General features: G+C 38.1%; 4 protein-coding genes across 10 annotated transcripts; all 4 read right to left on the bottom strand.

The window, feature by feature from the left end:
- Positions 1-803: 803 nt before the first annotated feature.
- LOC149830731 (uncharacterized) lies at positions 804-1,845 on the bottom strand. The gene has a single exon (XM_090015916.1). It carries the CDS (start codon positions 1,412-1,414, stop codon positions 992-994), a length of 423 nt encoding a protein of 140 aa, XP_089872042.1. The 5' UTR covers positions 1,415-1,845; the 3' UTR covers positions 804-991.
- Positions 1,846-16,122: 14,277 nt separating this feature from the next.
- On the bottom strand, positions 16,123-28,684 carry LOC149830730 (sucrose-phosphatase 1-like). Of its 5 annotated transcripts, none has more exons than XM_090016746.1 (10): positions 28,597-28,684; positions 28,409-28,449; positions 27,231-27,316; positions 26,823-27,122; positions 26,538-26,639; positions 25,579-25,773; positions 25,065-25,355; positions 24,685-24,871; positions 16,619-16,665; positions 16,123-16,526 (listed from the first exon to the last, which is right to left on the bottom strand). In XM_090016746.1, exons 3-10 carry the CDS (start codon positions 27,288-27,290, stop codon positions 16,434-16,436), a joined length of 1,275 nt encoding a protein of 424 aa, XP_089872872.1. In that variant the 5' UTR covers positions 27,291-27,316; positions 28,409-28,449; positions 28,597-28,684; the 3' UTR covers positions 16,123-16,433. The 5 variants fall into 5 exon arrangements, with proteins under 5 accessions (XP_089872872.1, XP_089872873.1, XP_089872871.1 ...); XM_090016747.1 differs by having other exon boundaries at positions 27,231-27,311; XM_090016745.1 differs by lacking the exon at positions 28,409-28,449 and having other exon boundaries at positions 28,450-28,653.
- A 4,897-nt stretch (positions 28,685-33,581) lies between these two features.
- On the bottom strand, positions 33,582-39,591 carry LOC149830729 (E3 ubiquitin-protein ligase DIS1-like). 3 transcript variants are annotated; one of them, XM_090015914.1, is made up of 4 exons: positions 39,372-39,591; positions 36,487-36,846; positions 35,048-35,434; positions 33,582-34,259 (listed from the first exon to the last, which is right to left on the bottom strand). In XM_090015914.1, exons 2-4 carry the CDS (start codon positions 36,733-36,735, stop codon positions 33,939-33,941), a joined length of 957 nt encoding a protein of 318 aa, XP_089872040.1. In that variant the 5' UTR covers positions 36,736-36,846; positions 39,372-39,591; the 3' UTR covers positions 33,582-33,938. The 3 variants fall into 3 exon arrangements, with proteins under 3 accessions (XP_089872040.1, XP_089872039.1, XP_089872041.1); XM_090015913.1 differs by having other exon boundaries at positions 36,487-36,837; XM_090015915.1 differs by lacking the exon at positions 39,372-39,591 and having other exon boundaries at positions 36,487-36,990.
- A 3,822-nt stretch (positions 39,592-43,413) lies between these two features.
- LOC149830728 (outer envelope protein 61-like) lies at positions 43,414-60,667 on the bottom strand. Its single transcript, XM_090016744.1, has 11 exons — positions 60,423-60,667; positions 59,004-59,234; positions 49,492-49,548; positions 49,204-49,332; positions 48,950-49,027; positions 47,224-47,294; positions 47,100-47,146; positions 46,752-46,968; positions 44,501-44,897; positions 44,132-44,275; positions 43,414-44,009 (listed from the first exon to the last, which is right to left on the bottom strand). The coding sequence occupies exons 1-11, from the start codon at positions 60,516-60,518 to the stop codon at positions 43,863-43,865; spliced, it is 1,614 nt and encodes a 537-aa protein (XP_089872870.1). The 5' UTR covers positions 60,519-60,667; the 3' UTR covers positions 43,414-43,862.
- Positions 60,668-72,089: the final 11,422 nt, after the last annotated feature.

Raw genomic sequence — 72,089 nt, 5'->3', positions numbered from 1 at the left:
CCAATCAGTGTGCATTTGTAGTACATAAGTAGGTGCCATGTTTGGCACCATACACCCCAAACTTTCTCATGAATAGTGGAGTTATGTTGTCGCCTGTAGCAGTGGCACACCCTATAGACCACAGGAAGAAAAAGAAAGCGATAGAAAAACAGAGAAACCATCACAAGCCACACAGTTGGAGTGTTGGTCTACTGAGTGCAAGAACAATTTTGGAACCTAAATCAAAGAACAATACAATAAATTAGGTAAACGCCAACCTCAAGTGGCAAGCAAATTTTAAATCTGAAAAACATTTGTTTACTGACGATCACAAAGCTGACTTTCCTTCACTGTGTACAATAAAAGAAAAGAAAGAGATCTGTAGCTTTTTTTCGAATAGAATACGGCAGAAAGACACGTCTATCCATAAGAAATTTCCATTTTCTAGTCCCAGCAAATCATCTACCAGATTTTCTATTTCCAAATTCAAACTCTTCTGCGCTCGCAAACATCTCAAATATAGAACAGAGCAGAACAACGTTGGATTTGAGGTTTTTTCTATCCCAATCAAAACATTTAAAGAGAAGAAACGACGTTACTCCTAAACACCAACTTTTTTTTATACAATATGAAAGCCATAGACACGGACTCCAGCATTGTTTGTACACCCACCTTTCGAACCATTAGCGAAAACCACTAGAGAAATCCAAATAAAAAAAAAAGGACAAACCATGGACTTCTTCCGAAAAACTTGATGCGTATCAAGCGACCCCAAATCCCATCCTCAATTACACGAGTCAATATCAATCATTGGTCACGCGATATTGTTCTCAATTGAGACAATCCTTTCTTTTTTTCCCTCCTTGTTTCAATTTCGATCATTTTCTTTCGTTACACGGGATGATAAACAGAGGAAATGAGAGAGAGGATAGAAAGAAAGATGAAAAAGAAGCGATTTTTTCACGACCAACATCTTAAAATCGTCAGTTGAAAAGGAGAGAGAGAGAGAGCTTCATTCTCTCACCGAAGGATTTCTCCAGAACCCTATGTGGAACTTCCCCCACATCTCCTCGTCCATCTGCGACACCTCCGCCGCGGGCGATTGGTCCGGACACCCACAGGCGGGGTTGGCCGGAGCAGGGTGCACCTGGGGGAGAACGGAGTCATCGGGCTTCCGCTCGTGGAGGAGCGCCGTCTTCTTCCTCCCGCTGAGGCGCCTCTTCTTCCTTGCCAGAGCCTTCCGGCAGAGACCCGCCGGCAGCCTTACCACGGCGAGCACCAAGAGGTTCACGAGCCCGCACGGGCAGCAGCAGCACACCGCCGCGCACTCGGCGGCGGTGCCGCCGGCAACCTCCGCGAACCGCGAGCTCAACGGAGACTCGTTCGTCAAGAGGGGTTGGGGCCGCTGCGCGGGCGTCGTCGTCGTCGTCGTCATCTGTCTCTACAACCGAATCACCACCGTCCAAAAAACCCTCTTCTTCTCCTCGAACCAACCGATATTTTTCTTTGCTTTCCTTCTCGGCGAAAACTTTAGATGGTCGATTCCAAAAGCAAAGATTTCGATCCCATCTCGACGAAAAACGTCTCCCAAACTAATAACGATCTCAAACCAACATAAACCAAATGCGGCAAATTCTTGGTATCGAAGAAGCGAAGGCGGAAGAACGTAAGGCGTTGGTGAAGAAGTGTTGGGTTCAGGAGGAGGCCAAGGCCGATTGGAAGGTGGGCATCGGAGGCGAGATCGGCCGGCCCGACGGTGGGAACGTTGGATGGTGACGATACGAAAAGGCCGAAACGGAAGGGGTTGCAGGTTTCCGGAATTGGAACTCTGCACCAATCATAAACCGACGAGTTTTGAGTTTCTTTGAGACCCAAGAGAGGCAAAAACCAATGGAAACACCCTTCCAGCAACGGAACTGGGGCAATATGAAATGAGAGAGAGAGTGACAGGGATTTATATAAAGAGAGAGAGAGAGAGAGAGCAAAATTGGATACGGTGGGGGCGGAGGGCAGGTGAAAAATCAAATCCTTAAAAGGGGAATTAAAAAAAGGGGTGCTAAGTGCTGACGCAGCAGATGGACAATGAAACAAAAGTAGGGGTGTGAAGGGTGAGAGAGAAGGCAGGGGATGCGCTTGGCTGGGTTCCTTCCTTTTGTTCTCTTCACACTTGAAAACTAGCCTTATTTATTTCCCTTAAACCACGAAATTTCCCCTACACTGTGGGACCTGGCTGCCTCTCTCCCATCTTGACTCCCACTGTGGGAAAAATGATGGCACAATAAAATCTCCACCTTGGCCAACTTTTCTGGAAAATCTGGGCCTGTAAACTGAATCTGACGGTCTACAATCTACACCTGTACATACAGACAACCTTTTAGGTTGCTTAATTGGCTAACCAGAAATACAATGATAACTACCGTGTCTACAAGATTTTCTTCTTCTTTTCTCTTAAATCTAACCTTATAGATGCTATGTACATGCTCCGTTTTTATAATTACTAGATCGTCAATCAGGTTTTAGAATCGATGGTGCATGCTCTTCATAAATATTCTAGCATTTAAAACTATCAGGTTTTATCAAAAAAATACTTGACCAAACCGTTGATTCTAGACATTTCACGGTGCCTAACACATATACGTGGTTGGATTTGCAAAAAAAAAAAAAAATGATGAAAATGTTTAGTGTTTTTTTTTTTTTATATTTGCGCACAGAAATCAGATGGCTTTGCCTGCCGTACTTAGAGTCGCTGTCCTGTCCGGGTACCCTTGCTCCCATAGCTCTTGTTGTAGTGACTCGTATTTATTTTATTCTTGTGTTTGATAAGTTGTACACGTTAGGCTAAGGGTACGCCCAATGAAATACATACGGCCAATGGGGGTGCGGTCCGTGAAGTGGTTTAGGATGGATATCTTTAAATACGCTTGGGTCTACCATCTCTGATGGACGGCAAACTCTCCACGTCATTTTCTCACGTGGTAATCTGTCTGTTCTTATCTCCGTTGTATTTGACTTGACTGGAAAAGCCGGCGGCCCCACTCCTAAGACTCCGCCGATTCCCTTTTCAAACACAAGCCAAAAAGGGCTTGGCTCTCAAAATTGGTCGACTATAACCAAATCTCCGTCGTAGGAGTGCTAGAAAATCAAGGGGGAGAGTGACTTCACCCAATTTGAAGTTCTAGATTTGTTTGGATCCGTATTGAGCATTTGGATATGGTTGGTTTCAATTGTACCTTTTATCCTCCAATATATAACTAGACTCTTTATAAAGGGCAGATTGGACTAATTGTGCATAATTTTTTTTTTCTTTGAATTTTTTGTTATTATTTAATTTTGAATAAGAATCAATTATTATTATTATTATTATTATTATTATTATTATTATTATTATTGTGACCCTCATTGATTTGCATGGGGGGATGCCTTCCATTTTCCCAATGACTGAGACCGAACAAGTACCAAAGAGACTCGGAAATAGAACCGGTTCATGGTTGTGTCCGACTCTTCACACTTCACTTTGTTAGCTGGGTCTGATTCATCTCCAACTGGATGGTAGGCTTTCCATTATTTATTTAGTCAATCGAGTGCGTCTGCGATGCAAAGTGAGGAAACGTATACAACTTAGAATAAGTTAAAAAGCACGCAATTCTAACGTATATAACAAAGTTCTCGGTCAAGGACAAAAAGTAGAAAGTTTCGTATTAGAGAAAAAGAGTTGGCCTCTAGGGCTGTTTGGTTGTTGGCCTTGGACCCCAATTCTAGCGTTACATGCATGTCCTCACCATGTATCTATCTATGGTAGTGAACTAAGAAAATTAGTCTCGCAAACACACACCCAGAGTAGGTCTATAATACCCACAGACAGCTAAAGCAGGATGGGATCCCCACTAACGTTTGAAAGTCTTCCCTTGGTAAAAATAAAATAAAATTCAGATTTCCCCCATCAAAAAATTCAAGGGTAAGAGATTTTCCATTTTCTGAGAAGAAAATTAAGTGACAGTCGAAGGTCACCAGTGTGGTAAGTGTGGACTCCCCACTTTTAAAACTGTTTGGAAGCCATGAAAAACGGGAAAAGTAGGAACTGGAATGACCTTTGCTAGTAGTAGTTCCAATTCCTCATTTCATCTACCACCCGGGTGAGGTACTAATCACCAAATCGCATGGCTAGGGCTTCCCTAATCTCCCTCAATACAACGCCACCTTGTTGAGGGGCATATCTGCCGGATTGCCGTGGTATTCTTCTCCGTCCACCACCGCCTGTGCCTCCTTATCAAACGCAGCTCCAAATTCATGTGCCTCACAGCAGCCAAGAATGAGTTCAATGCCAGACACCAGTCCTTGCAACCAATTCAAGAAAAAGATCTGGCAAAAGAATGTCCTTCACCTCCGACCTGGAAAAATGGGTATGAACATCTAGCTAGATGGTAAGAACCTATGCACCTTGATTATGGCTTGGCAGCCACAATCTTGGTCTAACGCATAGGATAAGCCGTGCTGGGAATTGGTGATTTGTGTTTGCAAAACCTTTTTTATGTAGTAGTAGTTAATCATGTAAACAATGGGAAACTATATTTCTTATTTTGAATACGCCTTCTTAGAATAATTAGAAGGCATCTCTCCCTCATCTCAACTCTAATATATACTAATAAATGAAGAATTTATCAAATTAATTCAATTTTGTTAATAATTTAATTAGAATTTGCAATATGCTAAAAATTCTGTTTTATTTTTTTATTTTTATTTTTGTGCAATAAACAGCTTTCTACTTGGATGTCATGTTTAATAAGGTACCTTGCACGAAACTGCAATGATGCCCGTAAAGTAGGGTTATGAACATTTATATTTGTAGTACAAAAACAAAGCTGCATAATTCGTTGATAGAAACTAAAAAATCAAGCACTAAATTTTAGTAGAAAACCTTTCCTTCCTAGTAAAAGATTCAAAGGAAACCTCATCAAGTGACCAGGTGGAGATTTATAATTAAGCTTTAATCACTGCCCGCCTATCTATAAAAATTTACCAATTAATGGGACGGTGCTAACTAGAAATTAGATTCCAACCTTCTTTAACTAGGAAAACGTGTTTGGCTTGAAACCCAAATAGGAATGGATATGGACTGATAATACTTTGCGTTGGGTCCCACTTCTCCATGCTGGAGTTGCCAAGGGACACTCAGCAAGGCTATTCTTTTGCCACGTGTCAAGCAAGAACCGTCCAAAGGCTTGCCTTTGGCTTGGCAAGGGATGGGTCATCTTCTTCTTCCTTCCTTCCTTCTCTCGGCCTTGGCTCTTCCATATTCTCTTCAAAAGGTCCATTAATGGCGGTCCGCTTTGTCTACACCTGTTCTTCATCTCCATCTCATGCATCTCCTCCTCTACCCGTTTTTCTACCACCATTTTTCTGCATGAATCCACCCACATTGTCCGGCTTGGTTTTGCCGGATTCTCGCTCTATAAATGCTTTTCCGGTGGCTCTCCAGCCTGCTGCCAGGATCTTCACCAGAAAGCATGAATATTTTCTTTCACCAAAGATCACCATGTTTCTTGGGCTTGCTCATTTGCAGGATCATCAAGTAGAATCCAGACATTGTATGGTGTTTATGTCCATTTGAAGGCCAAAATCACCATATTGGATTGATCAACTTGGTTGTTTTTATTGTTTGTTCATGATCCTTAGATTGGGCAACATGTATATATATGTGTATGTTGTTGGACATAATGGATTTGGGTCCAATCTATTGGGTGACCCAGTTTGACACCATTAGTGGGTCACACAACGACAAGCTACTGAGTGGGAGTTACGTGAATGTGGAGGGTAGGCTGCCATGAAAATGATGAGAGATTCATAGCATATTAGTCTACCCCATATACAACATAAAGTTTAAGTGGTACAGGGTCTTGCTCATCGTTGACCTTAGGCCTGGGCTCATGGATGTGCATAGCTAGGGTGTCGCCGAGGGTACATCACCGACTGGGCACCAATAACGGTTGTCGTGCGGCGACATGGGAAAGATCGATGATATGGGGCGACGTGAAACTCGGTGAGGCTGCTCACCTTCTTCCCCATTATAACAGTGGTGGTTTTCAGTTTCTGTTTTCTCAAAAACTGAAAGTCGATCTTTAAAAGGCATTAACCCTAACGGGTCAGCCATTGCTTTTTCGGGTCGGTCCTGACCCAGCGGATTAGAACCAGACCTGGATTCCAAATGGGTCTAGGTCTGGGTCTGGTCCTGGGTCAGGATCGAAGGGACCGATCCGGATCTGATTTAGGAACGGATCCAAACTCGGGTCTTGTTAGTATTGGCTTATGTTCGGACCGGGTCAAATTAACTCGGGTTCATTTAGGATCAGGTCAGACCTGGGTCCAGTTCAGACCGGGTCAGATCCGGGTTCAATTCGGATCGGATCTGACCCTGGTACATTTCAGACCGGGTCGGACCCATGCTTTTGCAGGGTCTAGACACTATTTGGCCTGAACTGAATCAGGAACTGATACGGCCCTTTTCGAGACCAGTTTGGAGCTATTTTTGATCGGTTTCTTCTAGTTTTTCACTGGTTCCGAGATGTTAAGACCCTGTTTTCATAAATATATGAAGATACAGGAATTTTGGCATACGGTTATAGAGTTTTATGAACTTTTGTTCATACTTGGCACCAGTTCATAAGGTTCAGACCCTTAGATGACTGGTTTGGGGCCGTTTTAGACCGGTTTATGGTATTTTCAGACCAGTTCTAGCTTGAGGACCCCGAGTTTTACTCATATAAGCTTGCTTTTGTTATTTTTCATGCTTTATAAAGTGTTTATTCTAAAGAATGCATGACTTATGCATATTAATTTATGTGTTTCATGTTGGTTAAGTTATGCATGATGGATTTAAGCATGAATTAGGACTAAATTCATGATATTTTATTATCAAAACTAGTTTTTGCATATAAGTTGAAGCATGAACTTGTATTTTGACGATATAAAGTATATTTTGTCATGAATATACATGCATTAAAATATGTGCATGAGCATGCTTCATAATACGAATATATTTTCGATAAAAGATCTTAATTGACCAATTCATGTAATCACCAAAGTTATGTGAGTTGTGTTGATTAAGGATTCTTTAGACTATATTAAGATTCGTTATTATGATTGTGTGTGAATTTTATGAAACATCGATTTTACCCAAAGGTAGGTCGTTGTGTTTCAAATTTACACAGGGTGTTATAGTAGATGTGTATTTCAGCCCATAAAGCATGTTCGTACCCAGAGATACAGTGTTGAATTGACTCTGATTAGATGATTTACTAGTTTCACCAACTGAAGTCAATTCCTTGAGAATTGAAGAGATGGAGCAAATATGAGTATTGTCGTTTTCACCAAAGTGGAATGATAATGGTTCAACTATCCTTGTCTCAGAAAAGGTGAATAATAAGGGGTCTCATATTTACCTTTTCAATATAAATCTCGTATAGAGCGATTTATCTTCCACTCATATAAAGAATAGAACAGTTGTTCTGAAGGCTATCTATAAGAAGTGGAAGCACTTAAAATGATGTTCTTGAGAAGTGGGAGTGTTCGAATATCTTAGCCTGTTGCTTTTATAATCGCGAGTGACTAAGAATATTTAAGGTATCATCTCTCACTGCAAGACAGGGAAGGAATTTCTAAAATTCATTGGGACAAAAATTATTGATTTTATACAAGATTTTATCATAGACCATTTGGATAAGAAACTTCATTATAGGTATTGGTATTGTGGACTCTATTGAGAGACCACTAAAGATCTTTTATGATAATAAAGCAGTTGTATCCTTTTCAAATAACAATAAGAGCTCAACCTCGTGTCGACACATGGAATTAAAATATGTTGTTGTTAAAGAAAATACTGAGAATCATCTGGTATGTATTGATACAATTGGGATGAAAGAAATGACTGCGGATCTCCTTACTAAAGGGATATCACCGGGATTGTATTCCCAACATGTAAAGGGGGTGAGTCTTTTTTATTCCTTCTGATGTATGACAATACATTAAGTGATCACATTTGTGTATATGAATTTGATTCTCTATGGCTTTGTAAATTATTGATTTTGCATAAAGAATATCTCATATGAGTTAGAGAGAATAGCAGAATAACAATATTTAAAGGACCAATAGAATAGGTTAGAGATCAACCTATTCATAAAGATATTTTCAACATGCTAAAGCACTGAAGGTGAATTGTAGTGTAGTACATGAAAATATGGCATTTCATAAAGGTGTGTTCATCTCCATGACTCATATGATTCATTCTTGTGATAAAGGGTAGCATGTAAACCCACATGAAGAATTAAATCGAGATAACGGTATAAACCTTGATTTAGTGCACTTTTGGTGTCAATGGGTCAAGTGGAAGAATGTTGGACATAACGGATTTGGATCCAACCCATTGGGTGACCCGGTTTGACACCAATAGTGGGCCACATAATAGGGAGTTAGTGGGTGAGAGTTAGTGAATGTGGAGAGTCCACATTCGTCTAACTATCTCTTTCCCCCATTATATAAGGGGGGTAGGCTGCCATGAAAATGATGAGAGATTCATAGCATATTATCCTACCCCATATACCACATAAAGTTTAAGTGGTACAGGGTCCTGCTCACTGTCGACCTTAGGTCTGGGCTCATCGTGGGTGTCGACCGACTGAGGAGAATGTCGAACACCTGCACTCGCACGCCATGGCGACTATAGGTATGCTTTCTGTGTTTGATTTTACTAGAAACGCCAACATATGTTTCTGGCATAAGCAAGCTCCTTAATGTCATTGTTGTATTGAACCTAAGTTGAAACATTTCTACTCATCTAGAGAGTTGCTCTCTCTCTCTCTTGAATTTGTTGGCACAACCATCTTTGGAGTGATGGGTTTTGTACCTATACGTGGAAATGGACGTATGAGCATGCGTCTTATAATTGGCATTAGGTACTTGAATCTGGTGACAGTGGCATTTATGGATCTAGCAAAAGGTGGATCCAAAAGGTCTGACCTATGAGTTCGATAAAGACCAAAAAGGCAAGGGAGTAGCATCACACAACAAAACAAAGGGTATAAGAGAAAACAAAATGATGTTGTTGTTCTTATTGTCTTGACCATCAGACATGGGAACATGTATGCATGCGTATTCATATATGCCTCTGTTTTTTCTTCTTCTTTTCATCACAGAGCTGGGAGAATTAAGGCCCTCTCTTTTTTATAAAGATACCATTCAGTCAGACTAGTCTGGTAGTCGATGATGACGCCACAGAACATGGTCCTCCTGCTGAGGGGCAGAACGAAAAAGCTTACAAACCTCTTGGCAAAGATTACAAGTAGTGACATGACACTTGTAATATTGATTAGGAACAGGAAACTTGTTACTCACCGTCCTCTCCTCAATGAGATGGCATAACCAAAGCTCTGAAGTGTCCATTGTTGCTGAAAATAGTAACATTTTCCTACACAGGTGCAATGAAGTGTAATGCTTCATCAAGAAGTTGAATCTCTGGCATCTATATATCCGAAGGTTTGTGCTGAGCACCTGGTGCATCAAATTTTCCATTGCTTCTTTGGACCATGAATGCCAATTAGTTTGTCGTTCCCCCACCACCCATGACAACTGTTGGGAAATAGAATGTCAACCCCATAAAATTCATTTCCATGATCACGATGTTAGAATGAAATCGATAAGGATATCTGCATTTGGCAATTACCTTATCAATTTCGATAAGGTTCTCTGCATTTGGTAGTTACCTATCATTTTATCTCATTGATAAGTTTACCTTTTTTATGTAGATAATTTTTTTTTCTTTTATTCATTCACAAAATCGTGAGATCTTTTGTATATATATCACTGTGTAATAGTTAAATGAATATAGAAGAAAATAGAGTTTTCCCATTATCCATTGTTGTTGTCTTTGCAATTATCGTTCTTCCCATTTAATTATCATTTTAACATGGTATCAGAGCGGGTCTTCTAATCTTGCTCTCACCTTCCTCACAATCTGTATGAGTGCACCATCGCTTGACTCTGCAAAAGTCCCTTCCAATCTCTGGTGTTTGTTCGACAGTTCATGTACATGCGCAAGTCTGGTATCATCATGTCTGATGACTCAATCATTTGTCGTAGTCCATGTTGTTGAACCAATGCTGGTCACAGATTGTAAAAACATCTTTGTGTTTGTTGTTTGTTGTTTGTTGTTCATTGTTGTGTGCTTACACCATCAACATAGCTAGAATCACTCCTATTGTTTCAGATCACATCATTTTCTTATTGTTGTCCAACCCACGAGTCACCATGGCCTCCAAAATCTCAAAGACTACCAGTTCAGAGGAAGACACATCAACAAGTAACCCTCTGTTTTCTGCATCACTCGGATAATCCACATACCATATTGGTTTCTCAACTCTTAACCGGTGAAAATTATTCAACCTGGAAACAAGCAATGTGCATGGCGTTGAGCACCAAAAATAAGCTCAGTTTTGTCAATGGGATTGTTTCGAAGCCTAACACTTGTTCTCTCGCTTTCGTGGCTTGGCAAAGGTGTAACGACATTGTCCTTTCATTTATTCTGAATTCGATCCACAAGAACCTGTCATCCAGTGTCATCTATTCGAACACTGTGTTCAATGTTTAGGCCGAGCTTCATGGCCATTTTTTTCAGTCTAATGTGCCCCGCATTTATCAAATTCAATTCAATATCATTAATCGCAAACAGCTTCAGACATCTATTGTTTATTTTACAAAGCTAGGCATGTGGGATGAATACATACCCAATCTGTTCTTGCAAGGCTATGAAAGTAGTTCAAGAAATGCCTCAACGAAATAGAATGATGTCGTTTCTGATGGGCCTCAATGATAGCTATGGCCCTATTTGTAGTCAAATTCTTTTCATTGATCTTACTTCATCAGTTTCAAATGCATACGCCTTTGTGGTTCAAGAAGAAAGACAAAGAGAGATGCATGTGCTTCCTCCATCATCGAGTAAACAAATCATGATGGCTGCCACTGTTGAATCGAAATGTGGCAAAAATATGGCTCCACACGTGAACTCGAGAGAGGTTCAAATGAGTCCACAACAAAATTTTACAAGGCCTAAATGTGATAAATGTGAAAAATTAGGCCACATTAAAGCTTGATGTTATCAGTTGCACGGATATCCCAACAACTCTCCAAAAGCCAATTTGATTACCAGTGATATCGTCATGCCTCAAATCAGACCCGAACAGTACAATGCTCTCAAAGCATTTTTCTTTGCACAAACCATATTCTAAGGTGAACCTCAAGTCAATTTAGCAGGTAAAGCCTAGTCTCTTTCTTGTCATTCTCCTTATTGAGTCGTAGATATAGGGGCCACCGACTATATAGTCTCTAGTGTAGAACTCCTTGATTCCAATTATTTTGTTTTATGTCCACTTGTAGGCCTACCTACCGAATTGTTTGCATCTATCACCCACATTGGGTGTGTTAACTTAAACCCAAGACTGAGCCTATCCAACGTCTTGTGTGTGCCCAGTTTCAAGTATAATTTACTTTCTATCAGTAAAGTCACACAAGATTTATAATGTGATGTCATTTTCACTAATGATTCTTTTATATTTTAGCACTGACACTCGAAACGAAGGATTGGAATGGGTAAATTGCAAAATGGTATGTATGTCTTAGAGTTCATGGGTGAAGTCGCTCTTTCCATTTTCAATTTTGCTCATATTTGGCATTGTTGTCTTGGACATATTTCACATTATCGTTTTCAAGCTCTTATTGATTCAAATAAAATAAATTCTAGTAAATTTGATGGTGTTTACTCAATTTGTCTGCTTACAAAACAAACATGTCTTCCATTTCCAAATGGTGTCATTAGCTCCACAATACATTTTCAACTCATACACATTGATTTATAGGGTGGATATCAAACTCCATCATTATCTGGTGCACATTATTTCTTTACTATTGTGGATGAATATACTCACTCTACTTGGGATTACCTGATGCGCTATAAGTCCAAAACCTTTTTCTTAATTCACGACCTTTTTTGTCATGATCAAAACCCAAATCCAAAAGGGCAGAAGTGATAATGGGAGTGAATTTTTTTCTAATGATATGCAATCATTTTTTTTATCTCAAGAAATCCTTCATCAACACAGTTGTGTCTCAACACCTCAACAAAATGGGGTAGTTAAAAAAACACTGAGACCTCTTAAATATGGCCCATGCTCTGTGTTTTCAAGCTTACCTTCCTATAAAGTTTTGAGAGGAATATGTTTTGATGATTACATATCTTATTAACTGAGTCCCTAGCAAAGCCTTAGCCGAAAAAACACTACATGAATTGCTTTTCGCAAGAGTTTTCAGTACAAACATCTCAAAGTTTTTGAATGTTTATGTTATGCTCACATTATTAACCACTCTCATAAGTTTAATAGTAGATCCAAGAGATGCATATTTATTGGCTATCCTTATGCTCCAGCACTTATCAATTGTATGACCTTGAAACTCATACTACATTCACCAATAGTGATGTAGTTTTTCATGAACACATTTTTCTATTTCAATCTACCACGTGCACCAAATAACAATAGTGTTGCTTTCTTACCTATATATTTTTTAGCACATACCAGCTGATTTTTTTCAAGAACAAACAGAAAATAATCATCCTGCTCATGCCTTTATACCGGATTTGGTTGTCGAACCCCTCTCACCTAGCCCTGATGTTGAACGAGTTCAATCTAGTACATTTCAACCCCTTAGACATTCCACTCAGAAATGCTGTCAACATGCTCATCTCAATGATTACCAGTGTTATGTCACAGCCTCCCTATGCTTGTTGAACACCCAAAGTGTCGCCCCAAAAGGTACAAGGTACCCCCCTCACTCATTACCTTACCTATGCAAATTTTTTCACCACTCAACATGCCTTCCTTGTAGCTATTGTTCAAAACCCAGAACCACAGTCCTTTGTCCAGGCTATGAAATTTGCTCATTGGTAGGAGGCTATGGTGGCCAAAATTCAAGCTCTGGAAGACAATCACACTTGGACGGTTACTCATCTTCCTCCAGGCAAACAACCCATTGGTTATAAGTGGTTTTACAAAGTCAAATATAGATCAGATGACTCGATCGAGCGTTATAAGGCCTGACATGTCATAAAGGGATATACTCAAATTGAGGGACTTGACTACCATGAGACCTTTGCTTCCATGGCCAAACTCATCATTATTCGTTGTCTAGTGGTTGTGGTTGCCATTAAAAACTAGGTGCTTCACCAGTTTGATGTTAATAATGACTTTTTATATGGTGACCTTGATGAAGATATTTATATGTCTTTGCCCCTGGAGTTTGATTGAGAGGGGGAGCAGCGTGTTTATCAGCTCAACAAATCCATCTATGGACTCAAGCAATCATCTCGCAACTGGTTTGCAAAAAAGTTCAACTTTTTAAAAGAATTGGTTTTACACAATCCAATTTCCCTTTGGAGCATCATTTGAAACTCAATTCGAGAGAAGGAGAGTTGTTGAAGGATCCAACTCATTACCAACACCTAGTGGGGAGATTAATATATTTTACTATAACACGACCACATATAGTATATTGTATTCACATACTAAGTCTGTTTATGCACGAACCAAGAAGGCCCCATCTTGACGCTGCTCTATATCTCTTGCGTTATCTCAAAACCATGCCTGGACAAGGTATTTTGTTATCATCAAGTAGCCAATTACAATTATCAGGGTATTGTGATTCAGATTGGGCATCATGTTCAGAGACCCAAAAATCCACGTCAAGATATTATACTATGTTGAGAACAAGTCTCATATCTTGAAAGACTAAGAAGCAGACGATGGTGCTAAGGTCATCGGCTGAAGCAAAATATAGATCAATGGCTCTTGCCAGTTGTGAGTTAACTTGGTTGAAATACTTGTTAACGGACTTGGGTATTAAGCACCACCAACACATGCTGATGTTTTGTGACAATCAAACAGTTCTTCATATTGCTGCAAATCTAGTCTTTCATAAATGTACTAAACATATAAAAATTGACTGCCACGTGATAAGAGAAAAAACTCAGAACAGCATGATCAAAACACAGTTTCTCCCTACTTCAATGCAATGTGCAGATATGTTCATCAAGTCATTGGGTCATGAGCAATTCATACAAATCAAAATCTGGTTGGGTGTTGTCGATCCCCACGCTCCAACTTGAGGGAGAGCATGTTGGAATGAAATTGATAAGGATATCGGCATTTGGCAATTACCTTATCGGTTTTGGTAAGGTTCTCTGCATTTGGTAGTTACCTTATCGTTTTATCTCATTTGGTTGTAAAGATAAGTTTACCTTTTAGATGTATATAAAATTTCTTTCTTTTATTCAATCCCAAAATCGTGGGATCTTTTGTATATATATATCCCCGTGTAACAGTTAAATGAATGTAGAAGAAAATAGAGTTTCCTCTTTCTCCATTGTCGCTGTCTCTGCAATTATCGTTCTTCCCATTCGATTATCATTTTAACATAAGCTCTCTTTATTGGCTCTTTAGACCACATGCTCTGGATATGAATATTCTTCTCTTTCATGAAACTACTCCATAAAGAAGGCTCAGTGAGGATTGTGGTGCCCAAGAAAGGTATATTTGCCTTGTTAATATCTCCGAAATGCAGTAGACCTACTATCCGTTCTGCACAATAAGTCCCACCGAATGAGATGAAGATGATGATGTTGTGTGTCATTGCCATCCCATAAGAATTTACAAAATGTCATCTCCAACTCATATAAAACGGGTGTAGGGATTTTAAAGGCCAGGAGCTATAATCAAGTGACAAGCTCGACAGAACATGTCCAATTAGGCATATCCGACCAGCATAAAACGAGAAATAAGACTTCCAACCCGCCAGTTTTTTGTCAACCTTGACAAGAATATCTTGGCAAAAGTCTCGTGTAGTTTGTCCATAAAATAAAGGGAGAGCAAGATATTAAAGAGGCAAAGAACTGAAGCTCCAGCCCAGAATTCTGTGACACATGAATAAGATTAATCTGAGATTTAGAGAGGTTAACCTACATACCAACCATCTTCTCAAATTCCATGAAAATATCACAGAGCATCAAAATGGATTTTTCATGAGCTTTGCACAAAAACAAGGCATCGTTAGCAAAAAGTAAGGATGAAATTTCAACAGAGCAATGAGAGAATTTTGAAACAAGTATTTATGTCTCCCTTTGCAGAAGCTGCAAGAATTCTACGATACTATTACAAAAAGATAGCCCTATCTCAGACCACGTGATAATAACAAAGTAAAAACGGAAAAGCAAAAAAAAAAAAGCTAAATGATTAAAGGGTCTAATCCACCTCCGGATATCAATAGCTTAATATTAACATTGAGATGGAGAATGCAGGCAAATAGAATACTCCAAAAAAAAATACTCACACCATCTTCGAGGCATTTCTTCAAACAGCAGTTGCAAAAGTTAAATATCATAGCCGTCCTCTAGATGGTTTGAAACAAAGGCATGAAAGATCGTTTGTTTTTGTTTTTGTTTTTGTTTTTGCTAAAGACTCGAAACAAAGAAAAACGAAAATGAAGGGGTGTAATCCATAAAGTAAAAACAAAGAGCGGTGAAGGGTCTAACACATCACCAGACTGGTAAGAACAAAACATTGCAAAGGCAAACACAATTTTTCTTCTAATTGCAAACTTGGTTAATCTCAGATTCTCAGCTCAGCCTTGAAAGGTCGGATAGAGTTGAGCCAGTGCAGCCTCAACCGCAACGTATAAGATTTTACCAAGAGACGGTGCAGCATCGTTAAAGCCTCTTGATTGAGGATGATAGAAACGGATTCAAGGCTATAAGAAGCCTCATCAGCATGACTTCGACCAAGACTAGACTGACTTGGGCCCGAATCAACTACGAATCATTATCTTTCAGACTTGCAATAGTGCTTAGGATATCTGAACTTTGACTCAACTTGGACCTAGTTGCGACTCAGGGACCTCATTTCATATCCAAGTAACCTACTTTGTAGAGAAAAATAGGATGCTAACTTCAGCATGAGTGCATGCCCGGTTGAATACCTTTTATTACAAGGCCATTTAGCAAATAATATTTACAATGACCAACCAATACAGCAGTCCTGTGAGAGATGCATCTAATTGAGAAAGAGAGAGAATTTTCATTTGAAAACCACCACATCCATTGTTTCCGTGGGGTAAAGCAAAGTGCGACTAGCAAGATCATGATGCCTCAAAAAAAAACACACACAAAACCCACTTATTTGTATGGGTGGGCCATTGCTAGCATGCTATTTAAAGTTAAATACAGGGGGATGCACCATGGTCGAGCTTAACACCAGCTAACGTTACATAAATATTAAGTAAAGAAAGATGACCTCCCGTTGGGCCAATATGAATGTTCATCTTTATTAGATTAATAGATGATGAAGCATGAGTTGTCTCTCCACCTTCTAGAATATCCAGCCACTCTGATCCATGTTTCCCATCCCGTCAACCCATGTCTGATGCAAATGAAGCCAGACGAATGGTTCTGATTCCCCGCCCTGTTAACATTCACAAAGTAAACAATCTTAGATGTATATCCTCGTTTGTTGATATGAACCAACCAACTGAATTCAACACCCAGACAGATTACCTTAGACTGTAAAAGAGCAGCTGCAACGCAACATCGCCGCACACCCTCTGGAATTAGAAGCAATTAAGATCAAATGAAGTGATAATAAGAGCTTACAAAAATTTATAAGCAAAAGCATCAGAGGTAAGGGCGTACCAGTAAATATCTAAGCATGCTGAAAACCAAGATCCAACATTTGAATGTGTTGAAATAGAGCAGATACCTAATTTATGGTGCATGGCACCATGACCATACAAATACCTTGTATGTGAAACAAACTGGGAGTGTCACCTCTCATAGAGGCTTAAGCCTCTTCACAAGGCTTAGGCTTCTTTGAGAAAGAGGCGTGAGCCTCTTTCCCTGTAGAAGGGGCCTAAGCCTTGAGGCTTCTCCAAGCTAGAGACGTCAAAGGCGCACGCCCTTAACGCCTCTGGTAATGCCATTACAAACAATGGTAGTAAATCATATTCACATAGACTGTGATAACGCTGGTGCAAGGTTTAGTCTGAAGTGACACATACATTTAAATACAAAAGAAACCAATGTTACAATACTACATAGAAAAATCTGAAGGCATTCTCTAGGCAAAAAGCCTAGAGAAAAGAACAAAACAAACTTAAGGATGAGATCGATAACAGCAAACAATTAAATATTAGGAAACTTGCCAAAGATAGAATTAAATGACATTATTAAAATCATGCACATCAAAAGGCTAAAAAAAAGAAGAAAAGAGGAAAAAACTGAAAGAGGTCCTCCCAAATTGGAAACATTCTTCCCAGATGGAACAAGTGACCAAAAAGACAGAAAAATATGAACACGAAGAATTAAGAGAACTGTTCACATCTCTTGATATACTTTCATCATATGTTGCCATTCTTAAACCTCAATGTATGGATGCGGAAAGCTTCAGAAAGCTCTTCTTAGCTTGGAGGCATATGCCTCATGAGGACGGGACTTTTAAGCCTGAAGACTTTTTGGCTGTCTTGTACCGAAATAATCATCCACACTCACAGGTCCTGCACTCACTCATGCAGAACCTTTCGCAGTTGCAGCATTATTGATATACTTGTGAAGAATCCTTGCAAACAATCAAGTTTTCAAATAACTTGATAATTCAAATACTCAAGACACAAAATAAATGCACAGTGTTTATAAGCTTTACACCACAAAAGAAGTGCAATAAATGCACAGTGTTTATAAGCTTTACACCACAAACTGTGCAATAAATGCAGTGTTTATAAGCTTAAGGAGACAACTCCTTAGCCCTTATTTATAAGCACACTTAAAGAGTCGTTGGGCTATTCCCAATGTCCCAACGGCTCTTATTAGAGACGTTGGGAATCAGCCCAACGTCTATCTTTTTAAACTGTATACGAGAGTCAGTGGCTGACTGTGTACAGAAATATCACATAAAAGAACAAAAATAAAACTAAAAAAAATTACAAAAATAAGAAAAAATAAAAAGGAGGAATTACAATCATATTAAAAAACATGAATATGCGTAAAATGTAGAAATGACTAAAATACCCCTACAGCTAATACATTGTCTTATGAATTACAATTTAACACCCCCCCCCCTCAGACTTAGGGCAAGATGATCGAAAGTTTGCCAAGGAGGAAATTGAACCGCAGAGCACACAAAGCTTTGGCGAAGAAATCTGCCAATTGATATTCTGAAGTTACATATGGAAGATATATAACGCCTTTCAGTTACGCTTCCCGAACATAGTGACAGTCCATCTCAATGTGTTTAGTCCGCTCATGAAAAGTATGATTTTTGGCAATGTATATTGCACTCTTGTTATCACAACATAACTTGGTGGAGTCTTCTATTGAGATCCCCATGTCTTCTAATAGTTGATGAATCCATACAATTTCCATGATAGTAGTCGTCATGGCACGATATTCAGCTTCTATTGAGGATAGAGACACTTTTTGTTGTTTCTTACATTTTCATAAAATCAGCGAATCTCCTAAAAACACACAAAAACCAGTGGTGGAGTGACGGTTGTTTGGGTCACCTCCCCAGTCAAAGTCAGTATAAGCAATTAATTTTAATTCAGAAGAAGATAATAAGAATACTCCCTTGTTTAGTGTGTCATTTATGTATCTCACAATCCGCAATATGGCACTCATGTGAACTGATGTTGGTGCATGTTGAAACTGACTTGCAGTATGAAAGAAATATCTGATCTAGTAATACTCAGATACATCAAAGATCCCACAAGTTGTCTGTAGGGGGTGGGATCGGAGAGAGGAATGCCATCATCAATCTTCATTTTGGCTCCTACTATAGCAGGAGTTTCACAAACCTTATCATCCGTAATACCTAACCCGTCAATAATCTCAGAGGCAAGCATAATTTGAGATAAAAAATACCCTCTACGAGAGTATGCTACTTCAATACCCAAAAAATAAGTTAAAAATCCCAAATCAGACATTTCAAACCTATCCTTAAAAATTGATTTTATGTTTTTTAACCCCTCTAGAATCACTTTCGGTTATAAGCATATCATCCACATATAAGAGCAGAATGACAAACTCTGCATTGGTTTTTCTAACAAATAAAACACTGTTAGTGAAATATGAAGAAAAACCATTTTCTAACATTACGGAGTTAAATCTATCATACCAAGTCTTGGAGCTTGTTTTAAACCATAAAGTGTTTTTCGAAGGCGAAGCACTTTCCCTTTGGGAGTCTCCATTCCTGGTGGAGCATCCATATATATATATATATATATATATATATATATATATATATATATATATATATATATATATATATATATATATATATATCTTCATTCAAATCACCATTAAGAAAGGCGTTTTTAACATCCATTTGATAGATGTTCCATTTGTTGATTGAGGCAACGGTAATGAGACATCGGACAGTGATCATTCGGGCCACAGGGGTAAAAGTTTCTTCATATTCAATCTCGTATTCTTGACTATATCCCTTTGCAACTAATTGAGTCTTATATCTCTCAAGAAATCCATCGCTCTTAGTTTTTACCTTAAATACCCATCTACACCCTATTGCTTTCTTATCCTTAGGAAGATCTTGAAACTCCCAAGTGTTTGCCCTGTTGAGAGTTGAAAGCTCACATTCCATTGCTTTCAGCCATTCATCATTTTTTTTTGCTTCTTCGAAGTTTCTGGGTTCTATATAGGAATGAATGGCGTTAAGGCAGACTCTATGTTTAGGAGTAAACAAATCATATGAAATAAACCTAGAAGGCATCTTTCTACTTCTCTCAGTTTTTCGTAGGTTTTCATCATTTGTTGAATTGGACCCACTAGGTTCACTGAATTTTTCAATTGCACTCCTAAAATTATTTCTATCTCTATGGGTATATGTTATAGGATCTCTGAATGCTCCTTCATTTCTATGTTGAGAGATATGTGGATGGGAAGAGCCATCTTCTTTATCATTGATGTCATTATGAATGAAATAGTCATCACTATCATCATCATGTGCTAACATTTCAAATAAAAAAGAGTAATCCATGTTTTCTTCAAAGGGTTCACTCCTTTCAAAACCATTAACATTTTCCAGAAAACTCACATTTCTGGAAACATATAGCTTGTCATTCTTAATATCATAACAACGAAACCCTTTTTGGGTTTTGGAATATCCAAGAAAAGCGCAAGTAATGGTTTTTGGTGAAAGCTTGTCGTTCTTGTCAATAAGAACGAAGCATTTACAACCGACTATAGTCGGGTTCTTTGGTATACAATTTTTCAAAAGGCGAGATATTGTTCAAGTTTTTAGAAGGTAGCCGATTTATCAAATAGACAGATGTTAAAGTCGCTTCAGCCCAAAAACCTTTTGGGATGTTTTGAAAAGCAAGAAATGTTCGAGTTGTTTCTATTATATGTCTATGCTTTCTTTCGGCTAATCCATTTTGTTGAGGAGTTTTCGGACAAAATCTTTGGTAAAGAATACCATGACTTTCAAGATAATTTTTTAATTCACTTGAAAGGTATTCTCCACCAGAATCAGTTCTAAAAATTTTTAGATTCTCATTAAATTGATTTGTAATCATCATATGATAGGTTTTAAAAATTGAAAAAACTTCATATTTGTGTTTAAGAAAATAAATCCAACAATATCTCGTGTAGTCGTCAATAAAAATGACATAATATGCAAAGCCTCCTTTTGATAGGACGAGTGCCGATCCCCATACATCCGAATGGATAATTTTAAAAGGTCTTGTTGTAAACATAGATCTTTAACAAAAAGGTAAATTTTTTATTTCCCCGAGAATACAGTCGTTACAAGTGAAATCACTTTTACATAGACTTTTAACAAAAGGTAAATGAGAAATTTTTGCAATATTTGGATGTCCAAGTCGTTTGTGCCACACATTAATATCTCTTTGTTGGACACCATTACAAGACAGGTTCTTTGAAATTTGAAGGGAATCGACATAGTATAGATCGTCCTTCCTAGAGCCTTCCCCAATCAATCTCCCGGACCGGCGATCCTGTATCCAGCATTTGTTAGATGAAAACTTTATATCACACCCATGATCCGAGAGTTGAGAAACGAAAAGCAAATTTAAGTTTGAATTGGGTATAAATCTAATTTTTGGAATAAAGAACCCTTATTTTTCAAAATTTCTTATTCCTTTTACTTTAAAAGATATTTCATCCACGGTTAAAACAAAAGATGGAGAGGGATTTTTTGAGTATTTGAAAAAAGAATTAAAACTTGGAGTCATATGAAAAGAAGCACCCAAATCTAAAAGCCAAGAGGTCTAAACGGGAGGAGAAGAGGTTGACATGACGGCTCCAGAAATAGCCCCTTTTAGAAGAGGTTGAAGTGCATCCACGATTTGTTGCAATGAGAGAGCTCCATTTGAAGATAACGAGCACTCTTCCTTTTGAGGTTGAGATGTAGTAGCCATGGCAAGTAACTTTTTCCACTTTGGGCAAATAAGCTTGATATGCCCCGGTTCCTTACAAAAATGGCATAAAAACTTGCTATAATCCTTCTTCCCTTCTTGACCACTTGAGTTTTGATTCTTGAAGTGAAGAGTCTTGTAGGTCCTTAAGTTGCTCCCAAATCTTGAGACGGCATTAACTCCTTCATTTTCTTCATTATTGGAAGGTGTAGCTAGAACACTTGGGTTGTTCTTGCTTATACCCATACGAGTCTCTTCCCTACTTAGTTTAGTAATTACATCTTCAAGAGAGGGGGAAGTGAAGGCGGATAAAAGAGAAGACCGGATTTGTTTGAATTCAAGCCTAAGCCCATTCAAAATATTAAAAAATATATCTTCTTCCAATTGTTTATGACGAAGCTCTATGGCTTCTCCACTCCACTTGGGTTCGAGCATAGCAAGCTCATCCCAAATAGAAGAGAGTTCGGTAATATTTATGGGACAAGTCCCTAGAGGTGTACATCTTCTCAAGGTACTCCCACGCTTGAGAAACCTTCTTAAACTTGATAATATTAGCGTTAATTCTTGTTTCTACGGATGAGAAAATCCATGAGAGGATTTTCAAATTCCTCATCTCCCATTCTTCATGCTTTTTGGTGTAGTCTTCAAGAGCCTTGGCTCTTTTTTCGCCTTCAAGGATTTTTATTTCTCCTTTCTCCATCAAGGTTATCTTTGGCTCCGGTTCGGGAATTGAGTCTTAGACATAGGCTCAAAGCCCTTTCCCTTTAATATGAACCTCCGTATTTTCGGCCCAAACGTGATAATTAGACCTATTGAGTTTGAAGCCGAGAGAAAAATTAGTCTTTTTCACCCATTAAAGAGGAGAGATGATGAAAAAGAATACGTACCATAAAGGATTTTTAGACTTTTCTTGATAGAAGAGTCTTCTAAAATATTGGATGAACAAGAAGATCCATTCCAATCACCAAAAACTCGAAGGCACGCTTTTCGAGGCTCCCGAAAAAGTGAGAATCCACACGATCTTTCTTTCTCCAACCTCGTTCTGATACCATGTGAAGAATCCTTGCAAACAATCAAGTTTTAAATAACTTGATACTTCAAATACTCAAGACAAAATAAGTGCACAGTGTTTATAAGTTTTACACCACAAAAGAAGTGCAATAAATGCACAGTGTTTATAAGTTTTACACCACAAATTGTGCAATAAATGCACAGTGTTTATAAGCTTAAGGAGGACAACTCCTTACTGTAATACTTGCATTCAATGGGCTCACATAGCCCTTATTTATAAGCACACTTAAAGAGTGGTAGGGCTATTCCCACCGTCCCAATGGCTCTTATTAGAGATGTTGAGAATCAGCCCAACGTCTATCTTTTTAAACTGTATACAACAGTCAGTGGCTGACTGTTGTACACTGTTCAAAAACATGAATATGTGTAAAATGTAGAATTGACTAAAATACCCCCACAGCTAATACATTGTCTTATGAATTACAATTTAACGATACTTTCTTCTCTTTTGTGCCAGCTTTTGATCACATGGGAGGCTTGCTGGGACTTGTTTTCATCTTAACCTGTTCCTACAGCATCTTCCTATAGATTTAATTCCTTTTTCTCTTTATGTTCATTGCATTGCATATTCCACTCTGGTTACCACCCTATGTATGTGGCAAAAAAAAAACCATATCCTATGTATCTTGCATCGTTTGCTTCTCATGTTAAGTCCATGCAATAAACAATGGATCATGTCTAGTAATATGTTTCTAACATGTCACTACATAAAATATCAGTGTAGCTTTTGGACATGGATGTATGCACGGGTATCACACAGTGATATGGATGTAGACTTTATAAAAAATGGGAGGTTCTAAAAGAGTGGATGAATCTATTTGGTAGCTCGGCAAATGTCTTGGTAAAGCCAAGCTCCAACAAAAATGAACAGTTTCAGGTAGGTTAGACTTCTCTAGAACAAATGAATGATAACTAGATTTATTCTTTGATATCTAATCACTATGAGTCAGGCAATAGGATTTGATCAATCCTTTCTTCATCATCAATAAAATCACTATGCAATTTCATGTGAAATTTAAATTGAATGCAAAGAAGGCCTCCTTCTGGGGTGGGTCCAGCCATGAGTGAAATGCCACTCTAGAAGAGCTAGAATTCTAACCTTGTACTAAAACCTACAAGCCAAGGGATAGTCTCAGGTAGACAATTTCTATGGGGCATAGGCTTTACAAAATACCATCTCAATTCATCCTATCTCATCAAATTCGAGATGTGAAATCATTACGAAGGATGATGAACTTTATATGGACAGTTCCAATAAGATCTCATTATTGAACAAAAATCCATAGCATAAAGGTAGACATTTACATATTGAATTGTTTATGCTAACCTTATTATAAATCACATCAAGCATGGTCATGTTGATGATGTATAAACATTGAACTAGTTATGCCCACGTTAGTTAAGTTCAATTGATTGAAATTACCAAAAATCCTTAAAAACAATGGCATTTTTTAAACTAAATGCTTTTGTAGGTCAAAAAGCCATTTTTACTTATCAAATTCAAATTTATAAAGTATATCTTGCTACATTTTGAAAAATGTGCTTGATTTTTATTTTCCTATTAAACAAAAGACTCACTATAACACAAAAGTAACATGTATTTTTAAAAATGACATTTATTTAAGAGCATTTTGGTCATTTAAATCAGTCGAATGCAGCTAATGTTAATAAACTAGTTTAATGTTAAAGAGTCTCTCTCTCTCTCTCTCTCCACATATGAATGTGTGTGTCTATACACACACACACACACACACACACAACAAGCTTGCAGCTTGCGAAAATCATCATAATGTTTATAAGCTTTACTTTCACATTCTATTTCTGTAATTGCCAAATAGACAAAACAAAAAAGAAATTGCATGCTATGAACATGTTAGCATAGTAGATGTGGTTTTTCAGGACAATCTTCATTGGAAAGTTAAACTCAATCCTTTTGGAAATTATTTATATCAAAGGTAAGCTGCATGGTTTACAATTCAAGTTTCGTACCTTTGAAATTTCAAATCTAGATGCAACAAGCCTGTCTAAGCCATGAAATTACAGCAAATTGAAAAGCAGCTTCTTACACATAACAAATTGATACTTCTTAAGTCTAGTGGAACTCACCACACAACTCCCACTTATTAAACTTCACAAGCCACGTATCAGAACCAATTTGTGCAGTTGAGACCCTATCAATCCATATTCGGAATTGTTTTCCCTGCTTATGACCATAACACTGCCTCAATGCCTCTACAGCTTCACAGAGAGATTGTTCAGCACCCCAAGGGTGGACAATAATTCCATTTGGATACTGCCGAACAAAAAAAATACAAAATTATGACTAGAAAATGAGAATATTTCAAGAAACCAGAAGAATAGAAACTTCTGTTAAATTGGTAGATGGACAACATTTAATAAATAACCCTATTCCAAGGGCAAGGTCTACTTGAAGTAAAAAACAACAGAAATAAAGTTTAGTATTTCATCAAGCAAACATGACATACAAAAGTATTTTTCATAACTTGCAGATGTTTCTCTGAATTTTCAATGTCAGCATGACACCATCTTTCATACAAGCAATAAAATTTCACCACTGCATGCCCAGGAGTGAAACTTCCTTTCTTGCATTGAGAATAGTCGGTGATATCTCTTGGTGTGGTGGCAGGTCCTAGCCCAAAATGACCAATAGCTTGTATGATTCCTGCTGCGCATCTCTCAGTTGCATGAATTATGTTAGGGTTGTTTTTGGCATTTTCTGAATGCCACTGCAGTAGTTCTTCTTGAGCATTGCTAACCTGCAAATCAACAAATGGAACAAAATTGAAAATTGCATTCGAAGTAGTAACAATTGAAAAAATCATATACCAGGAAATTTTTTACTGATCACCTTAGGGTCAAGTACGGATACTTTAGGAACATGGGAAGCTAATGCTTCAAGTTGGAAACTTCATTGAACTAAAAATATATTTACTTAGTGTATACATTCTTATCAATAGTAACACAGGCAGAAATCTATACCATGACACCATAAACATCTGGGACACTGAACAAATCAGCATCATTTCCAGAATCACCGCATACAAGAGTACTTATGGGAGATTTTCCTTCAGACTTAAACTTTTTGAGCAAATATGCCAAAGCTTGTCCTTTACCAGCCCCTTGGGGTAAGATGTCTAGATCGATGCCACCACTGTAAATGATTTTCACATCCAACTGAAAACGGTGATGAAAAATGAGAGTTAGCAACCAAGACAATAGAGTTACTCAATGACATAACAAACAAGTTCACAATTACATTAAGCATAAAAATAGATAAACAATAAAAATACAAAGAAAGCAGGATTTTAGACATTTCAAAATTTTGAGGAAAAAAAAGATACCAGAGAGAGAGAGAGAGCTAGTGCTCAGTCTTTCTATTCCTAAGATTAGGCCTCTCCTGCTCTAGCTAAGGCATGTGACATTCCTAAACGCCAGTATTAGATATATCATCAGTGTCTTGGATGAAAAACATGGAAAGAGCTGCAGGTTCGTTTAGTTTGGTGGCTATAAACAGTCTAGCAGACTATTTGGAAAACTAGAAATGGGAGAGTTTTTGATGAACAGGTTCCAGATCTTCAGTCATTGCATCACTATTTGCAGAGCATGGTCAAGCTTTATGCATGTACAAATGAGTGGGGCAGGTATTGCTTGGATTGGCCAACCCAGTCTGGGTTTATTGTAAGGACTTGTTCCCCGGGGATTCAAGATGTTTGTTCATAGTTTCATGATGTCTCATTACCATTTGAATATTGTAATAAAATTTTGCTTTACTCTCCAAAAGCAAGTAGACAGAAACCAAACCTGAAGAAATTTAAAGAACAAAATTACAACCCAAAAGATTTTTAATGTCATTTTTTAATTTTCTTATGAAGCAGATAAATTTTGTGCCAGAATACACACACACACACACACACACACTGTCATAGTTAGTATCTTACCCCATGACTCTCTAGCTTGTTTGAAAGAGTGGTAATTGCTTCCTGGGCGTGCTCCTTCTCAACATAGAAACTAACCTTGTGGGGTCGTTGCTCAGTTGATGACTGTGGACATCTCATACAATCACAAAAAGGACTCGGATCAGAACATCCTTACGAAATCGACTCTTATTAAACCTCCACATCTGTTGCTTCTCGCATTAAAATAAATTGGATATGATATGAATGTATTCATGGTTATATCATGTCTCCAATAAGGAAACTGTGGAACAAGAACCAAATACATACCTGAAACTTGAGATATGTAAGCTTGGATGCTTCCTCAATAACTATATTCTTATCCCACTTCTGGTTCAAAACATGTTCCCAACCATCATCTGGCAACATAGCTTCGCCATAAGTTATCTCAGTCCCCACAGACATTATAGTTATATCAGGAGTCAACATTGGCTTCTCCTCCCTCAACTTTTTGTAGAGAGTAGGTGATCTTCCAGTAGAGAAAACCAATAGAGAGTCCTGCCTATAATGTGCTTCCCATAAGGCATCAAACCTAAGCAATGAGAAATTATCTGGATCATGATGATCAACCTGCAAAAAAAAATCATGAAATTGACTATGTTTTAGAAAGCTATAATATCTCATCCAAACTTTATATAACCAACTTGAAATTATGATAAAACATGAGAGAAGGCACACCATTGTATGGTCAAGATCTGAAACTATCATGACACGAGCAGGACCATTCAATCTATCCATCCTCCTAAAGAGAACCACCTTCTATACTGTGCATAGACAAACAATTGCAGTTACTCTTTCAAGATTGTACAACAAAACCAAACAGAGATGCCCCGAATATTGGAAGCATCAATGTGGATATTTCTACCAGTGTTGGAATATCTAAACAATTCAATCAAAAATCAATATGCTTATATATATATATATATATATATATATATATATATATATATATATATATATATATATATAGCTTGGCAATTCATGATAAGTACTATTTAGAATAGTTTCCTTATTATTTTCCAAAAAATAAGAATAAAAATGGAACTAAAAATTTAGCCATACTTCAAAAGAAACCTTAAACATGTCGGGATAACCCACAATATTGAAGCTTAAGAACACCATGGATCCAAAGGCGGTTCAAATGTTTTCCACGTAGACAACATTGAAACAAACCAAACAGTAATGGTTCGTTTCATCAGTAAGGGTCATTCAAACAGTTATTAGGGACGATAAAGCTAGAGATATTTTGACATTATCAGCTAAAGGAAGGCCTAATGCTAGCTAATGAACGGCGATTAAAGATGGCAGTGCAGAGTTTATGGAAGAAAAGGCTTTAGTAGCTCACTGCATACGTTTTATTAATCATCCAGAGATGCCCAGAAGACTGTTCGATGTTACTGAACAAACTCAAGATTTTCTCAAGAATGTGAGGGTGCATCAATGCCACTTGTTTTCTTCAACAAGGCGTTTAGATAGTGACTGGTCAGGTGGAAGGAGAGAGAATTACCCAACTTCCAAAAGCAGAGCAAAATCATAGCATCTAAATAATTCAATGGAAAGACCACAAACATATATTAAACGAAGCAATCAACGTACTACAATATGGAGCGTACAATCAAAAGTACAGTGTTAGTCGGGTTCAAGGATTAAAATTCCACTACCCGGATAAGAAAAACGACGCGAGAAAACCAGAAGAAGAAACACCCACAACGCAAATCACTATGAGCAAATAAAATGCACCGCAGAGATCCAGCGCCCCCGCAGGAGCAAATAAACAATCAGAACTATCAACCACGAAACCCACCAATTAACAGAATAAAACCATAATCATAAATTTCAAGACAGATGAAGCATACTCAAATGAAATCCTCCGGAAGATCGCAAAAGCGAATTTTACCTTCAAATCACAAGAAAAAAAAAACGTCAAATTGTGGTGGGGAGCAAGTGCAAGCAACAAAGAGATAAAAGAAAGAAACAATGGATCAGTATCGAGAGAGAGAGAGAGGGAGAGAGGGTTTTCTATTTAATATGGAGGAGAACGAACAGAGATGGATAATATCCCTTCTACTTTGGTTCAATCACCACCATTTCTCATCGCCTCTTTGGTTTCCGTTATCGAATAAATTTATCTCGAATAAATTTGATGCGCATACCTAGAAATGGGCATTCGTGGCACGGTTTCAGTGGGTTGGATACCTGACCCCGAACCGTCATCCAACTAGAAAATTGGCTGGATCTGGAGCTTGGGATTCTGGGAATGATGCCAACATAGACACGGTGAATCACATAACTAGGGATGTAAACCAATGTTGTTAAAATCGATTCACTAGGTGAAACGGTTTCTCAAAAAAACCAAAAAATCTAATCGAATCTTTTGTAAATCCGGTACATTTAAATATATTATTTAATATGAAAAAGATAGAAGATCCAAGCCCGAATCAAACAGATTTGGGCTGATTCTGCCCATTCGACCCAAAATAGGTCTTTTGTTGAGGGGTCGAATCATCCCCTGTTGCGAATCTGTAGAAGACCCGATTCAAAACCGTTTTAACAACACTGATTCAAACGGTTCAGATTCGGATTAGATGTGGTCGATACCATACTCGACTAGTCAGATGTTTGCTAAAAGAATTCGAATTCAAATGGTGACAAGCTCATACCAGATTCACTTTTTAAAATGCAAACGGATTCAGACATCCATTAAATTCGTCGGATTCAGTAGCAAAAAATCAAAACCAAAACCATATCCGCATCTGCTTATAATTGGATATTGTTTTGGCTTACCAACTGCAATTAAACCAAATAGAATTCGGTCAGATATTGAATAAATTTTGGTTAATTGACATCCTTGAGCAGGACTTATCAATCAAAAAACGTTTGATTAGAGTCCTAACTCAGTCTACATCTAGATTGAAACCGGATTGTGGAGTACATGGAGGTGCCAAGGAGCTTAGCAAAATTAAATTTTAGTTTGATGTTCTTCCCCTACGACCTACTTTATACAGTTGTATCTAGAGTCTGTTTTGCTTTAGTTGAGTCTTGATGTAAAGTGTTGAGTTATTTGTAACTTTCTCTGAGCCACCCATGTGCTTTGGTTAATGTTGAAAAATACCCTAAAGGGTCAACCCGTAGATCTGAATTATAATGCGTCTTCGAGTAAAAATGTGAATGAATGCAAATGTGAAGTGCTTTTTTTTGTTCACCCTCGTTGTGATTGCTTCCGAGTGATTATGATTTCTCTCCCTCTTTATTCTCTCGCTCTCTTACACTCTCAGTTATCAAAGCTTTCGCAGCGACAAGCCAACGATCAGAAGGCTTACGACAGTAAGAAAAGACTATCGCGTCGCACTGACCTATTGAAGAAGTAGGCACGTGACAAGTGGTATCAGAGTCCATTCTTGAGCTAAGGAAGGGACTCAGGAATCAATGTCGAGAGACGCACGACAAGTCGCGATTTGTGAGCAAGACATCATAGCATATCGTTACAACTTGCGGAGCACTAAAGGAAAGGCAGATGTCGAGGCTGAGGAGATGGGTTCACCTCGAGACCATAAGGAGATGGTTGCGATCATCAACAGACTGGTGGCTGATGTTACTTCGCACGAGAAAACAATTTTACGTGCAATTGAGTCGTTCAAAGGACTGGACAATGAGGTAACGAGCCTGTAATAGTAGGTAAACTTGCTGATGGGACATGTTACTTCGTTGACTACGACAATGATCGCCCTACAGACTAAAGTTGATGCGCTTCAGTTAAAGAATCAAACTCTACAGCGGACAGTTACCCTCAATGGCATAAATAACGATAGACTATCAAAGATAGATGTGCCAAGGCTAGCTAAATTTAATGATTCTATGAATAGCAAGGCCATAGAAAACTTTTTGTTCTAGGTAGAAGACTATTTGGATATTCATAATGTATTGGCCGAAGACCTCAGGGTGAAGGTGGCAACAACTCTACTCGATGAAGATTCTATAGTCTGTTGGAGACGAAAGCGTAGCGGCATGGATAGGGGTCACTACGTGATTGATACCTTTGAAGCCTTCAAAATTGAGCTATGAAACTACTTTATGCCAAGGAATGTACAACGACAAGTTTATTGGATGATGGCAGAACTCAAATAAACTAGAGCTTTGATAGACTATATCAGGATATTCTAGAAACTCATGCTAGACGTACCCAATATGCCGAATGAAGATAAACTCAACTGGTTTATTATGCGACTACAGTCTTGGGCACAGTCCGAAGTAGAAAGGAGCAATCCCCAGACTTTAGAAGATGTGTATGTGATGACCGAATGACTAGTAGATACACAGCACAAGCCTTTCACTCCATCGACTAAGGTTGCGAAGAAGCTGAACCACGAAAGTAAGAAGGAGGATCAGCGCGACTATAAAGGTGAGTCATCGACCCAGCACCATTCTGACAAGAAGCAAAATTATAGAAAGCACAATAATAATGGCAACAAAGGAGCGGTTGTGACTTGTTGGTTATGTGGCGAGAGACATATTGCCAAGCAATGTCCAAAATGCCTCGTGAAGGTTGACGAGCAGGCCAATGCAGTACAAGAAGAGAGTAGTGATGTTGAGGTCGTGACAATCAACGCAGTTAGAAGTTGCACAACCGAGAGCATGTCGGTTAGCAAATAGCTCATGTATTTACAAGTCATTGGGAATGAGAAGTCTACTACAACAATGATAGACTCTAGGGCCACGCATAACTTCATCTTGTGGGAAGAGGCAGCGCGGTTGGGCTTGAAGCCTGAGCTAAAGCAGAGGACCATCAAGATAGTGAACTTTGAGGCTAAGCTAATCCTTCGTGAAGCAAGGTATGTGGCTATCCAAATTGGGAGTTGTGCCAACAAAGCCAACTTCTCAATAGTGTCCCTAGACAACTTCAGAATGATTTTGTGTATGGAGTTTCTTTGCAATCAGAATGTGATGATGTTGCTGAAGTTCAATTCGTTGACAATCATGGGTCAAACTCTTCACACACGGTGCAGTGTCTTACTCTTTGTGGTGAGTCTTCAATACTATCCACTATGCAATTAAAAAAAGGTATTAGGCATGAAGATCAGACATTCATAGTCGTTGTATGTACCGAAGAAGGAAAGGTGGAAGCAGTAGTGTCCCCGACCCTTACCCTACTATTGGCTGAGTTTCAAGGAGTGATGCCTCCAAAACTGTCAAAGCGTTTGCCGCCGAGACGTGAGGTTAACCACAAGTTGGAGTTGACCGCTAGAGCAAAGCCCCCTGCCATGGTGTTGTATCGCATGGGGTCGACTAAATTCAAGGAGTTGCGCAGGCAACTGAACGAGATGTTGGAGGCAGGCATTATTTGTCCTTCTAAAGCACCCTTTGGCACCCCACATACTCTAGCTGTGTAGGAGAAGGGAAAGCCATCCTTTGCCTATCAGTTTGTTTGAGATTGACACAAGCATACCGAGCTGACGAAGGTGTTTCTGCACAAAGCGGCCAAGAGGATGTAGAAGTTGGTGGACAAGTACCGTCGTCCTACTGGGTTCTGTGTTGGGGACTAGCTGTTGATGAAACTCTACCCGGATCGCACAAACATTTTTCGTGAACGACACTGTGGACTGATCAGGGAGTACAAGGGACCATTCACCATCACCAAGAAAGTGGAACCTAGCGTACAAGCTAGACCTGCCCCCAAACTTCAAAGTGTACCTGGTGTTCCATGTGTCCAACCTAAAACTGTTTCATACGGATGAAGGGGATTCGAAACGTAGCGTGCCACAACACGCTCCTATCTTGCAGAGGGTTCCGGCAGCACAACGGGCCGAAAAGCATCTCAGCAAGATCCTTTGTCACAAAGTCAATTACTTGAGCGAAGTGAAGAAGTATCTAGTGCAGTGGGATGAGACAATGAAGCCAACGTGGAAACTAGCATTCTGAATGAATGGCCACTATCCAATCGAAGTCAGGGCCTACCACAAAGCAGATGGTGTCGAGGGCGGTGCATGACTTGAAGGAGGGATCCTATTTCTCTACAACCTACTTTGTACAATTGTGTCTAGAGTCTATTTTGCTTTGGTTGAGTCTTTATGTAAAGTATCGAGTACTTGTAACTTTCTTCGAGCCACCCATGTGCTTTGGTTCATATTGAAAAATACCCTAAAGGGTTAGCCCATAGATCTAAGTTGTAATGTGTCTTCGAGCAAAAATGTGAATGAATGCAAATGCGAAGAGCTTTCTTTTGTTCACCCTCATTGTAATTGCTTTCAGAGTGATTGTGATTTCTCTCCCTCTCTATTCTCTCGGCTCTCTTGCACTCTCAGTTATCAAAGCTTCTTCTGCAGTGGAAAACAAGCGATCAAAAGGCTTACGATGGTAAGGAAAGACAGTCGCACCGCACTGGCCTATTGAAGAAATAGGCCCGTGACAGTTGTGACTTGGTTTGTTAGTAAATATTCTTCGTAAATCGACCATGTCCAACACATTTATGGAGTCAAAACTGCAAAAAAAAATACAAAACGGTATCATTTAGCATATTTCATTTGGAACCTACCATTTCACATTTTTGCTTGAGCTTAATACTGTAATGCGCATCCAATTTATAGAGTAAAATTTGAGTTTGCATTAACAGGTCAAGCCCAACCAAGCTTGTAACAAGTCAAACTCATGTGAAGCTCAAGGGGCGAGGTATGATTATCACCCCTACTTATAAAACCTAACCTAGTTCTCGTTTTGGATCAGGACATTGTTATAGAAGGTTCATGGCTTGAAGGAACAGAGTCCGCAATCATTGATAAGCAGCCATATTCACATACTGACACGGTGGGAAACATGCCGGGCCTGTATTTTACAAGCATGAAACAGCCACATCATGAGAAAACAGCAGTGGCGCCTGCAAGCTTCCACACAAAGTTGCCGTTTCCTATGAGATCTGTACCCCCTCTTCAGGAGGCACCTTAACAGGGTTGTGACAAACGCGCCTTGAAAGAATGGTACGAGGGTGCGGTTGGGTTGTGCGTGCACATTAAAAATGGAGGCCTCAACTATAACATAGAGAAAAAACGTATAAAGGATGTATCATAAATATTCATCTAATGTTTGTAACTGTGACAAACACCCATAGCGTTGACATGTTTATGCTGGGCATCTTGAAGTACTCATGTCCCATAGGTAGACTTTCTCTGGTTGAACTAGTAGGTCCCCTCTGTTTTTTAACGCAATGATTAGAATAAATAATCCGATCGTTCCACTGCTGAGAGATTAAACAACACCATTCTTCTTGCATTTTAAGAGAAGAATAGAGATAGAATTTCAGATTTACATGTTAAACAATTCATTTGGAGTTTTTCTTTTCTTTTCTTTTTTATAAGCTTCAGATTTTTTTTCTTTTCTTTTCTTTTTTTATAAGCTTCAGATTTCCTTCCATATCTTGCCAGTAACTCTAAGTTTCAACTCTTTCCTGTCACCACCAGAGAAATAGAGAGCCAAGCTTCTCTGTATTATGAGCCCATCATGGCTGTCGCGGACCTTCCGGTGATCGTCTCTGATACTCCTTGGCACACCATGCCATGTCAATTTGCGTCCATTTCCACCAACCTCAAGGCAGTAGCCAAATTTTCTGGCATCGGAATCCTCACCCCAAAACCGGAGAAAAGCCATGTACACAGGTTCGGTACCCAGTCGGAAAGCTTCGAAGTGCAGACAGAAGTAATGGCCAAAGCAGTTGAACAGCTGAGCCAAATTTAATGCAAAAAAGCAAAATAAGGATAATAGGAATAACATATGCTAATTGGATAGCCAAAATAATAATTAGAAAGATAACCAGAAGCAACCACAGAGCAAAATCCAACTTTCTTGAACCAGATTACCTGGATGAGTCCAAATGTGACAAACTGGAAATGGATAAGCATCTAATTATCATACATCTGTGGCGATTTATTGTTATGGTCGTTTTTTAGATAAATTCTTATGAAGTAATAAGCAATTTGTATTTAATTTCAACCGATAATGACAACAGGAAAAAGAGCGTATTTAGCAAGCAGTGCAGGGAAGGTCCTTATTGCTTGAATCAGCTTGATCCAGTTTGGATGCAAATACTCTTTTTGAAGAAACTTGAAAAACGATGGTCCAGAATGAGTTGTGCAATAAGAACCATGTGGAAATCAGATTCTATAAAGTGCTCTCAACCTAATGCAGACAGGATGAGCAGACCTACTGCAACAAATTGGTTTGGTCAATTTGGTGCCAAGCTCGGACAAATGAACAAGGAAATAAAAATCATGCCATCCAGCACAAGTCTGAAATCCTATGTTCACCTAGTCCGTACTAAGCAACATGCTCCTTCCCGAATTACTGTAGCTCTTCACTAGGGCAGGCCAAGTGAAATCACCAAACCATTTGGATATATCTCTAGTATCTGAAATTGCAACTTTGACTACCATATCCAATTCGACACACTATTTTTGCTGGTATTTATAATGAAAAAGATGATTTCTAAAGGACAAACAGAAAGAACTTACAGTTAATGTCCAGGAAACGTTGTCCACAGAACATGGGTCCTGTTTCACATACCGATGATTGAAGGTGCAACCATTCTGAAGATCCACTTTATGAGACAGTCTTAGATGTTCCACTAGCGAAGGAACATCCCCCGTGAATGAACAATCTGAGCCTGGATGGGGACAGTTGTAGGGCCGAAAAACACACTGTGCCTCATGTTTAACCTTACTGTAATATGGAAACATCTCTTCACAACCCAAATGGTGAAATGTGCAAGGTAGGAAAAGAGAAGCTGCCAGTTTTTCCAATGCAAGGCATCTGATGTTACCAATTTCCTTTCTACAAATAGGGCATTTGTTATTCACCCTAGATTTGCAGTCGAAGCAGAGTGTATGACCACTTGGACACTGCAAAAGCATCCACACAAATATTAGCAAACAGAAGAAAATTTCAAGCTCACATATTGTCTTGAAATGAAATTGCCTACTATGAGTCGATTCATTCATTAGAAGTATATTAGGAGGTCATGATGATCACAGAACATGATCAAATTTATGAAATTTTGCCTCACGACATGGTGAAAATCCATGTGGCCTCACCATTAATAAAACTTACCTAATCACATAGTAACTGTTCTAAAATTGATCATAAACCAGAATAACATGCATGCAGATCCTAGAAAATTTTCAACGAATCCAATTCAAAAGGTCGACCCCACATATGGCCGAAACAAGCGTCTTTATCTTTTTGAACAAAGAAAAATCAAACTTTATTAAACCAAAAATATATGAAATGGCCAAATGTGATGATGAATCCTCAGTAGCTATCAGAAAGTTGACCACTATTACCAACTCTGGTAGTGCCAATCCTAGACAAACTAAAGTCCAGCCACTTTGTGGCTGCACATGCTCTGACGTCCTTAGATGATACATGAATAGATAGCATTGGCTCAGCTTTATCCCTGGAGTATGAACTGTTTCCATCCAAAAATATCAGAGACTGCCTGTTAAGATCATATCAACACCACAATATGTTTACCCATTTTTTTTCTCTTCCTTTTATCAAGCTAAAAGCAGTTTTCTTTCATCAGACTTATAAATTGAATAGCATTACATTTTAGCAAAGGTTATAGTTTCTCCGTCTGTCACGTTAGTTTTTGAAAACAAGTGCAAATTCCTAAGGCCAGTGAAACTGAGAGAGAAACCAGGCAAAGGAAGCAAACATCTTCAAAAAATCCATTTTGCATTTCTGAGATGAGACTTTTAAGGCTGCATGGCCACCTCAACTTCAAAAAATCCAAGTCTAATTGAAGAATCGATGGACCTTACCTATGTAGAGATAAGCAAAAAATTATGTCCCACTGCCCTCTCAAAAAAAAGAACTCGGAAAGCGCATTCCATTTCCTTTATTTTTGTCACATTCAAAATCTTATGTCAAATAGAAGCAAGGAAATGCCAACCTGCTGTATTGGTGGATACATTGAGTTACTACAAACTGGACACTCCAGAAGTCCATCAATATCACTGTTTGGTAGAATAACAGGCTCCCTTATGTTTGGTGCTTTGAGAGGTGCAACAAAAGAAGGTTCACTTGAACCAACTGAAGAATCGGAGCTCACTGACAAGGGGGGCAATTCATCCATACAACTAGATCCAGAAAAGCCAAAGCTATTTTTTTTTTGCTTCTTCCCTGGTATAAGATGGCTCATGTAGGGAAGACCACAATTTAAGAGGATGATTTGTCACTAGTTGTCTGCTTATTCAGCCTCCAGAGTTAACCTCAATGATAGTGGTCAAATACTCCAAAACACCTGCACATTCTAGGAAAATCCACAAATTAGATGGTGGCAGTATTTCATATGATGGTCTGTAAAAAGATCAAAGCATGCCAAAAGAAAATGAAAATGGCTTTTCTGTGGCATGCATGGCATGGAAAATTCATCTAGCGACAGTATAGCAGAACTGCAAAGGAAAACAACCCCATAGATGATAATTGGATGAGAGAGAGAGACAGAAAACAGCAGATATAATTATGCTAGACACTATCAAATGCTTTAATCATCCATTATAAAGGCTTAACTGGAAATACCAGAAATGAAAAGCATCAACCTGAAAGTGCAGAGCAAAAGTTATCCACAATAAAGGCTACTAAAACAATTGAAATCACATAACTGCCAGAAAAGTATAAATCACGTCCCATAATTTATTTAGCCCTATGGCACCTAAACTGCACTATGAATCCTGCGCTAACAGAATCTAGTGATGCTTCAGCTAAATGACAATTTGTACAGCCACAGCATCAGCAAGACACCAATCATTAGCATCCTAGACTACAAAGGTACCACACGGACTATAAAACTAAGGTAGTACAAAAAAACCCATAAGCAATTACACAAATAAACTGGAAAATAAGAACACCAAAACCATAAGATGCTAACCTTTTGATGAACATAAAAGTTTTCAAAGTTGAGAAAAGCTCCACACCACTTGCAAATCGCATGCAAGCATGTTGAAAGAAAATCAGACAATTTTTAGGAGTCCACAACCTGATGATGATTTCCTTGATTACAGTTTCTCTTTACTTGGAAATGACATAGATACATATATTAAAACCACTTTTCATTACTCCCCGATCCCTTTTCTTTCCTATGGCAATCATGCAAATATATCTACTAGAAAATACTAGCAATAGTAATGGCATTGTTTGGATACGTTATGACGGAGCAGTTAAAATTGCAACTTGTTTACCAAGGGATGTTGAGTTCAACACCCATGTTTAACTAAAAAAGTTAAGTAAAAGATGAGCAGACCATGATTGCCTTTTCTTTGTAAAGTAATAAAAACTACAATTTCTTTGTGTAGTCTCTTTGCACTAACTTGAGAACTTGTATTATATTAGATTTTCGCTACACAGTTCTTGGCCAGAATAAGGAAGTTAATTTCCTTATGTTTGAACAGCAAGTAGAAAAAAGGAAGAAATTATTTCTGTGTATGTGGGAGTAATAACTCGTCGTTTTCATCACTCATACAGCCACAGAAGAGCTGCCAACCATGTGCTTAGGTATACTGACATAACAACTCTCTTTATATCGATACTTTATTATACATGAGGAACGTTTCTTATAGTGGGGGGTGGAGATATCAACAGATACTAGAAATATTAGAGTTCTAAAAGTGGAAATCTTTCTCATATTTGGGTAAGGAAAAGCCAAAAAACAAACACATGGACATTTTTAAGCATTGTTTTCCGGTAGAATATCGCTTTGCATAGGCATTACATTAACAACATGCAACACTTTGGTCTTAGTATCTCTAAGTTCTGCAACTAACCAATTCCTAGCAACCATTCCACATTCCTGGAATGCCTTATACACCTTCCTATATCTGACGCCTATGACCACTTCCAAGAAATATCCACATAACCTAAGTACATTGCTGCAGGGGTCACAGGTTTGAATGCCACTGGGGCCTATATGCAATAGTTCATGTTTACCATCTATGATTTTAAGTGGTTTACATTCTCTGCCGATGATGTTATGGAATGCAAATCTAAAGCCGTTTTACAATCTCGCGTCATATAACCCAAAAAGTTTAATCACCATCTAATATCATGAATCCATCAAGGGAATTGGGAAATTTCAGCATAAAACAGAGAAAGTGAACCAATGGCCTCAGCAAGAACCAACAGATAATAAAATAATTTTCTTTAAACACAATCATGGAATAACTTCATGAAAGAAGAGCATAATGACCTTTACTAAACCAAATCAGCTAATCCCAATCTAACACAAACAAGTAACCCAAAACTGGGAGCATATTACAATCATTAAATTTGTTCGTTTTCGCAGAACCACAAATCAAATAAAATAAGAATCTGATTTCGACGGAAAATTAGTCAAGAATGAATGCATGAAACCATCACACAACCAAAACCAAAACAAAGGCACAAAAAATCCGTAACACCGCTATTCCCGAAAACAGAAATTTCCTGCACAAATCACAAAACGCCACATAAAAGTCCAAAAGTCAATCACAACCATAAACTCACAAAAAATATGGCATTTACCTTAGAACAGATGCACATCAATTCATTGAAATAATAATAATAATAATAATAATCAGCATAAAAAGTTTGTAACATGAAGAAAAAAACAAGCAAATTTTTCAATCTCGAACCAAATTCTTTAGGAAAAAAGTGGAGGGAACCCCAAAAGCCAAAGAAAAAAATAATTCCAACCTAAAGTTCAAGGGAAAATGAAAAAAAAAAAAATCAAAACCCACTTCGCTATATCATTTATCTATTAAGCTTTGTCATAAAAAAGCTACGCCAAAAAAAAAAACTCACCGAAATCAAACGTTCACTTCACCCACGAGAGAGAGAGAGAGAGAGAGAGAGAGAGAGGAATGTTCTTTGTCCTAGAGAAAGGAGAAGGAAGAAATGGAGAAAGGGGGAGATTCAGAAGGAAACTTCTTAGGGAGAGGAAGGGTAGAATTGGTAATTCGGGAAAAGAAGAGGATATGAGTGGATGGATGGAGAGAGACGATGGGATTGGAGAGAATATAAAAAACAGAGAGAGAGAGAGAGAGAGAGGACGCAGGTTCGGTCCAAGTCTGGAAAGGAAGGGACAGACTGTGAACCCCAATTTTAATAGGAGGAGGAGGTGAGGACCTGACCGTCCTTTCCATCTTTGTTCTGGGGTAATTTAATGACTTCCGTCCCGACAACCCGGATAAAAAGGGACGCCCTTGTCACGTGAGGGACGAATTCGGGTCGGGTATCAGAATCGATCCATATCCATTTCTAAGAGTGTGAGCTGCTTGAATGACATCTTCTTCTTTTTCGTACTGAAATAATACTACAAGATTTTCGAAATCTTGCCCGCCTTTGGATTTTAGCACTATATCATCCTGATATTCAAAGTTGTGGTAGATGACGGTAACACCAGACAGGAATGGATTTATCAAATTATGCGTGTAGTTATTTACGTTTTTACCCCTTTCAAGTATTCTATCTACGTACTACAAATTTTCTGATATGTTTAAAAAAAAAAAAAACAAATATATTTTTTAGGGTTGGACATAAATGGGCGGGACGTGGATGGAATGTAGTTGGAACCAACTGTAACGGGTCTATTATAATTCATGAAGGGGACTGTACTGGCCTGGCCTGTTTTGCACCAAAAACAGGACAAAACCAGTGGCACGTGTTCGTTGAGGAGCCTCTATATCTGTAACTGGGCAAGCTGCTGCCTGCAATTTCTGTGAGCTGGACTTGGTAACAAACCCACTTCATCTAAGCTTCATCATGTCAAAACGGGTGAGCTAAGTACACATCATAAAATTATCTGCGAAATACATCAATTATCACCAGAAAAACGATACGATACGATACGATACTCAATTGAATCGTTTATTTATTTTTAATAAATATAAAAAATAGCTTAAAATTAATTTTTAATGTCATTTTAATGGTTTTAACACGTGTCACGTTCTGATTGACATGGTAATATTTTTCAATTACTTTTTTGGCCGATTCAGAACGATACACTTGAGCATCGGTACACCCTGATAGTTGACCAAACAACCGATACAGGTCCGATTCCGATACTGACAACATTGGTTATTATGCTTGGCTTTACTGTTCAGCATGATTCATTTATTAGGAAATACGGCTTCGGGTCAACTGGTTTCAATGTGAAACTGGAAGTTTTTTCGATCATGGAATCTTGAGTGCAAATCCAATGATTGGGCATGAGTGATTAGCACGGTACTCAAAAAATCACATTATTTTAATGCAACAAGTGTATCGGGTAGAGCCCCTGTGGGATACTTGCACCTCATTTTTAATAAGTCGCTCAAGGGCCGCTGGAACATGAGGGAGAACTAGAGCATGAATTAGGCATTTTTTATTTTACTTTTTTTTTGTAAATCTTATCCCACACATGTGTTCAGCATGGTCCATTTGATTGAAATAGAATGTTGGATCATTCTTTTTCAAATAAAAATTATGATTTTTAGATGCTTGAATATTTACAAAATTTTTGACCCATTGAGTTTTAGGGGTGGGCATCAGGTTTTAATTTAAGAGCCCAGGCCAGGCCCGTGTAGAAGTCGTCCCATCGGGTTTTAAGTGTGGCCCAACCCATTTATTAATGGCTTGGGTTTTGGTCTGGTTCTTAATGGGCTTGTGTTTGAAGAGCAACCCATTGGCCCAATGAACCAATGTAATGTTCAACAGGTTGGTCCAGCTCAGCCCAAACCCATTTCTAGTTTATTTTTTGAATGAAAATCATTAATTAATTTATATAATACCAAAAGTAATTAATTAAATAAAAGATTAATGCACTCATCTAATTGTTTTTATTTTTATTTTTCATATAACCTATGCAATTAATTCGGTAAATAGTAATAATTATCAAGTTACTATGCAACCGGCTGTTAAAAAATTAATTAGGTAGCTCAGGCCCATCGGTCGACTCAATTGCCCATGAGCCTACCCGAGAGATCGCCTCATTTATACAACAGGCTGGGTTTCAGCCCAGTAGCTAACAGGTCAGGGCAGGGTCTACCCGGCTCATTGCCCACCACCCCTACTTGTATTGTCCGTTAAAAATTAAAACAGTTCTCATTCATCCTAATAAAAAAAACAGATTTAAACTCTTAATGATGAAGGTCACCATTGTAAATTGACTTAAATTTAAACCGAGTTAAAGGACAACAACAAATGCAGGGCCTTGTTTGACAGTTTTCCAAAAAGGTTTGGCCATAATTGAAAATTATAGAAATGGTGGCCCGTATTTTGAATTATTAAATGAAATTTTCCCTTGATTTTAATTAGAGGGAAGGGACAGTCTTAGTAGAGACACTCAGGTTTGGTTCGGACCCGGTAGGGTCCAGAGCTGTTACCTGTGACCTGTCCATCCAATCAGACCTGCAACCGGACCTGGTTTGTTTGGTCTGGTTTCATACCGTAGACACCCTTGTGCTTTTCCGAGTACGACCAGCCTGTCTTCTTCAATGCTTTTATAAAGGGATCCCAGAATTCGGATTCAAGGACAATATTGGCCATAAATTTCCCAAAGGACAAGTTTAGCCTCGTCGTTGGAGCATAAGAATAAGATTGGAAACTACGATTGAAACTCGGGGCATTATGGTCCCCCACCCCCAACTCAAAAAAAAAAAAAAAAACGATCTTCCACTTGAATTTACCGTCTTCCTAAACATCTTCCAAATTAAGTAATCCGAACTCTCCGGAAACACCGTTTGAACCTGTTTTGCATATTTCTCGTTTCTGTGTCCAATAGCTAATCCTACTTGCGGTGAAAATGGATCAAAGCTCAATACCGCTTTCAATCCAAACCTGACACTTTATTCTTTCGCATCTGAACTTTGGTCGAATTTGGATTCAGAAGGGATTTAGGCTTTTATCTGATGGGATTTTTCTCTACATCATGCTTTAGATTCCAATCAATGCTTTTTTTTTTGTCGAATATATGTTGGGACACAATCTCAAATCCAATATGTACCTTTTACATATTGAGCCCTGTTTTTCAAATATTACCATATAAATTTCAGATCCACATTCAACTCTACTCCATCAGATCCAGTTCCAAGGAATTATTGATATGAATTATATCTTGCTAAATTTTGGATTAGAAACAACCATGACCCACCCACAGGAACCGTTAAATCACGCTGTTTTTTTTTCTTTTTTTTGTTCTCTTTTGGCCCATTTCTACCATCTACTATTTTTTCGGTTTCTTTTTACAAAATTTCATTATGAACTCATTAAAAAGGGTGGAGTTTGAGGCGTTAATAAATTCCTCTGCCGTCAATTAAAACTTAAAAAGGTAAGAGTCACTCGCTGCCTCCAGAAGTAGTGGCAGGGCAGCCGTGCCGTGCCGTGCCGGTCTTGTGAATTAAATAGAGGCGACGCCTCTGTGCACCTTGATAAATGCTTCTCATGTATGGGCTTGTCAAGAGGATCAGACGTTGCAGATTGTTGCAACCCAATGCAGAAAGATTGTGCATGCTTTCAATAAAATTGTTGCACAATAAATGTGCAGTGTGTTGTTGCGCGTTTGAATGCAGAGTCAGAAGCAGCTTTCCCACTCCCCACATCTGATTCTGAGCAGCCATAAAAGAGAACCGTTAACCTAGACCTTACTGTTCCCAGGCATGAAGAACTTGAACAGCCATGACCACTATGGCAAGTTAATTCGTGTAAAACCAAGTTCAAAACAACAAACTATTTCAATTAACGACCTCTCAGCAAAGTGGGTTCATCTAAGACCGGTTCAATGCATCACCAAAATCAAAGAAAGCGAGTCCTTCGAGTTTATAACCAACAGCTTCAATTCACCAAAGCTCCAAAGGCTTACTGCTTATGTACTCCAACGAGTTAATGTCATTCCAAATTATATATATTCTCATACAAAATAGTTCTTGTCCTGACTTGCATCACTTCGTCAATAGTAAGGAGAACAATGCACAAAAGGAAATAAAGACCTTAAAACACAAGCAATAAACCTTACAAAACTAAATAATTTCGGTAAATACTAAAACAAATGGATTTATTTGAGTCCACCCCTCGCTTTCTGAGCTCTGCATCTCTGCCTTGAATTTGAAGACTCTTAGCTCAGGCCATCTAAGAACCAAACCAGTAAGTACGCAAATTTAGTATCGACAAATTGTCCTCCGTACTGACCTTCCACAGATTTCTCATGTTTAGTCCTTCCACCGCAGCTGCTGGTTTTAGGTTAGTAGAAGTAAGAAAACAAAAATCTCTTCCAGACCAGGGAGGACATCAATGTGCCAAGAAAGGTGGCATATGGTCTTAACCACCAATGTAGCCCATCCAGTGAAGAATAACAGCCAAGATGAGCATGACGATGGCAAGAATCATCCCAGGCCTTCCTAGGAGCCAGTTCTTTATTTTCCTCGCTCCATCTGCAACGCCCTGTATCTTTTCTGCCCATCGCATCTGTGGACCAATAACCAGACATTTTAGAAAAATTAGCAGGACTGAGGGCCTCAAGGGGATGAAAACAGCAGGTATCATCTAGCGTACAGATCTCTAAAGGCTAATAGAGATAAAACAGCTACCATTCTTTCCAAGTCATCCGGAGATAGGGATGACATTGCTTGCTGAGCTTTTACCGCATCCTCCTGAGAAAGCTTAAAGCCAAATTGCTCACTCATGTTTGCCATCATTTCTGGGCTCATATTTTTAACCATCGATGTGAACATCTGGAAAGCATGTCCATCAGGGACCAAAATATAAGAAACTACTGGTATGAACAAGAGAAGTAAAAACTGTGAACTGTAGAGTTGAACAGAACTCAACATATCTGAAATATAGGAAGTCACTGTCTCAATCATAACAGCCGTTGCCTCATGGAAAACTCTTCATAATCACAATGAGAAGGCTAGAGCAATCACGCATGTTAAATAAGGTGGCAAAATGAATTTCACCTGTCTCATGGCTGGATCTCTCATCTGGTTTCTTATCTGTTCTTGCATATCTCCTGCTGGAGGTGGAATATAAGAAGATGGAGAAGCCTCTGAATTTAAAGATGTGATCCGGGAGTTGCGGGTGCTTGCTTCATAATTGTCTCTTGCAGAAGGAACTGAGACTGAATGAGAATCACCCGTTGACCTCTTGCTGCTGGCCTTGTCTGGGGTGCTGGGTCTGAAAAGTGGGTTTGGCCCATTCATAGAAGATGCAATTTCAAACATTTTCTGTAGTTCTTCCGGGGACATCTTGCCAACCATATTAGACATGGTTTTTATCATTTCAGGTGTCATTCCCGAACCACTAAAAGCAGCCAAGGCTTCAGGGTTTGCATTTGCAAGAAAGCTATGAAATGATCTGGAAAAAAGCGTCCAACATAAGATAGCAAAAAAGTACAAACAATTTCAACCACATCATACTTCAAAACTATATCAATAAGATGGAAAAAGCCAACATTGACTTCATACAAGTAAATAAATGAAGTGTCCCGCACAAAGAAACATCCAGTGAGTAACTTCTTCAACAGTTGCATTCATGTATGTATGTTTTTTTCATGTGCAGGCATGCATGAAATCTGTGTGCCCAAAATTAGGAAATCCATAATAAAAAGAAAAATTAAAAAAAAAACTTAGTGCCAGGCCTTTAAAGTTCGATCAACCCAGAAGATGTGTGACAGTCATAGCCCATTCGCACCCAACATGTTTTGAACCTACACAACAAATGTCACTGATATTTGGATTTATTGTTATTTTTAACATGATAAATTCATATACGATTATCACAATTTTATCAAGATTTTATCATGATTTTACCACAATTTTAACAGGCTTTAATATTTCTTACATGATTTTATATTTCTATTAATTTCATATATTTTCTAATTTTTAAATTTTAAATATGCCAATCATTTTTTTTTTCTTTTCAATTTGTCATGGAAATGAGGATTTTCTCTTGCTAAGAAAATCTCAATACCAGGATTTGTATCAATAAGTTAGCTTTGAAGATAGCTTTTTATATGTAGCAAAAATAATAATCTTGATTTACCAAAGTCTCAATTCAAAAAAATGGATATAGACTACCAACTCTACTGACTCAAAGCATGTTAAGCTTAAAACAGATGATGAAAATTGCTTTGTAACAGCTGGAATGATAGCATTTGATATAGCACCTCAACCACTTCAGTGTACCACAGCAACAAGTCACATAGACACATGTCCAGTCATGGGATAGTACATAAATATGGGATATAGACATGGACATGTTCTGAAAATAAAAGACATGAACATGTTTACAATTGAATTATAGAAAAATAGAAAATATTGTACAATGTAAGAATATATATTCAGATATAACAATGTAAGGCCCATATTCACAAATATTATTAGTTCATTCTAACGACAGAATATAAAAACAATAGTAGTAATTAACAAGATAAATGAAGTGGCAAGCATAGTATTGACTATGTCCAACACATGTTTGACTGTGTAAAGAAGTGCATGTTATATCCAGTTACCAGGTGCAATGTTGTGTTGTTACATATAAATATGACTGTGTCCATGGGAGAGTGTTCTCAACTCCCAAAAGACCTTGTCACGAAGACTTAAATACTTCATAATGAAAGAGAGATGGATAAAAGCACTTTATAAAGGACAATTTTATATTTAGAAATTTTAATTTTTATCAACTTCAATTTCTAAGATTGACTAGCATTCCCCTCATAAAGACCCACATATCAACTATTGTGCAATGATGCACGTTATCACGGTTTGGTGCTCCTCACCCACTACTAACAGAGCAAGAACTCTGCATTCTTTTTTTGGATAAAACTTGAGCTTCATAGCCATTGGACAAGAAAAATCGAGTGTGATAAATAGGGCATTAATTGGTCAATTGGGTATTCAGGAACCAGAGACAGGTTAATCCTGAGAATAAAGCCATTTAATATATTATCATACTATAGACAGTACAATACTAGGGAAGAAAGATGCTATAGAGTATAAACCTCATATACATGATTAGTTTCACTATGTAAGTTCTCAACTAATGTTACAAAATTATTATGAAGTGTACAACAGAAGCCAATGACCCTTGCCCAATACAGAGAGGAGAAATTAATATGGCACTTCAAAGCAATGACTGTTAAAACCATGATATAAAGAAAAAAATACTACGGAAAGGATTGACAACAGATCTAAACTACCAGAAGCAAACCTGAGTACTTCTGGATTGTCTTTTAATTCTCGCAAACGTTCAGCTCCTGTGCTAAAGCTACTATTGTCAATGCCGCCACTAACAGATCTGGCATGAACTTGAGAGTTCTCAGCAGTATCCTCTGGTTGCATAACAGAGTACCCATTGGATGGATGATCGCCCTGGAAATCTGATTGTAGTGATTCTGTTTCTTCTACAATTTCCTCAATTACCACTCCTGTTAAGAGAAGCATGAACTCAGCAGTGCTCCAAAAGCTGACGACAAACTCATATTTATGCTTTAAAATAATTATACGTTAAAATATATTGATTCCACAAGCAAGAGGATAAAAATATGAAAGTACATACCAGATGTATGTGGTTCATCATGTTCTTTCATCAATTCTTTGGTCTGCCTGCATCATTTTACAGAGTTTCTTATAGACATTCTATTACCAAAAAATTCTGCATACCAATTTTATCAAATAAATACCTTAGCATATCTGCAATGGTCTCATCATCAGGGGAGATGACACTTGCCTTACTCAAATCAGAAACAGCAGCCTGTTTCATATCGACAATAACAGGAATCTAATTCATCACCAAAAGTAATTATGCACTGATAAAGAATATAGCACTTTTTCTAATTCTTTATGGCTTATGATATCATTAAAATACCCAAGTTTTCAAACTCCTTTATCAACTATGGAAGCTATACATCTTCTTAGACAACTTATTGAGAGAGAGAGAGAGGAACAAAGATTTGCATATGGTTTTTATTGATTTGGAGAAGGCATACGATAGAGTACCTAGGGATGTTCTCTGGTGGACAATGACGAAGGTGTTTCTCTCAAGTACATTAGTATAATTAAAGATATGTACGAAGGAGTAGTAACCAATGTCCGCACTTGTGGAGGGGTGACAACCAATTTTCCTATAACGGTTGGGTTACATCAAGGATCTGCATTAAGCCCTTTCTTATTTGCTATAGTGATGGATGAGCTTATGAGAGCAATTCAAGAAAATGTGTCGTGGTGTATGTTGTTTGTTGATGATATTGTTTTGATTGATGAGTCTAGAGTTGGGGTTAATGCTAAGTTAGAATTATGGAGACAGACATTGGAAGCAAGAGGTTTTAAGTTGAGTAAGAGTAAGACAGAATATATGAAATGTCGGTTTAGTAAGCAATGAAATAGTGATGGGAGTGTAGTGGAGCTTGGTGAGCAAGAAATACCGGTGGATGACTGTTTCAAATATTTGGGATTTATCATTCAAAAGTATGAAGAAATTGATGGAGATGTAAATCATAGGATAAAGGTTGGCTGGATGAAATGGAAAAGTGCAACTGGAGTGTTGTGCGGTCGTAGAATGCCATTGCGGTTGAAGGGAAAGTTTTATAGGACAACAATTAGGCCCGCTTTACTATATGGTACAGAATGTTGGGCTGCCAAGAGACATCATATTCAAAAAATGAGTGTAGCCGAGATGCGTATGCTTAGATGGATGTGTGGAAATACAATAAAAGATAAGATTCGAAACGAGGAGATACGTAAGAAGGTAGCCGTTGCATCCATTGAAAATAAGATGAGAGAGAATCGTTTACGGTGGTTTGGACATATTCGGCGAAGGCCTAATGATGCTCCAGTTAGAAGGATGGAGAAATGAGAAAATATATTAGTTAAAAGAGGTCGGGGTAGGCCTAAGAAGACTTGGATGGAGATGATAGGGAAGAATATGAATGCTTTGAACCTCACTGAGGACATGGCATTGGATAGAAATGATTGGAGGAGAAGGATTCATGTGGAAGACCCAGAATGATTTTCTTTTTTTGGTTCATATCGTTGACCCCAATTGTTTTGGGATGAAGGCATAGTTGTTGCTGTTGTTGTTGTTATAGTCACCAAGATCGGTCTCAAGATAAGGTCATGAGGAACTTTCTCTAGACAATTGAAAAGTAAGTGGTGTTTCTTAGGAGAATCTGGGGTAGATATTTTCGAGTTATTATCGTTTTAAAAAACCTTTTAAATGAATAAATTAAAATTATTGTGAGAATGTGCACATGCACCCACGTGTGTGTATGCATGCATGTATTATACCATCGACATCATCAAGCCCTACCCCAACTACATGAAGTTGGCGTTAAGAGTTTATTATTATTATTATTATTATTATTATTATTATATATAGAGAGAGAGAGAGAGAGGAATCACATAACTTACTTTTATATTCCCCAGTTCTTTGCATGCCTGACCCCTGCGATATAGAGCCTTTACATTTTCCGCATCATATTGTAACACCTGAAATAATTGACAGAAAATAAGGAAAAAAAGAAAAATACAACCATAAGTAAAGTTATATATAATTGAAATAGCCAGTTAAACAAACATCAATAAAAAATATTCCCATAATATACATTGACAAATTTAAAGTTGATTTAGTAAAAAATAATATTGAAAAAAGGTCCTAGCCATACCTCTGAACCTTCCTTTACACAATCTTCATACTGCTTCATTTTTAAAAAGCATGACATCAGGTTCAGCGAGCATGCCATGCGGAGTGTTTTGCTTTGCAAGAAGGGGACTCTCTTCAGGTTGTTCTTTGCCTACACAATTGAAAGCCTAATAAGGGAACCCATTATGTCCATTATTCTGGAGAACTTAAACAGCAGTGCATATGTATATATACATGTTTGCACGTGCAGACACATGCCTGCATGTGGGTTGGAAGAAAAACAAAATGGAAATAAAGGTGTTCCACATACAAGCAAATATTTCTCTGCAGCATCACTATACTTTCCACGGCCATGAAGGTCATTTCCCTGCCAAGAAACCAAAGGCAGTATGAATATGCATGAAAATGCATTTAATGTTCCAGACTCAGATTAAGCAGACATTGCAGAATGTTAAACGGCAGCTATTCCAGCACATTGGCAAAATAACTCCTCTTTTTATTTCAACAGTTCAAGTTACCACTTCCAGTGAGCACAACATGCTAAATTATGTATTCATGTATGCACATATATGCAAAGACAAAAGCAAACATGCATGAAATGCAACATCGACCTTAAAATGTTACTGTGAAAACAGTGACATGGAAAACAAAAAATCAATGCCACACATATTCTTACATGTACTGTCCCGAGTATGCATCCTAAGTCTTCTTTTAAATTCTTCAATTTTTTGATTAACCAGGAGTGTGGAGATATTGTTGCAGAAAGCTGGAAAGTCCGTTCACAGGGTTGTGCCATGCACAAATTTATGTGCAAATTAGAGTTGGTCAAACGGAATCTGAAAAAGTGGTCAAAAGATTCCATTGGTCACATCCCAACACGCATTAAGCATGTTTTGGACGAGCTGGAAGTGATTAACCGGGTAACTAGCACAGGTGACCCAGAGGCCATAACAAAAGAATTACATTTAAGAGAGGAACTGGAATTGCTCAAGAAAATGGAAGAACCTTATGGAAGCAAAAAGCAAGGTGCAGATGGCTCGACGCAGGAGATAAAAACACCACATTCTACCACTCAATAGTGAACCGGAATATCATGCAGAAGCAATTGATGTCCTTGGTTCGGGATAACAGGACACGGGCTGAATCCAGAGAAGAGGTTAAAGAAGAGGCCGTGAAGTACTTTAGTGAGCTCTTCAAGGCGGAAGAGGCAAATAGGGATTCCTTTCCAAGGGTCCCCAGCCTGGGGTTGACTGCAGAAGAAAACGATCTTCTTTGCCTTGACGTGTCAGATGAAGATATAAAGAAAACAATGTTCGATCTTGATGTCGAGAGTGCTCCGGGCCAGGATGGATTCTCTAAATCTCCGGGGCCTTTTTCCAATCCTATTGGAGTATCATCAGCAATGATCTGTGTAAAGTCGTTTCCACCTTCTTTAAGAAAGGAAGAATCCCACATAGAATCAACTGCACAAACATTGTGCTCAATCCCAAGAAGGAAGGAGCTGACCGACTGTCGCAATTCAGGCCTATCAATCTATGCTCCTTTATATACAAGGTGATCACAAAAATTATTGTTAGGAGGATGAGTGGTATTGTGGAGCGAGTTATCAATCAAAATCAAAGAGCTTTCTTAAAGGGCTGAAATATCCAAGATAGCATTTTGTTAGCGCACGAGTTGGTAGACTCCATGTCAGCAGGAAAGAAGAGAGATGTTATGTTCAAAGCTAACTTAGCGAAGGCCTATGGCAGAATCGACTGGCGGTTTCTAAAAGACTCGTTGTAGTCTTTTGGATTTTGTGAATACTGGATTAGTAGGATCATGAAATGTGTCACCACACCTTCTTTTGCAGTCGTTATTAATGGAGAGCCAACACAACAATTTTGGACAGCAGAGGGATCCACCAAAGTGACCCAATGTCATCGTATCTGTTTTGTTGGTGATGGAACATTTGTCTAGGCAGGTTCATCAAGCACAGAAGAAGGGGGACATTGTCCCAGTCAATGTTCAGGGATTTGAATGGAATCATTCTTTTTACGCTGCTGACACTATTTTTTCTACAAGATACAAAGGAGTCCATAAGCAGCTTCCTTTAAATCATGGTGGACTTTGAGGGGGCATCGGGTCTATTGGTGAGCAAGGGCAAATCAGTTTTCATTCCTTTCAACCCTTCCTCAGCACGTAGCAGCTACAATCACAGAGCAAGTGGGTGCAGCCTGGCTGCACTTCCGATTCACTACTTGGGGCTTCCTCTCTTCAAAGGACGGTTGTGCAAATCTATGTGCAATCCACTAATATTGAAGTTTTGAAAAAGACTAAAAGCGTGGAATGGTCGACTGCTATCAATGGCCAGACGGGTCACCTTAATCAAGTTAGTGCTCTCAACCTTTCGTGCCTATTGGATGGGCACTTTCAAGCTTCCAGCAGGTGTCATCGAGGAAATGGAGTTGATAATGAAACAATTTTTATGGTATGACTATGACCAACACAAGCATTTTCACTTGAAAGGCTCCTGCAAAAAAAAACTGCAGCATTAGCTTTTTTCTTTCCTCCATGGATTTTAATTTCTATTCCCCTTCTCTAAATCTTTCTTCCAACTTCTTACCCCAGCTTGTTTCTGAAAAGTTAAACAATTCCAACTTTTTAATTTAGAAAAGGCAAATTACCCTTTTTATAAGGAGTCAGGATCTGTCAAGGCACCTGGATGGGTCCATCGCGGTCCCGACAGAGTTTATTCTGCAGGAAGAGAAGGATGAGATAGGGCAGATTGAATCTTCTAGTCAGATCAAGAATCCAAATTTTATCAGTTGGATGAAGAGAGATCAGACTCGCATTGCATACATCACATCAACCCTTTCACAAGAGGTATTGATCGATATCCCATATGACTGCACAGCCATGCAACTTTGGATGCATCTTGCACAGACATATTCTCAAATAGCTGAATCCAAGGTTATGTTCTTGAAGAAGCTACGTCACATGGGTGTGGTTACTGGTACGGGTGCGACACGGGTGCGGAGCAATTTCAAAAATTTTGGACACGGAGACACGGCTATATATATGTATATATATATATATTTAAATATATATATATATAACAATAATAAGACTCGGTCAAAGTTGTGCCCATTAGGGGACACGACTATATATATATATTTTTAAAAATATATATAAAAAGATCGATTTTCTTTTAGTTTTTATACGTCTTTTGCCCTAAAAATGAACAAAAATAGACTCGATCAAAGTTGAATGAGTCCAAAATGTGAACGAACTCGGCCCTGGTGCGTTGACCGAGTCAGACACTTGGTTGACCGTGTTTGCCCTGTGTCCGAAGCCGCACCCGTGTCGGGGCGTGTCGACGTGGGTGCGTCGACCTTATAGCCGAGTCTGTGTGACTTAGTGAAGAAGGAATTTCAAAACCTGAAGAAAGATAGTAACACCAGCATTATGGAATATCTAAATAAGGTGAAAAGCATTACTGACCAACTGACATTAATCGGATATGAGGTTTGAGATAAAGACAAGATGCAGCAGGCGCTTAACGGTTTAGGTTATAAATACCATATTCTATCAACCTCCTTGTCGTGTCTCCATGCTCATCCCACTTTTGAAAACTTGAGGCCAAATTACTAGATTATGAGATGCCCCTAAAGGGTTTATCTGATCAGATAAATAAAAGCCAAGGAGATTCTTAGGATGTTCTCTTCACTTGACCATCTCATGGAAGAGGTCACGGTTATCAAGGAGGCAAAGGTCATGGCAGCAACAATGGTGGGGGTAGGGGGTTACTCCCTACTACAAACACTCCTCCATTTGCTAATAATCAAGGAGGATGGGGGGTCCCTACATGCTATGTATTTAAAAAGCCTGGTCATATAAAGGCAAATTGTTGGTATAAAGATTATCCCAAATATAATTCAGAGGTGAATATGGTGCAAATCAAGAGAGATAATAATGTCCAATAACAACAGGTCAATCGAGTGAGGTAAAGAGTTCAAATGTTGTCACATTAGACAAAAATCTCCTGTTTGTTGCACTTACAGGTCTGAATTTGAAGCAGAATGAGCAAGGGGTATGGTACATAGACTCTAGAGCAGCCAATCACATTAGTGGTGATGTGGGTAAGTTTTCTGAATTGATTCCTTATCATGAAAATAGCAATGGTACTGGTGATGGAACTGGACACCCCACTCCCATGTTGGTCATGTTTCTATTCATATATCTGATTCAAAGTCTCTGACATTGTTAAATACCATATATGTTCCCAATATAAAAAAGAACTTGATTTCTGTTTCTAAGTTTATTGATGACGTGAATTCCAACGTCATATTTACAGTTGATTTTGTTTATATGAAGGATCTTCTCATGAGGAAGACATTCATTGAAGGAAAAAATTGCGAAAATATGTATGTCCTCAACGAGAGTCATATCAAGCCCGTGAAGCCGTTGGTAGAAGTCCCCCCCAAGCTGAAATTGATGCCTTTGCCATCGTCCTCCTTTGTTTATATTTCCATTGTTGATGAGTCCTATAAGCCTGAAATATGGCACATACATTTAGCTCATTGTGGTAGATAGTTTATAGAGTATCTTCTATATGATAATTTAATCCCTAGGTCTAGTCTTGGTACTTTTTCCTGAAGGTCTCTTATGTCTTAGTTGTTAGGTATCGAAAAGTCATGTATTACCTTTTTTACCATTTGATAATAAAACTTCTAAGCCTTTTGAATTTTGGGGGTCTGCGCCCAAATATTCATTGTCTGGCAGCAAGTATTATGTTATATTTATTGATTATCATTCACGCTTCACATGGATCTATTTCATGAAATGTAAATATGAAGTTTTCAATATCTTTCACAAATTTCATCTATTTGTCAAAATTCAGTTCAGCATACCCATCATTAATTTTCAATGTGATGGAGATGGAGAGTTCAATTCAAATGAATTCATTGCACATCTGAATGATAACGAAATTAATCGCAGAATTTCATGCCCATATACACCTCAACATAATGGCGTTGTTGAAAGAAAGTATCGTCATATTGTAGAGAGTGTACTAGCAATTATTCATGGAAGTAATATGCCTTTGCATTTATGGATGGAAGTTTTTCACTCTGTTGTGTTTGTGATAAACAGACTCCTTATGAGAAAGCTGAAAAATAAGTCACCCTATTTCATGATATATGGGAAACATCGTGCTTATGGTGAGTTAAAGGCTTGGGGATGCACATGTTATGTTCACATAGACAAGGCAACGAGGACTAAGTTTGATGACAAAGCTCGTGTAAGTAGATTTTTGGGGTATGCAGAAAATAATAAGGGATATTGCTGCTATGATTCATCCGGTAAATGCATTCGAATATCTCAAAATATTGTTTTTGATGAAATGTTGTTCAAAAATGTGTCCAGGAATATGAACACAGTGACTGAAGAGGCAGACCCAAAAATAGAAGTATATCAACTATGGTTGAATGCACAACTGTTTGTGTTACCTGAGAATGTATGGCCTCAAGGCCCTCAACATAATGAATCAAGTGGGAATCAGCCAGGAGATCATGTCCAGACATCTGAGCATGAGAATGACAAGTCTGCAAACGATTTTCAGAGATATAAGGAAGGAATGGTATACAACAGAAGGCTGAGAGCACAGGATGCAGGATCGATTAATGAGAATGCACAGAAAGTCCATGATCAGATACGTGAGCTAAGAAGATCAAGCAGGGTCCGACATCCTATAGATAGATGAGTAAGTTATGAGAACTTTTACATGGATCTTCAAATGTTTCTAGTCCAGATAAGTAAGCATGATGAGCCAAAATCATATGCCCAAGCAGTCAGAAATAAAAGGTGGGTTGAAGCTATGAATGAAGAAATGAAGGCCTTGCATAAATATCAGACATGGAAAATAGTACCAAGACCTAACGACAAGAATGTCGTGGGGTCAAAGTAGGTGTATAAGATAAGTATACAAGCCAGAAGGGTCAATAGAGTGATACAAAGATAGACTTGTAGGGAAGGGATCAAGGTTACCAGACTAGGAAGCGGAAGCGGGAAACGATACGGGAAGCGGAAGTGAGAAGCGCTGCATTTTAAAATATATAGGAAGCGGGAAGCGAGGAATAAAAAAAAGGAAATATAATAATTGAATGTGAATCATAATGAAACACAAATAAAAACTAAAATAAAAAGTGACTAATATTAAATTTCATGATTTTTTAGTGTAAGAATTAAATTTTTAACAAAATCTAAAAATGATGATTACCAATTTAGAGAAAGCACATGGAAGTAAGTGAGAAGAGTGAGAGAAAACACGTAAAAAACATGAAAAGTTGAGTAAGAGAACATATAAGATGGATAAATGAAGTGTGTGAAAAGCATAGGAGAAGCGTGGGGAAATCGAGGTTCTCATCAAGTTTCGGAAGCGAGGAGTATCGTGCTTCCGAAGCGAGTTTTTGGGAAGCGAGCTTCCCACCTATCTAAGAAGCTTCCGGCAACTCTGGAAGGGATACACCCAAGAGTATGGATTGGATTATGATGAAACATTTAGTCATATGGTTAAAATGTGTCCTATTAGGCTTATAATGTCCCTTGCAGTTGAATATGATTTGTCATTGAATCAACTTATGTCAAAAATGTCTCTATGCATGGAGATGTGAAGGAAAAAGTATATATGGAGTAGCTTTCAAGATATAGTGTTGATGACCCAAATTCATGTTAATAGGCTAAAAAAAGCAATATATAGCCTAAAGCAAGCAGCAAGGTCCTGGTTTGAAACGTTCTCATTAGAAATCTAGAGATATGGTTTTTGAAGGTCTTTTCTTGATCACTCCTTATTTATTTTCAAGGAAAAGAATATGATGGCATTACTTCTTATATATGTTGATGATATTATAGTAACAGGGAATTATGAACACCATATGGAAGAAACTAAATGTCTATTTGCTAAGAAGTTTCAGATGAAGGATTTGGGGAAAATGAAATATTTTCTAGGAGTTAAAATTGACAGGAATCAAGATGGTAATTTAGTCCTGACACAACACAAATACACTATGGATTTGTTGGCCAAAACAGGTATGAAAGAATGTAAGCCAATTTCTACACCAAGTCCGGTGCATCAAAGATTAGGGAATTCAGAGACAGCTTTATAGTGATCCCACCGAATATAAAAGTATAGTAGGTATACTTCAATACCTAACCTTTACAAGGCCTGACATTGTATATATTGTTAATCAGGTGTCACAGTTTATACATAAGCCAAAGGTGAGTCACATGGAAGCCACAAAGAGAATATTGTAATATCTAAAGGCTATTATTGGGGGGATGGATTGATATATAAAAAGAGAGGGCAAGAAGATATCATGATGTTAATGGCATTCTCTAATGCAGATTAGAGTGGTGATCCAGATGAAAGGAGGTCTATTTCTGGTTACTGTGTATACATTGGGAGAAATTTAATATCATAGAGCAACAAGAAGCAAAGAGCACTTGTTAGATCTAGTACTGAGGCAAAATATAGAGCAACGACAACAGTTATATCAGAACTTACATGGATGAGATTATTGTTATCAGAATTACAAAAAAAATTTGCTAAAGATTGTGTTGTTTTGTGACAATCAAAATGTCATTAAAATATCGTTAAATCCGGTTAAGCATGGCAGGACAAAACATATTGAGATTGATCAACATTTTACCTGGCAAAAGATTGAAGATGGAGAGATAGAAGCAAAATTCGTGGGCACAGAAAATCAAACAACACAAAGATTTTGGTATCTTAAAAACAAGTCGTCCATTGTGAAGGCCATGTACAACTTGAGGGAGGGTATTGGATAGTGTCCAAATCCAAACCATGTCAGATCCAGACCTGGGTCATGTCAGACCCAGATCCAGATCATGTCAGACCAGGGTCATATATATGTGTTTGGTCTGTTTTGCCCTTAATTAATGTATATGTTGTATCTTGTATTAAAAGGGCATTATAGTAATCTACCATCGTGATTCTTTATTATAAAAGGAGTCCCATAGAACGTCCCTACATTGGGAAACGTGAGATCAGAAAAATCTGCCCTAAAACCTCTATTCTCTTTCTTTCTTCTCTGTGTGAAGAGGCTTTGTTTCATATTGGGTACCAGAATTTTCAGGAAACAAGTGTGCAAGCTGGTGGATGAAAGGGGGGTCTTAGCATTAAGGCTATGGGGGAGTTCAACATGGTGTGCTTGGCCAAATTGCCATGGAGAGTGCTCACTCAATTAACTAATCCAAGGTCCCAGCTGGTCTCTATGAAGTATCTATCTCATGAATCCTTATGAGTCCCTCATCCTAAACTGGTAGGATCCTACGGATGGAAGGGCGTGAGAATGGGAGTCTCTGTTTTACTGCATGGTGAAAGATGAAAGTCTGGCAATGGACTTTCTATTGAATTTTTCGATCCATGGTGACCCATTGGACAGATCCTTACTCACCTTCCGGCCAATACCCAAAATATTATGTATAACAATTTACGGTCCATCCAATTCAGTGAAGTCATCGATCAGTCAGTCTGTCCAGCATGTTTGGTCCCACAGGAAGGTCCCAGACTGTCAGAAGAGGTATACACTGCTATTCAGGGCTGCACATGGAATCCAGATTGTGAAGACCTTCTAGAGTGGAGAGGTACATTGGAGTTCACTGTCAAAGCTGCTTTTAATTTGGTCAGAGAAGAGGGCCAAAACCAAAAGAATTCCGTGTTTCAAACTATATGGAAGAACACTCTCTTCCCAAGAGCCACTTTAACACTCAGATTTGTGATTGAAGACAAATTAATGACTCAAGAGAGACTCAAGAAGTTTGGTATAGTGCTCCCTAGTAGATGCATCATCTGCAGGAAGGCGGACGAGGGGAACAACCATTTGCTCCTCCTGTGTCCATGGAGCAGGAAAGTATGGCAGAATACATCACAATTGTTTGGCCGACAGTGGAGACCAAGTGGTGACCTGAAACAGTCATTTTTAAGTTGGAAAGCCTGCCGGTTCAGAGAAAAGAAAGTGACAGCGCAGCTGGGAGTTAGCCTTCCAAACAATTGTTTGGAAAATATGGGGAATTTGGAATGAATTGTTGTGTGGCAAATACGCTAAACCTAGGAAGCAACTTGAGAAGGAAGCGTTACAGGCTGTGAGGGAGCAAGCCATGAGAGTTTTAAGGAATCCTACCCTGCCTGTTGCAATGAGATGGAGGAGAATGGACCTCTAGGCACCTCCTCAGGTGGGGTGGGTCAAGGTTAACATTCATGGAAGATTCCACCTAGGCTGGCAGCCTGGCACATAGGGTACACTATCCGTGATCATGAGGGACCATTATAAAAGCAGGCTGTTTCAGTTTGAAAGGGAACATGCGTGATAAGGAACGGGCTGGATGGCTCTAGATTTTGCAAAATATCAAGTCAGAGACCAACAGAATTTTCCAAAACGGAAGACCGGAATTGGTTATTAAGGTGGTCCGGGTTTTGGAAGGACGGAGCAGGGGTCAGGAAATCCCCTCCCAATTGAAAGTTGTTTTGTATAGATTCAATAGGATTAATGTCAATAGAGTTTGCAGCAATATGCATTTTTTGGCCAGACTCCTAGCTAATCTGGCTAGGGTGAGAGTGAGTAAATTCTGGAAGGACCACCCCCCAGATTGGCATCATCTATTGGAGGAACAAAATTGTACATAAATTTTTTTATTATTAAATGAACAGGTAGGGGTCCACCTAACCCCATCTTGCCTATCAAAAAAATGTACTGCCAAAATGAACTGGAATTCATAAGTAGTCATATAATAACAAAAAAGAAGAAAATATAATCAGAGGTAAACCTGCTTCTTCAAAATTTCACATGCATTCAGTTCATAAGAGACTTGGGCATCAGCTTGAGCATGCATTGCAGCAATTTCTTCAGGTGTAGCCTTAGAAATTTTCTCAGCAATCCCTGCCATATCCTCACTACGTGCATATTTTAATTGCTCTGCAGCATCTCTGACATCTTCTGGCCTCAAGTTCTTCATTCCTTCTGTCGCTAGCTTAACAAGGTCCGGATTGGACATCAACTACAAAAGACATAGGAAGCTATAAGCAAAAGGAAGCAACCTCTTTTACAAAGCAAAACTCGCATTGGCTAGCATCGGAGTTGTCACCAAAAAATAAAACATGTAAGGGTATCCTAGTGGAAAACTATATGAGATATCATATTTTAACACAATTTGACACATGAATTGAAGGGGTACTGCATAGCTATGATGATTGCATATTTTGGTGTTTAGAGTATGTATTAGAATTTCATCAATGAGTTTGTGTTGATTTCCCCACATTTAATAGTTTAGATAGTGATTTTAAGTCTCATGAAAATAGAAATATGGTTAAATTGAACTATACTAGACAATTGCTTGACCAGTGAATTTTTTAATGTTTGGATAATATTTTTCAAGTCTCACAGGTACATTACATAGAAGTATGATTATCTTGATCTGGATTCCTAGACAATCAGTTGATCAGTGAATTTCTTAAACTTTGGAAAGTGTTTCTCACGTCTTATAGGTGTATCAGAAGTACGATTATCGTGAACTAAATTCCTAGACGATGACTTGATCAGCTTGTGTGAGAAAATTCACCAAAAAGGGACTGAATTCAGTAACAGAAATTTTACGTTCCCGGAACCAACTGAAACCCTCTTGAAACCACAGGGTATGTCAGGGCTACAACTGAAACACCATACCAAACAACTCGAAACAAATGGAACCCATCTGCAGAGAACCAGAGCCGAAAATTCCCGGTTTTCGCAGTTACCAAAAGGTTGCTCACATTCGAGTCTTGATCTTTCAATGCCCCTAGTAACCAAAACAGCCTAACCCAAAAAAATCAGGTTTCCCAAAAGAAAATTCCCAAATTTTATCAACCAAACTCGATTGGAGAAAAGGAGAACCCAACGATAATCACCAATTAGGCCTCAAAAACCGAGCACAGCCGAATCCTAAATCGACTCATCAGGATCCCCAAATTTCCAACCCACAATGAACGGCCAAAAAAAACTACCAAGATCACAAATCTATCAAAGAAAAACAAACAATTCCCCACAAATCAAGTCTATCACATAACCTAGAGAGAGAGAGGATCATCGAAACAACAGATAATTAATATCGAGAAAAAAATCCGAAAAATTCAGAACCCTTCATCATCTGCATCACCGGATCAAACGAAATTAAGTGAAAAAAGAATTAAAGAAAAAAAAGAAGGTGTACCTGCTGTTGAAGTTTGGCCAATTCTGCAGGTGGCATCCTGCCGAGTTGTTCCTGAGCCATTCTCATGATCTCGGGATCCATCATGCCGTTAAACATCGTCCACTTTCTTCTCTTTCAACTAACGAGAGAATCTGCAGCTAAAGAATACGAGTGGGGTTGGTGCCCTCTGCTCCTCCTCCTCCTTTTTTAATATATTGTAGAAATAGGAAGAAACCCCAATCTATTCAGATATTTATTCACAGGGCGGAAAAGAAAGGATTGGGTTTTTGTTTATTTAGAATGGGGTGGGGTGGGGTGGGGAGAGAAGTGGTCGTTGTCGTGGTCGGCCGGTAAAAGAAAGGCGACGCCAGAAGCCACCACGATCCTACGACTAGGTTTTTGATGGTTTGTTCCGGTCTCTCTCTCTCTCATCTCAATGACGCCCTTTGACTTTCAACCATCGTGGACCATTTTGATTCTTTCAGTTTCAAACCGGTCAGAGTTCTCAATCCGGATTCGAACCATATCATCAGATCAGGATAGTATGGCATATATCCCAATTCTAGTTCGAAGTGGGATGTTGGTTGAACCTAGGATGCAAATGGGTCAGATATGGATTAGATGCACAGGTAATTAGGGGTGTAATTGGGTTGGGTATACCCGATGCTGATTATACCCGATTTTAGTGGACTCATGGTAGGGTCAGGCCCAAAATATTAACCCATAACCAAAACGGCTTGGGCCTTGGGCTTTTCAAATAAAGACTTGAACCCGACCCACATTTTATATCCAACCCGAATGATTCTTCATATTGCTCGAAATCAACCTAATTATATACCGGAACCCGTTTTATTCTTGAACTGATTTGAACCCGAATCACTTATGTGCTCAAACATGTTTTATAATTGGTAGTACCAAGAAATAACTACAATAATTGGTAAACATTATGTTATATAATCAATTAAATATTTAAAAATATTGATAAACTTATATTAATATGCATTATCTATTAGTGATCAAAACTTTAATTTATTCTTTTTGTAGATAATTCGTAATCGCCCTTGTGACTTGAAAATGGTTAGCTTGAAGTGAATTTCAATTCTAAAGATTAATAATCAAGAAATCATTGAATTTGATATATTTTGAATATGATATTTCATTGATGTCTTTTTTTCAACTTAAAATCATTTGTTGTTATGAAAATATTTTTTTATATTTAAAATTTAGCATTATTTAGAATAATTAATAAACTTCTCATTTGTTAGCATATAATGTTCTCAATGAATAGTTAATTCTATTAATTTATATATTATTTAGTGCCGTTAACTAGTGGACTTCGTAAGTGCTTAGGTGTGAGTGACCCCACTTGGGGTTTCCCTCACATGGGGGACCTGGGAGGGCCTATGAAGTGATCCAATTCTTGGAAAGGGTTTGTTGTTATGAGAAAATAAAAGTATTGGAATATCAATCATGTAATGCCCCAAAAACTTAACCCAAAAATTGAGCAAAAATTTAAATTTTTTTCTTTTAACTTTAAACAGTGAAAATGATATTTCTCATGCAGGGTTAAAAGATTTTAAAGCAGGTTACAGGTGTTAATCAATAATGTAAGATCAGAGGATTCATTACTTATGATCAAAACATATATTATAAACAAAATCTTAAGTCTAACCCTAAATCCTCAGAAGTTATGGTTAATCAATCTTTGCCTTGTATCCTGGCATATCACCTAAAAATGTTAAATATATACTGGGTCAGAACAACACATTATGATAGGTACACATCAAATACAGGTAATTACATGACTTTAAAATATACCTCTAAATATAAGATATCACAATTCATCAAATGAAAGCAACTTTGTAGGATAAATATATAATGTTTATAATATTGAAAAGTGGTACATCATGCTATTATTCAATAAAATTAACAGACATATTTTCAATATGTGTTAACAATAAGGTTTTTGTTTCTCTTTATTATACTTTCCTCGAATACTCGAGAAAAATCATCGCTACAGTTGAGACCACAACATGTGTTTATTATGCAATGTATTCTTATTACCTGAAGTGTCTAACTGCCTAGGGTCCAAAGCGAGCGACTTATAGCCGAGAGGTAATTTTCGCAAAGGCATCATTTTGTACAGATACATCTATGGACTAACTACAGTAGTTGGAGATCTATCACCTAGGACACATGAATAGCCTCAGTTTTTTAAACCTCTGAGTGACTGGAGATCATCTAGGATGCCTTGCTCCTATGAATAATAATATGTCACTCGAGGTTGTACCACTTATCCATCCAAGGTAGGAATAAATCTGAATAGGTTACATAGTTATCTCTATTAAACATATTTAATTGTTCATGTATCTCATACCAGTAGGCAATTCAAGGCCCAATAGCCCAAGTACCCCTTAAGAGTAACAATTATATTATGATTCATTTATATGTAGCCAACTCATTCAATATTGCTCTAGCGCCTTTTGCCCACATGCGCACTTCACCGGTGAAGGCAGATATAACATATTAAGTATGCATGTATAATTCATAGTATGGTGTTCCTTTCATACCTCATGAGTTTGTATAAAACCTAAACTTGTATGCAAACAATCATAAGTAAATACATGATTTTCATGCCTTACAATACAACACAGATCACATGCCATACACACTGATGTGCTTAAATGGCACCATAAGGGTTCTTTGAACTACATATTACAATAAGAGCCATCGTTTATGCAAATCATGCATCATTTTATGTGGCATAAAATGAAAACATATAGGAATATGTTCTACATGTTCATACGGGTTTTCATAAACCCTGAGCTACATGATTGAGCTTAAACATTCATTGCATGCATACATCATTTTCATCACATGGCTTTTCAACATCATATAAAAGCATATTATCAGTTTCATCATGCATATAATACTTTAAGTTTCCTAAAGTCGACACCTTCGTATTTGAAAACCAACAAAGGTATTTTAGAAAATTACTATTGTTAAATTTGTCATATATCGTCAATAGTACCTGAATCTCAAGTTGAGATAATCCAGATTGTTTGGATGCATATCAGGGATCTTGATATACATGCGACCATAGTCCACATAATCAAAGTCCCATAATTGCACATTTTAAATATTCTATATGCAAAGTTCATAATTTCATATGCATCAAAAATTGATTTTGTTTTGAATAATTTTAAGTTTAAAACATGCACAGTTAATGTTTCATAAAGTCTAGCTTCCGTAAAACATTTAAATTCATGCAATCATATATTTTGTTCATAAAATAATGCAAGCGAACATATATATATTTATTCATAAAACAATATATGTGAATATGTATATATATTTTATTCATCAAACAACACATGCGAACATATATATATATTTTATTTGTAAAACAATGTATGTGAATATATATATATATATAATTTTTAAACAATGCATATGAATATATATATTATTCATAAAACAATGCATGCAAATATATATATATATATATATTTTTTTTTTATTCATAAAACAACACATGTTAATATCTATTTTACGTAATTCAAACCATGTATCATCAACATCATATATATATATATATATATATATATATATATATATATATATATATCATGTGCATTTTGTTTATACTTTTTATGCACAAAATATATATATTATTTTAATATTACATAACTATCATGTGATTGGCATAAGATTTTGCACCCCGAAGTCCGCAACGTTTTACAAAGCAAAAAAAAACCTAGAAACATCCAAAAGGATTTTTCTCCAGAACTGTTTGGCATGGGTTGGTCTCTTCTGACGGTCTGAACGCGGGTGAGGCCTAGCAAGTGTCTCAAATTCCGTGTTTCAAGCGCGATGCGTCCGATGTCATACCGCTTAAGTGGGTCTGCAAAATGAGGTGGCGATAATTGGTAGGAGATGATAAAAAAGAGCAGAGCTTGGCTTGGGCTAAGCCACTGTTCGATGAAGGTGGCAGTTGCACCACCTGCAGTGTGGTCGCCAGTGGAGCCAACAACATGGAAGAAAGAAGGAGCAACAACGATGACGCTATTGCTGCTTTTGCTTCATCGAAAAACACAGAAAAGAGAGGGAGAGGGCAGGTGGCCCTCTCTGTTGGATTCATAAATCCATCGAAAACTAAAGAATGATCAAATATATGTTCTCGCTAAACCGTTGAAATGAAAAAAATAGAATAAAACTGAAAGCGAAAGTGATACCTGAATCCATAGCACTCTGGTTGATCGTTGATGGGTATGATCTTCAAGAACCTGTATATTTGACCATTTTCCTTTCTCTAAACCTAATGAGAGAGTCTGGATCTCTTTCTGACTTATGAAAAATCTGAAGAGAGAGGACATTTATATAAGGTTTGGGGACCATAACCAAATACATTTAGGAGTCTGTCTTCAACTCAATCCATTATAGACTTGTAGACAGGGTAGGTCTCCACATAGTGTTTCATACCGTTTGAGATACCACAGGGCCCATCCGAATTAGACCACATTAATCAAGCCTGAACCTAAAATAGACTTACGATGTATGGTTCAGCGTATGTAGGCCACATGATTTTATAACAATCTCCCACTTGGGCCACATACGTAACCTTATAATCACACATTGTAACCTTATGAGCTCAAAAATATTGTCTTATCAATTAATATCCCCACCAATTTGGTCCATTGATCATGTCAACATAGAACCAAAGTGGTTTTCATTACATATAATGTAATTGGACCCATCAATGATCACATATATTGACATAATCAAATGACATGGATCAAGTATGGAAGTGAAGCATGGAAATTACATGCAATGTGATCAAATATGCATATTTCCAACTATTCCTACTGAAAACTTTAGTGAGATCACAACATAATGAGTGCAAACTGCAACTGAAACTTTAACTTTATACCAAAGTGGTAAAAGTAACTTTATTATATCATAGAACGACCAAATACAAACTCTCACTAAACCAGCATATCATAAAATGATAAAACACCCATGCAAGCAGTATGCTCGTGAAAGACCTTGGGTGGCAAACTTTTAGTAAGCAGATTCACAATCATGGAGTTTGTGCCAATATGTTCTATCGATATCTAACAATTTTGCACTATTTCTTTAACAACAAGAAACTTAATGTCAATATGCTTTGACTTCGATGAGCTCCTGTTGTTATTTGAATATAGCACTGCTAAATTATTGCCACAAAATAACTTTAGCGATTTTTCAACATTATCCAAAATTTACAGCCTTGTGACAAAATTACATAGCCATGTCCTATGGTTGGATGCCTCATAACAAGCCACGAATCCTGCTACCATGGTAGAAAAAATAATGAGTGTCTGTTTGGCATTGATCCAGGAAATAGCTCCCCGGCCAAGAGAAAAATATAGCCTGACGTGGATCTGCGACTATTTTGGCATCCCATAAAGTCAGAATCAAAATACTCAATGATCTTCAATTGATTTGACTTCCTGTATGTGAACATGTAACCTTTTGTTCTTTGCAAATACCGCATAACCCGTTTGGCTGCTTTCCAATGATCCATACCAGGGTTTCTAAGATATATGCCTAACATCTCAATAATGTATGTTAAATCCAAACACGTACACATTTGAGCATACATGAGACTCCCTACAACAAATGCATAGGGAATCTATTCCATAGCCTTAGTTTTAGACTGGTGTTTGGGGCACTAAGCAAGACTAAACTTGTCTCTTTTAGCAACGAGAGTATCCCCTGGTTTGCAATCCTTCATGAAATACCTTTTCAGAATCCTTTCTATATAGTTCTTTTGTGATAATCCAAGAATACCCTGATAACAGTCTCCATGTATCTAGAACCCTAATACAAAAGAGGCATCCCCAAGATCTTTCATTTCAAATTTCTTTGTCGGAATTCTATTGGTTTCGTGCAGTATGCCTATATCATTATTGGCAAGCAATATGTCATCCACATACAAGACTAGAAAAATAAATTTACTCTCACTAAACTTATGGTATATACATTCATCAACAACATTCATCCAAACGAGAGGACAACTTGATGAAATTTATGATACCACTAACGGGAAGCTTGCTTAAGTCTATAGATAGATTTCTTTTGTTTGCAAACTATCTTCTTGGCATCGCTTGAGACAAAATATTCTGGTTGGACCATGTATATTGTCTCATCGATGTCCCCATTAAGGAATGCAGTTTTAACATCCATCTGTTGTAGTTCTAAGTTATAATGAGCCACAAGTGTCATCATAATCCTAAAAGTGTCTTTTATAGAAACCAGAGAGAAAGTCTCTGTGTAGTTAATGCTTTTCTTTTGAATAAACTCTTTTGCAACAAGACGAGTCATATATCTTTTCACATTACCTTTTGAATCCCTTTTTGTTTTAAATATCCATTTGCAACCAATGGGTTTCACACCTTCAGGTAATGAGATAAGATCTCATACGACATTGTCACTCATGGATTTAATCTCCTCATGCATTGCTTCAATCCACTTTTAAGAGTTAGAACTTTGCGTGGCTTGATGGAGGTTGATAGGATCATCTTCCATTAGGCCAATATCACCCTCATGTTCTTGTAGAAAGGCAATATAATCATCCAAAATTGTCAATCTTCTCTCTAGTGGATTTTCTTAATGACATTGGTTCTTGAGGTTGTTGAATTTGAACTCCAGGAGTAAAAACTTGATTTTGGATAGGAAGATCTAAGGCATTACTTTGATTCAAATTTATGGGAATAATATCAGGAATGAGAATCTAATCATTGTCATCCACAAATGTAGGAAGAGAAAGAGACTCTTTTACAAAAGCAATGTTTTTTACTTTATCACTCCCCTCAAACCCAGCACCCTCAAAGAAACAAGTGTTTCTTGTTTCGTAAAAAGACTTATTCGCAGGGTCATAAAACTTATAGCCCCTGTACCTTTTAGAATACCCAACAAAATAGCAACTAACCGTTCTGGAATCCAGTTTCTTTTTATATGGCCTATAAGGCCTAGCCTCAACTGGACATCCTCAAATATGAAAATATTTTAAACTAGGCTTTCGACCTGTCCATAATTCATATGGGGTCTTGGTTACTACTTTAGAGGGTACCCTATTTAAAACATAGGTTGCAGTCTTTAATGCTTTTCTCAGAGGCACTCTGGTAGGGTAGAATGAGAAATTATACTCCTTATCATATCCTTAAGAGTTCTATTTCATCTTTTAGCAACATCATTCATGCTAGGGGTGTCTGACATGGTATACTGAGGGACGATCCCACATTCCTCTAAGAATTTAGCAAAAGGCCCTGCACGTTGTTCACCTGATCTATCATATCTGCCATAGTACTCATCACCATGATAAGATATGACGGCCTTAATTCTTTTCCCAAGTTGGTTTTTAACTTCGGTCTTATACGATTTGAACACATTCAGGGACTGAGACTTCATGAATTAAATATAGGTATCCATAACGAGAATAATTGTCTATGAATGTAATAAAATATTGTTGACCATTCCAAGAAGCCATAGGGAAGGGTCCACAAATATCTGTATGAATTAGTTCTAAGACGTTTGTTCTCTTTTCGATACCTAATTTCTTTATGTTTATTTGTTTCCCTTTTATACACTCAACATAAACCTGAAAGCCAGTGAAATTAAGATAATCAAGAATCTCATTTGACACAAGCCTTTCAATTTTTTGTTTAAAAATATGACCTAAGCGCTTATGCCATAACAAAGCAGATTTCTCATTTGTCAATTTTTGTTTTGTACCACGAGAACTTAATTGCAAGGTTTCATTAAATAAGGCAATAGTATCAAGCATATAAAGGTTATCAACTGTAGATAAAGAACCGGTCCCAATAAGATTTGAATCAAGAAATAATTTAAATTCATTATTTCCAAATAAATAAGAATAACTATATTTATCCAAAATGGAAATAGAAATCAAATTCTGCCTAAAAGATGACATAATAAATGTTTCTTTCAAATCTAAATAATTTTCAGTCTTTAATAATAACCTAAATGTCCTTATTGCCTCGACTTCAACTGGCTTGCCATCGCCCATATAGATGAATCTTTCAGTATCAATTGGTGGTCGACAACTTAAGCAACCCTGTATAGACACACTTATGTGAATGGTAGCACCAGAATTCATCCACTAAGTGTGTTTGGGCACATAAGTCAAATTAACTTCAGAACAAACCAAAGTAAGGAACATACATTTTTTCTCACACCAAGCATGATACTTGGAACAATTTTTCTTCATGTGACCCTCCTCTTTGCAAAAGAAACAACTAGACTTTGGATTCTGATGTCTTTTCTATTTCTTCTACGATTGAGGGTCAACCACAACTTCCTTAGTCCTTTTTTTTCTTAAACCTGTCCTTAAAGGTTACTGCCAGATGAGCACTTTTAGTCATCTTTTGCTTCATCCTATCTTCTTCTTGTACATAGTGTGAAATGAGCTCATTAAGAGTTCTTTTTTCTCTCTGGCAGTTATAACTGACCTTAAACTGGTTGTATTGTGAAGAAAGGGATATCAAAACTAAGTGCATGAGGAAGTCCTCAGACAACTCTAACCTTAGTGCCTTGAGTTTTGAAGCAAGATGAGACATCTCGATGATGTACTCTCAAATGTTTTATTTGTTCTTATACCTCATTGAGATAGGGCTCGAAAGAAGAGTATTAGTCTCAACCTTTTCATTTTTTGCAAAACATTTTTTAATTTCTTCAAAGAAACGTTTGGCATTGGCCTCTTCAAACATAGTGCCCTTGAAGGATTCTAAAATTGCATGTTTCGTGATCATTAGACTCATGCGATTAGATCGATCTCACCACTCATAGTTTTTTTTATCCTCAGCAGAACTCTTATCCGTAAGAGCAGGTGATTGATCTTCTTATAGTGCAAGATTCAGATCCATACAACAAAGCACAATCATAATATTTTCTTTTCAATTCTTAAAATTTGAATTGCTCAAAACAGAGATGGAATTAATGTTTGCAGATATCATAAGAGCAGAGGTATTAACTGAATAAAGAACAAACAAACTCATAATTAACATATATTTTTACATGCAATAACATAAAATGCTATATTAAATAGTGGTGAACCCCATTAGAAGATACCCAACACAACATTGACACTTAGTCTTTAGACATAAGTGTTACCTTGTAAGTGGTACTCTCAATACAGTAATCAAAATATGAACAGTCAGTCCTGTCAAACAACAAACCTTTATTTGTACCGACTCGTTATTCACATGGAAAATAGAATTATTATCTCATATTCATTACTGAAAGTATACATTTAGGCTCGGCCAAATAGTAATCTTCCTTTGAGCCGATCACTATTCACATGAGCCTCAAATATATAGCCATCACAATATTCTAAAATAAATCAACTTACACAATAGAGGTTACTTTGGCAATACCGATTCGATCAATTCAATTTAAAATATCAAACCCAAAATTAGAAACAATACCAATGTTCAAATATGTCAACAAGTGAACATAAAAAATAAGACAATAATAACATACATGGGTTGAAAAGTAACCGAATATTGACTCACTAAAGTGACCCATAATGCACGCCAAATAGCCCCATAAATCCTCAATGTTTTTTTTATAAAGCTTAGCGTACAGTCCGACAAATCGGGTCTGGCCGGACCCACCTGCAGGTCATGGCTGGTCTAACCCGAATTGGGTCAGACCCAACACATTGCAACCGAGTGTGGGTCCATGCAGAGGGTCGGGTCTAACCTGGCCCAACCAGTACTAAAGGCATGGCCTCACTTAGACTGGACCTGTCAGTGGCCCCTACTCGACTCGGTTCAGCCCCTCAACAGAATGGGGCTGAACCGGGTCAGCAGACTCCACCCCTAAAAGATCCTCAAATCGACCTAGCCCCGAATTGGGGCACCGAACTGGTCCAAACAAAAATGGCCAAGCTGTTGTGAATCAAAATCCTCACTCAGTCTCCTGAAGAGCCGAATAAGCAAGAACCGGATAGCCGACCAGCTCGGTTTCTGTATCATCCAAGAGCTGAATCAGTAAACCTATCTGAGCGACCCACTTGACAGCCAAGACATCGTCGGCGAAGATGGAAGCTGGATACCGACTGCCATCTGCCTAAAAAATAGGTGATGCTCGAATGTTCCTCTAGACGACTGTAAGCTCTGAATCCCCTTTTGACGGTGGTTGGGCCAAATCGAATGCCCCACCATTGTCATCGGAGGTAGCTGACTGCGAGTTACCGGCCCCAATCCATCTAGCGCAGAATCACTGATCGAGGTGTGGGGCAAACCGAACGCCTCACCTGTCGGATCCCTGAAACAGATCTGGTCACCCACCGGTGGCTAAAGTAAATCTAAAACCTTAGTCATCGTCATCAGACGCCGTCTGACATGGGTGAGCAATCGGCAGATAATCCGACAACCCCGTCCGGAAGCGTGAAAGAAAGAAGGGTCAAATGACCCTTCCTGTAACCTTAATCAAACCCGAAAGGGGATCTGATCGGCCCCTTTCCATCATCTTAATCTAGAGTGGAAGGACTGATTCGACCCTCCTTCTGTCAAGGCGCATCTGAACGTCACGAGGAGGGCCAACCAACACTCTGCCTGAAAAGATGGTGTGTGTGTGTGGGGGGGGGGGGGGGGGATGCTCCATGCCTCCCCGGATCGGCAAGGGGGCTGGACAAAGTCCAGCAACCTATTGGAAGCCAGTCTCAATAGTCTTATAACGATGCTGCCAGTGGCAGCAAACAAAATTTATTTTTTCGACTGTCGGGAAAAGCTAAATAGCCTTACTGTCCGATTGGCATTCAAACGAAAGGCCCGATGGCCCTTTCTGCCTGGTAATCCAAATGGGGACGAAACTCTCTGCCACCCGACGATGATTCGCGATCATAATGGATCATCATCGAAAACAAAAAAAAATACACAAAATACATGAAATCGTTTATTTTCAATGATTCACCAGGAACATGTGCTCTGATACCAATTGTTGGATTCATAAATTCATCAAAAACTAAAGCAGGATCAAATACATGTTCTCGTTAAACCGTTGAAATAAAAAAATAGAATAAAACTGAAAGCGGAAGCGATACCTGAATCCATAGCGCTCTAGTTGATCATTAACGGGTATGATCTTCTAAAACCTATATATTTGACCTTTTTTTCTTTCTCTAAACCTAATGAGAGGGATTGAATCTCTTTTTGACTTATGAGGAATCTGAAGAAAGAGGGCTTTTATATAAGGTTTTGGGACCATAACCTAATGCATTTAGGAGTTTATCTCCAACTCAACCCATTATAGAGTTGTAGACAGGGCAAGTCTCTCTACATAGTGTTCCATACCATTTGAAATACCACAGGGCCCATCTGAATTAGACCACATGAACCAGGCCTGAACCTAAGACAGACTTACGATGTGTGATTCAACGTATATAGGCTCACATGATTTTTTAAGACTTTCGTCTACCGAAAACACAGAGGAGAGAGGGAGAGATCAGAGGAGGCAGCAACAATGCCCACTACCCCTCTGTCAGAAAACAAATGGAGAGAGGTAGGTGGAGGCAGTAGCAGTGTCTGCTACCTTCCTGCCATAAAACAAATAGAGAGAGAGAGAGGGCATATGAGAGAGTGAGAGAGGGAGCTCGTGAGAGACAAGAGAGAGTGCGCCTAA

Source organism: Nuphar pumila, chromosome 8 (genome assembly GCF_984573655.1).
Source record: "Nuphar pumila chromosome 8, dmNupPumi1.hap1.1, whole genome shotgun sequence".
Lineage (NCBI taxonomy): Eukaryota > Viridiplantae > Streptophyta > Magnoliopsida > Nymphaeales > Nymphaeaceae > Nuphar > Nuphar pumila.
This window is presented reverse-complemented; position numbering and strand designations above follow the sequence as displayed.

Coding starts and splice junctions, on each gene's coding strand:
- LOC149830731 (XM_090015916.1), bottom strand. CDS start 1,414: ATGACGACGACGACGACGACGCCCGCGCAGCGGCCCCAACCCCTCTTG.
- LOC149830730 (XM_090016746.1), bottom strand. CDS start 27,290: ATGGATAGATTGAATGGTCCTGCTCGTGTCATGATAGTTTCAGATCTT. Junction 27,123..27,230: donor CAGATCTTGACCATACAATG/GTGTGCCTTCTC, acceptor TTTTTTTTGCAG/GTTGATCATCATGATCCAGA. Junction 24,872..25,064: donor AAGTTATGAAAAATACTTTT/GTATGTCATGTT, acceptor TTTGTTCGGCAG/TATCCAAATGGAATTATTGT.
- LOC149830728 (XM_090016744.1), bottom strand. CDS start 60,518: ATGTTTAACGGCATGATGGATCCCGAGATCATGAGAATGGCTCAGGAA. Junction 59,235..60,422: donor TGGCCAAACTTCAACAGCAG/GTACACCTTCTT, acceptor TGTCTTTTGTAG/TTGATGTCCAATCCGGACCT. Junction 49,333..49,491: donor CTGCAGAGAAATATTTGCTT/GTATGTGGAACA, acceptor TCAATTGTGTAG/GCAAAGAACAACCTGAAGAG.
- LOC149830729 (XM_090015914.1), bottom strand. CDS start 36,735: ATGAGCCATCTTATACCAGGGAAGAAGCAAAAAAAAAATAGCTTTGGC. Junction 35,435..36,486: donor TGTATCCACCAATACAGCAG/GTTGGCATTTCC, acceptor ATGCTTTTGCAG/TGTCCAAGTGGTCATACACT. Junction 34,260..35,047: donor ACGTTTCCTGGACATTAACT/GTAAGTTCTTTC, acceptor AATTTGGCTCAG/CTGTTCAACTGCTTTGGCCA.